The sequence below is a fragment of the Mangifera indica genome, chromosome 14 (genome assembly GCF_011075055.1).
Source record: "Mangifera indica cultivar Alphonso chromosome 14, CATAS_Mindica_2.1, whole genome shotgun sequence".
Classification (NCBI taxonomy): domain Eukaryota; kingdom Viridiplantae; phylum Streptophyta; class Magnoliopsida; order Sapindales; family Anacardiaceae; genus Mangifera; species Mangifera indica.
Window position 1 is genome coordinate 8641329 of NC_058150.1, and position 68127 is coordinate 8709455.

Sequence of the window (68127 nt, forward strand, 5' to 3'; positions counted from 1 at the left end):
TCATAAAACTTAGGAACCCCTAAAAGTTGGAGATTGTATTGCAATTGGCTTTGGATCGAGGCCTAACACCACAAGGTTCAACCCTGGTTTGTCCTCCATCCTAATTTTTTTTCTTGTTAGGTGTTCTAAGTTTCTTTAGTTGTTTGATAAAGTCTCAATTACTTGACTTGTTTTGTAAAACTTTTACCAAGGAATGAGTATTCATAAGTAAGGAACCAAAATTAATGGAGTAAAAGACCTTAGAGACTATGTCCCTAGCCCATTTTTTGAGCCTAGTTTTAGTTATGACCAGCTTATCTCTCAACTTAACATTGTTTTATCAAACCTCTTTAAGTTGGACCTCACATTTGTTTATCAGCTCTTTTTTCTTACTAGCTTCTTCATAAAATTGAGGAACTTTTCCTTTTTAAAGAGCCTATATAATAAATTGTTGAAGTCAAGGTCTTTCCTTTGTAATTGCTTATCTTTTGTGGCTAATTCGAGCTACAAAAGCCTAAACTTCATCTTCATAGCTTTGTTCAAAAGTAACCAGTTTCCACTCTATGAGTTAGAGCCATTATTTGGTGGCTGCTAATTCTTTCTTAAGCGAGTGATTCTCTCACCCGCTATTATCACTATTCAAAAGGACTAGATAAACCTTATTATAAAGGAGCAAAAACATGCTAAAAAGTTATGGATAAGAAAATAATAATCGTATCAACACTCAAAAGAAATAAAGCAAAGATTGAAAAAAGAAAATAAAATAAAATATCTTTGCATTGCACTTCATAAACTTCCTAAGCTTTATTAGTGAGACAAGGTCTTAAAACCACCTTTAGGTTTTATTCGAGACATTCTCGTTCACCAATATGGCTATTGAGAAATAGTTTGAATGTGGTTTATTAATCTCTTTCGCCCCTTAAAATTGACACTATTGAGTAAGGAGGAACACAAACTCTTTCCAAAGCTCGAGTAGTCCGCATGAGGCTAACTTTAATGATTGCAAGAAAGGGCTTGTTATGGAAAAACCCTTTCTCATATAGTTTTATTGGTTTTTTCCCCCTTGTTCTCATTATGATATGAGATTGTTTATCTCCTACCCATTGTGAATCCATCCTAAGGAAAGGATAGGATCATTACCCAAAGAAATATTCTTTTCTAGACAGGGCCTAAAGGATAAGCTTTTTGTTCCTACCTGATTTTGTTAAAAGAATGTGAGAAGCTAGTGGCCTCATATCTATTAAAAAAGAAGTGAAGTTAGGTAATATGTGAAACTCTAAAGGAGTGTTTCTAACTTAAAACTCTATCAACAAATCTCATATATTTTCAAATAACATGCCCAAAAACATGTCAAGTAACTTAAGATATACATACAAAAGACCTTGTCACCATTGTTGGGAAAACCTACCTTGTGAATAGTTTGCAGAAAAATGCTTTGTTATAGTATCCATTCAAGGAATAACAAAAACTCTATTGGTATTTATCAAACAAACCTCTAAGATCAACAAATGCTCTAGGAATTTCAAAGATGCCAAGAGTTTAGAAAATTCAAAAGCTTGGAAATTTTATGATAAAGAAAAAGTTGAACCATGGATTTATTCCATCTTTATAGCAAATTTAAAAGTGAGAAATGATCCTGACCATTCAAATTAATTTAGTGACACATGTCGTTAGTCTAAAAAACTACCATGACATGCATGCATCACTCACATGTAACACATTTAAAATCACGATGCCAATGTCACTCTCATAACATCCTACAAAAGTGAAGACCTCAAACATCCATATATCACTTATTCATACAGAAATGTAAAGAGTTTCTAAAGTCTTGCTTGCACTCCTTCTAGGTCAAACACATATAAATGACACCAAAATGCAATAACATCTAGCTATGTATGCAACACACAACAACCAACCATATCATCTACCCATAAGTCATCCTTAAGCCTGAATAAAAACTTCTTCACCTAAAAACAACACGAAGGATAAACTTGACAATTTCATGATACAATTAATCACTTTCTATTTTTATCTCAAGTAAATAAGAGATAACAATCATGATATCATTATCTCTTATTTCATCAAGATAATGTGATTAACAAAATCCCTCTAGATAATTAAATTTGATGTAATAAGATCTAAGGTCTATCTCTTGTGTAATTTCCTCAATAAACCTTACCTTTTGAACCTATAAACAAAAGATTGTTAAAAGATAATTGGGCATATGATTCAATCCAAAAATACTTTTGGAGCACTTTTGAGAACATATTTGTAATGTTTATCAATTATTTTTGTAAACTCATGCCAAAACATTTAATACCATAGTAGTGGACTAAGGGCCCTAAATAGCGAGTCGAACCACTTAAAAAGTGTCTCAATTTTTCATTGTTTTTTTATCTGCTTACAAGCAACCATACACATCAATTTTTCATTGTTTGTTTATTTGCTTACGAGCAACAAACATAAACATACTTACACAACTAATTACATAGTCAATCGCATTCTTTTTTCATTCTCTTCCATGAGATCATACCTTTAGTCTTACATAATTCCCGTTGGTACAAATTTTCATATAAAAAATAATTTCAATTTTTATTATTTGGTTCTTTGTGATATATCCATAAATTGTAATTATACTTCTTCTTTTAGTTTAAGAAAGTTGATCACTACACAAAAATACACTAAATATTATGACATTTATTTATACATGATTTTAAGATTAACATATTTTAATGCATAGATATTTATTCAATAAAACTATGTATATCCACTTTAGGTATACAAATGTATACATAATCGTACATATCACCATGCGATTGAATGATTTTAAACTAAAAATAAAATAATATCTAATTATATGATGACACATATTAGTGTATATACATTCATATATTCAAAATAGGTATACATAGTATTACTCCTAATTATCCTTTAATTATATCTAAAACATATGTATCTGGTTAATAATTGAAAACTTTTTAAAGTAAAGATTTGTAATATATATATCAATAGTTTGATTTTGGTACTTTATTAGTGGACTTTAAACACATGCTTTTTTATTAGGGCTTGGAGACTCTATTTATACTTTTGAAAAATACTATATGGCCATGTTTCAACAAAAAAACATATACTATGAACATTTCAAAATATTTTATATACAACCTAATGTTAATTACATTATAAAATTTAAAGATCAAAGTCAACATCTAGATTTTTTTTTACCACTGAACCAGGTAAGTAGTTTCAAACAAATGTTTTCTTGTATAAACACTCTTATCTTTATCATTCAAGCTATCATTTAAGATTCTATGTCAAATGTCTAAAAATTATCAAGCCAACATTTAGGTGTTCACTTATGATTCACATGTAAAAAATTGAAGTCATTCGCAATGTGAGAATTTTCATACATGTTTATTTTAGAAAGATGGAGCAGCTTATTCTATAATAAGAGATACATGTAAAATTTAAATTTCCATATTAAAATAAATTCATTCTTCCTTATCTGCAAAATCTATGCATTAGGTATAAAATATTAAAATTAAGGATTATAACATTACCTAACACTTTATGCAATTTGAATTTGTAATGTTGTTGAAATTACCTATATTGAAGTGATATCTTCTTTCCTTTAGACCTCATTGTCTCACAATCTTTAGTGAGTATAATTGTTGTGTTATGTTTTCATTGATCGACCTAACCAATATATAGTTGCTTAATGAAACTCCTATGAAAATTCAAATAAATTTTAAGACTCACACCAATATTTTCTTTTTAAATCATAAATTTATTTTAAACTTATATTTATTAATCATTTAAACTTATTTATAAATTGTATTATGTTAATTTTATTCTCAGTTTTATTAAACTAAAACTATATATAATCAATATTAGCTCACTTTAGGAATTTTTTAACAATACAATCTTCAATTTCGATAATAAATATATATATAAAAGTATAATGTATTCATTCCATAGTTCTTACCATGCACTTAACTGGCATTGTAAAAGAATATGCATAATTTTAAAACGAGAATGATGATAGAAAATGCAAAAGGCTAGGTAATGTAGAATAAAGCAAATTACTCACAGACATATCTCGAAGCCTGAATTCCACTATCCATCTTCTTCGGTTTTAAGTTATAAGAATCAATAGAACTTGCAACTAGACTCATACTTCTTGAACAGACTAAGCTAGGAAGATTAATAAATGTCTCTTAACGCTAATCAAGCATGCAATTAGCAAATAAAGTCAAAATTAACCATGAAAAGGTAGACAGGTCTTGATTTGGAAGCCATATATGTTCAGTTAGTCCTATGATTGCGGAAATAAAAGTCAAATTTCAATATCAATATCCTTTGAATTGCCTAAGCCACAAAATATATTCACATTCATCTCACAACTATTTAAATCCATATCTAGCTAGCTATAGATATTAATTTACATTACTTCTTTACAAAATGAAATTTGGTGTTGCATAATAACGAAAAGTAGAATAGAAAAATAAAAAATTGAAGTAGAACTAAAACCGATGAAGAATTATTGTAAGTATGAATAGCCACCTCTGGCCTACACTATTAGAGGTCCATATGTTTCAATATGCACGCATGATACCTAGCGGTTTGGTTGCTCTCTCACTACATCGTACGAAAGGTGACTTAGTCAACTTTCCTAAAAGACATGGCTCTCATTCATCAAATGATTCTAAAACTCCATTCTTTGGAGCTTTAAAATAGGAGCAGGTTTGCACGACCAAACTTGTAGTGCCACAAATAATTAGAATTTAGTTCACCTTGTACAACTTTCTTTATATTAAGATTGAAAACATAATTATTCAATTTAAGAACATATAGACCTTAATTAACAAAGCAATTCCATAATGGACATCATTTAAACAAATGGACCATAAACTTTGATTTGTTATAAATGAATATCTTAGTCTGCCCAAAATAGACATAGAACACTTATAAATTGTCAGTACATAAAAATAGTCTTTTGGTTCTAACATTAGCACTAAAACCTACAACTAATGTAACTACACATGCTCTATTTCTAATACTTAGGTCTACCTCTCTTTAGGCAAGAAGTTTACCCTACCTTGCACATTAGTGCAAATGTGAGATCTATATCTAATGTCAAGATAAACCATAGCATAAATTGATCTCAATCATCAACATACATAGAGTAAAGGCATTTGACTTCTTTTTCTTTTTGCTAGGAAGACCTTGTAGTGTCACCTCTTATGATTGGACTTTCCATAGTAATAAAAGACTATTTCCCATTTTTCTTCCTAACACCACCAATAGACTGTAGACCAAGTTGAGTTTGTGCCTGAGGTTTAGGCTTAGACTTGGACTTGACCTTAGCTTTGCCTTACCTTTACCCTTACTTTTACGACTCTAACATCAACTATCAACAAGGATTAAAAGGCACAAACTTCTTGATGTTTGTTTTGTAGTCTTCAACATTTTTTAAAACTTAACCAGAGATTTGTCAATCTCATTCATATTATAGTTCATTATGAATTGGTAGAAAAATTTAGGCAAGGACAACAAGACCAAGTCAATGTGTGATGCCTACATATACATCTCAAGGTAAAATTTGTCTTTTCCCATGTATTTGTGGTTTTGATTGATTGTGGCACATGTTTAAACATAGGGGTGTATGCTTGTTCATCTAATGCCATATTGGATAACTAGATAACATGCCACATATGAATACTTAAAGTGATGCACAACCATGCATCCCTAAGGGGCATGCTCATGCATTTAGATTCAAATGAAATATTTAAATAAGACATATTATCACAAAATCAGATCTCCCATAAAATATTATACACATTCTTATCCAAATATTAACAAAGAATGTTTTGCTAGTTTTGAGAACAGTGAAAGACTTTGACAATGATAAAAAAAGTGACATTTTCCACAACAAACTTTGCCACTTGGAAGAATATGTAAGTAAGGGACATGCAAAAGCAATTGAAAGATGTTAAATGTAAATAAAACTATCATCCACATAAAAAACATACTCTGAAGCTCATAAAGTGTGATAACATTAACACAAATCCCTAAAAATCTCAATATATAAATATAAGCATAAATGATAACTCTGATCCTTAAAGCAACACACACTAGTTAACTATCCAACACCTTAGTCATCACGATCACTTGTCACATGCAAGACCAAAAGAAAAGAGAAGTGAGTGATAATCACTTAGTAAGTATGAACTTAATTTAAAACTTTCATAATTCTCATTTTGCCTTTGACTTGGTTCACTCTAACACAGTCATCAAGAGTATCCCTTATACTCCATGCATCGATCACATGAACCCATTGATGTAAATTCTTAACTTATGATCTATTTTGACCCTCTAAATCTACCTAAAAAATCGTAAATATCTCAGTTCTCTCTTGTAATAATTCCTCATGATCCTAGCTCGGATGACTCTATATTCTCGGATGACTAAGGTGAAAACTTATACTAAACTGTAACTAGATTGAAATTGTAACTAATATGTCGATCAAACTAAGTCCATATAGGAATTAAGCACATTGTCCCTGTGAGTACACTTACTATGCAGTCATCTCCCCACAGCAACATACTAATTAACATTAATATGTTTAGGTAGATAAACATGATTTATCAGGTGAAAGAATGATTTCAAGTTTTAGTGTATTTTCAATTATTTTCGTACTTTGAATTAGAATATGATGAATTTCATTTTGAAAAATACTATATATACAAATGGATTTTACTTACTTATTCATACAAATTAATATATAACAATGTAATTTGGTGATTTTGAAGTGATAGAATAAGTAAACAATTATTCACCCAATCACACGTTGCTATTATCCGTTTGTATGAATAAAGTTAGTAAATTTTGTTTACACATATTGTTTTATTCTTTCATTTTAATATGGAAATTCCCAATTTTTTTTCTCAAAACCAATACAACAACATATGATATTTTAATTAATTCTATAATTGTAAATTAAATATATAAAAATTACTTAGGAATATATACTAAAAATACATTAAATTATTAAATTGTTTGTGAAGAATTTTATATTAACCCATCTTGGAAAATATGGAAAACCTACCATAAAATATCATAGAAACCCATATTATATAAACTATCATCATGCCCCCAATACCATAAAGTAAAAATACATTTTAGCTCAACAGGCATGAATTGGCCTATAGGAATCAATCACGTCTACTCATGTTTTTCTGTGAATTTGCTACTTCTACCACATTTTCGCTTTAAATTCATATCAATAATTAAATTGCTAAAAAAAAAATGTAAATATTCATCGTATATATCCCTTTAAATAAGAGTATTTTAATTAATTTTTGAAAAAAAAATACATAACAATTATATGTTATGGGATCAAATGAAACATTCTTTTAATTTATAAATGTCATCACGTAAATTCTCATTCCACCGTATCAAAATTTTACATGGAGTCTTGGTGGGGTTCTGAGTGTGATAGTTGCTAAATTCCTTGGCACAACGCACGCCTCATTTCATTCAACATAGGCCAAATGACTCTTTCCCAACCAATCTATGATGAAACATGTTTTCCCCTTTAAGTTGAAAAAATCTATTTACCCACCTTTCATCTATTTCCTTTAATGAATTTTGTTTGTTTTCAGTGTAAATTATTTTTGTCTCCTTTGTAACTCTAATGGCAATAATATATATTTAATACAAATATCAATTATTAACGTGTTCTTAATTTTATTGAAATTATGGAAAACACCATGTTTCTTTTTCATTTCCTTTCTCTTCCCCTCTCCGCCACCACCACAACCTAAACAGGTTGACACCACATGCACCAATTTTTTCACATGAAAACAAAACTAAATACCCTTGAAATTCCATTACCTAGAAACAACACTAAAATTCCATCACCAAGAAGAAAGTGACAAAAAACTTAAGTCATAGATGGTCCAGTTAGTTTTAAAGTGCTTCTTTAATCATTATCTTTGCTTTCTAACTGAAAAACAAATTTCTTCTTAAACTGAAGGATAGAATGATTCACTAAATCTTGTATATTGATTTGTGCGTAGTATATCAAACCGGTCACGAGCAAAAAATGCACCTACTCCATGAAGGATCCCGCATTCTGTTGTGAGATGTATAAAATGATGGAGGTGAACATGTTGTAGATATTGAAAGAGAAAGAAGAGATGATCAGGAAGCTGATATTGAAGGTAGATTTAAGATCATAAGTGACGAAGCTTATCGGTGGTACCTATTTGTTGGATTATTTGTTGAAACACATCATAGGAAGGTAGCTCCGAGGGGAGGAGAGGAGTTTTGAAAGGGGCATAATGTCGACAATCGACGACATAACAAGATAGTCATTCGACTTTTTTTTTCAATCATCTATTTGGGCCAACAATGCACATGTCCGTTATGGTTTGGTTTGTGAGTTGTGGAGAGAAGGAAGAGAGATGCTTTCATTAAGTGAATGTGTTCTCCAATATCAGGCCAAATCGCCCGGAATGTCGCGATTCAATTGGAATCTCACCATCCCAGTGTGATTCCGACAAAATTACACCATTTTGGATGTGATTTGTTTGAAGGAATGAGTTTTGTTAGATCTTTGATAACCGTCAATCAATTTAAAAAGAAAAATAAATAAAAAAAAGTATATAAAATAGTTAAAATAAAAATATAATTTGTTTATATTGTTACATGTATAAGTGAAATACAACTTATTATATATTGTATAAGTGATAAAAATACATTTTGACTTGTTAAAACTAAAATCGAACTTTGGCACATAAATGAAAAATAAACTTTTTGAAATTAAATGATGAAAAATTGTTCTTTTATACAAGTTTAAGTGAGACTAGAGATGTCCATACCTCGGGGCAGACTTTAGGCCAGCACAGTGATGGGTTTTTCAATCAGCCCTACTAATGTAATTTTTAAAGTTTAAAATCTGACCTTATATATATATAATTGAACCAGACCTTAGTTGAGTAAGCGCATTTAAATAATTTTTTAAAAAAAATTAAATACAAATTATTTTTCAATTATTAAAAACAAAAACAGTAATCTAAATATTTTATTTATAATCCTTCATTTGTAATAGAGAAATATCAAGATTACATGATGAAAAATATTACAAGTTTATATTATAGTACAAATAAATTAATTTACATATTATATAATTACAAACATAAATAAAATATATATACTATACCATTTATTTACTCATCCTCAACGTCCAAATTTCTAAATTCATTTGACATTAAATCAATTTGTAACATTTTGTAATGATAAAATTGAAATGAAAATGAAATTATAAACATAAAGAATTATTTTTTATGAATTCAAACAGTTGTTAAAAGAGAGTTGATGAGATAATGAGATTGAGAGTATAATAAAAGAATTGTAACTCAAAGATTAAAATATTTGTAAATAAAATTAGAAATAGAGAAGATTTGTATTGATTTATATAGAAAAAATTTAAAAAAATGGTTGATAGTCATTGAAGGTTATTTAGTTTTTTTTTTTTTGTATTTTTTTTAATTTTTAATAATGTCAAACTAAACTAGGTTGACCCATAGGTTTAATATTAAATTCTATAATCCAACCTGAAAAGCCAATGGCTGAGCTTGATATATACAGTACTAAGCCAGACCCTTTCGAACTTCAAGCCCGACCCAACTAACGTGCATAAGTGGGACACTGTCATCAGGTCTTTAGTATGTATTGAAATCCACGCGACAAGATCTGTTATGAAATCCACAACCCAATTGACGTGCCTAACCAATATTTTTAAATTGTTCAAAACTAGTTAAACAAAAATTTTGATTAGAATATATAACCGGTATTTTTGGTTCAATTTAAAACCAATTAATCTTTAAAAATTTTAATTTTAATTTAGAAGTTCCTTTAAACCAACAATTTAATTCAATTCAAAATAATGTCAATGTCAAACCGGTTAGTTAACTATTTTAACACCCCTAGTATCATGATAACATATTTCATAGTTCACTTCACAAATTAGTAACAATTCTTTTAAGTCAAAGGAGGAAAGAAATCAGAACAAACTCAATTGAAATACGGCAACATTTTAGAGTTGAATACTTGAATATTACCAAAATAAGAAGACAAAGATAAAGCTTTTAAGGAGTTAGGTACAGCAGCAAGAGCTCACATCGGCACAAAAAACTATCCGGACATCTGGACAGAACAATCCAAGGAAGGCCACGGGAAGGTGTTTGACATATAAGAACATCAGATTTAGCACATTTTTACATACCCTTTTTGCATTGATCGATACATCAATACATAGAGAAATGGATAAGCTAAAGAAAGTGTTCAAAGCACGTCATAAACAGAAACACTTTCTTAACAATCACTACACAAACCATTGGCTCAAACTCTCTGAATAATGGAAACAGAGTCAGTCGAGGAAGAACAAAATAATTGCTAATTCAACAATGAATTTGAAGTTTCCCATTCATCTATTACCTCTAATTATCCCATTAGGTAATGATATCCATCGCAACATATAATTTGAACACAAAAACATGTTAGTGGCATCAAATAAGAAAGCAAAAGAAAACTTGAGATAAGAAGGATACATGTGAATTTAAGCAACAAGCTTTATTATTTGATTCTTCGGTCTGACTTCTTATATCGTCCTTCATCAAGTTTTGTGTCCCTCGATCAACCTAAAACTTATATTAGAAAAAGAGACTCAATATACCATCCACCCTTGTCTTGATAATAGAATGAATTCAACATACAAAATTAAAAGAAAAAAATTCATCTCTTGATCTTCCAAAGAATAAGCCTCCTTTAATTTTCAACCTCAGATTCACTGGTCTCCTCACATCGACTGCAAACTTCGGATCATATGGATTAGAAAAGGCAAGCAACCACAGACATTTGAAGCATAGGATCTGCTAATGCAGCCTCTAACCACTTTCTCTTTTAGAATGGGAAATGGAGAACCCATGGCCAGCTAATTGAGCTATTGTGCGAAATGTCAACCACTCTCTTCACCATCATCTAAATAACATCCCTTGCAACAGTTTCTTGATCAAGCTGCACAGCAAAAAAAAATTACTACATTAGCTTACATGTATTCTGATAATCAATTAATCGAGAATTATTTCTAAAAACAATCACTAAAAACTATGTTCTAAGTGTTCTCTACGACCATACTATCAAGTTTTTTATATATTTCCCATCATTATTGCATTCAAATTTTGAAACAGAATTAAGCAAATAAACAAAATTAAACCTTGAACAGAGTTTGAGCGACAAGCTTCCCATCTCGAACATCACCATCATGATCAGACCGTACAGCCACACAATCTCTAGGCGTTTCAAACAAAGACAACGACAACTGCTTAAAAACAACACCAACGTCAAAATAGATAAGACCCGAACTGGGAATATCGACCCGAATTCCCTTGATGTGGAACCACAAGAACAACTCCTGGGCAGAAATACCCGACAAGGACCCGATCTGACCGTAGCTTAAACTGCCGGAAACGTTTTTATCATAGCGCAATTCGCTTTCAAATTTGGCATTGCAAGCTTGATCCAAGAAGACCTCGAATCGCCCCGTATTGTCGAAGGTGAACTGGCTGATCCCTTTGGGAAGTAGGCCCATGGGAAGGCCGTGTTCCTTGAGGATCTGGTAGATTGATTCGTCATCGGTGGCAGTGGCCATTGTGAGAAAGGAGAATAGGAGAAGTGGAAGAATCATAATTTGAAATGAGAGAGAAGAGTTGGGAGTTGAAACAAGAGAATGAAGAATAAGAAATGAAATAAAACTGTGAGAGTATTCGTTAAGGGTTTAAGGATTCAGTGCAAAAGGAGAGAGTGGCGCGAGCTTGAGTACAGAGAGGAGTAAGAGAATTATCTATTATCAATAAAATTATGTGTATTTATTTTAGGTACATAAATATATACATATTTATATATATTATCATATAATTGAATGTTTTTGAATTAAAAATAAAATAATAATCAATCATATGATGACATATATCAATATATATATATTTGTGTACCTAAAGTAGATACATATAATATTACTCATCAATTAATGGTGGAGAATGTGGGCTCCATTTTTTCCGGGTGAGGATCAGGTGTGTTCACAGCTTTGTTTCAGTGGGCTGTCTGAATACAGACGAGCACGTGGAGTTAGTACGGGTGGTATGGTAATTTGAGTGAGTTGTTGTCACGTGGGTCAAAATTTGTAATTTACTACTTCCTGCGTTTTTTTTTTTAAATTTCATTGTTGTCATGGTATTTTTTCAATTGTTTTGGTAATATTTTATATTTTTATAGTATGATTTAATAAATCATAAATAAAAATTGGTTTAATTATCTTAGGTTGTTAAAATTTTTGACTTCTGACAATAGATAGATACTAACAGACAATCATCACTTCAACTCACAATTTATAAGATAAACCTCAAACATGACATCTTTTATTTTATAACTCATACAATATAATACAGATATCAAATCTAACATGACTATCACAATCTATAAGACATTAAATAACTATTTTTTATTGTCAAGAAATCATTTGGATTTTGATTAAAATTTAAGTGTAACCATTCTCCTATCATATAAAGGTCAAGACAACACTTATCAAACTATCAACTATTACACTATCTTAAATAGTTGTTTATGTTACCTAAACTCCATTATAAATTTGAGAAAGTGGGAAAAATACAACATGCGAAAACACTTGACAACATAAAGATGACTTGAGAAGCAAACTTAAATACCAAATAAGGAATGCAGAGAAATATTTCTACGGATGGATAATGGGCATCCTCATGGTCCTCTCCTTGATAGGTATGGAGATATATTAATAAATGAGTATGGGCTAATAGAAATACGAAGGTGAAGGAAATCATTGTTGAGAAACCTAGAATTGGCCACTAGCAAACTCTAGAGATTGGATGGAGATTAAAGAATAAATGGATGACAATCCTATAAGAGGAAATGATAGTGTATTATGGTTGTCTACAGGAATCTTTTCCATAGGGTCAGCTTGGGATGAATTTTGAAATAAGAAAAATGGGTTAAGTGGGCTGATGTGGTGTGGCATAAGAAGATGATTCCAAGACATTTCATTATTCTTTGGCTGGTTATATGGTAATGACTGTTGACAAAGGACAACCTAATGAGGTATGGAATTGTGTCGAGAGCTACTTATGTGTTGTGTGATAAACATGATGAAGGCATAAACCACTTATTCTTCCAATATGAGTTCAGCTCCTTAATTTGGGAAAAGGTGCTTGAAATTAGCAATAACAGATATAGGGGTCAAAACTGGGGTAGGTATGTTGGGGAGATTTGTATTGATTGGAGATGAGACAAGTTGAAGTTTTGGATGAGGAAGATGAGTCTTAGGGCAATAGTCTATGCAATTTGGAAAGAAAGAAATAATAGGAGTTTTGCTAAAAGCAGCCTTACTATAGAAAGGATAATAGAAAATGTAAAGAGAATTATGCAAGCTAAGGGTTCGGAGCTTACTAAGGTCTGTCTAACCAAAAACAACGTGTTAATAGCCAAAAGATGAAGATTACCTTTGTGCATCTTCAGACAAAATCAGCAAGCTCATTATCCTAGATGATAGTGATGGGATGTAGTGTTTTTACCCCTAACATGTGTGCTCTTTAGCAGGTGAAGCCCCCTACTCCAAAAACTTACTGGAGCTGCCTTAGGGCTTTGATGATGGCTACTACTACTTTCCATGCCTACTCCAGCGGTAAATGTAGTAGATAGACCTTGCATTTTTCATGTTATACAAGATACTTTAGAAAATTCCAAAGTGCATATTATCCAGTTTGCAGAAGCTCTCCTGCTCTAGTGTTCTCCTAATTGCAGTTCTTTCATGTTGTTGCCTCTTCATATTACTCTACTTTTCCACTGTTCTAATGCTCCAACTCTCTCCCGGTTGCGGTAGTTTCCAAAAAATTATAAATTTTCAAGATTTTTTCTCTATTGTCTTGTCTTCCAAAGCATCCAGGATGTCAAAGATCAAAGACAGTATAGCTGCTTAGTCTTCATCAAATTCTGTTTGTAGAGAGCTTTTCCACATTTTTGTTGCTTCACTTCTCAAGTCTTCTACCCAATTTCTTATTCTAGTTTTATTTAGTGCCTGCTGCATAGGCTTTGTTTCTTGGTGTCGTAGTTTACGCATCAGCTGTTGTAACCGGCCTTCTGCCTAGTTTTACAACAGCAGCTTCTACCTAGATTTTCCAGTTGCTGCAACAATCTATTATGGTCTTTTGCTACCCAAATTTTCCTGCATGTTGGATTGGCTTTGGATTGTAATTATCTTTTAGTATTTGTACAGTAGGAACTGGCAAGTTCTCTTATTTGTAGTTGCTATCGTTAGGGTGTTGCCTTATCCTCATCTCGAGCCTTATCTTTGTCTGAACTTTGATAGGCCCTCAAGAGGAGTAGACTCTTTTGTTGTTATTGTGTAAGTTTTTTGTCAACCTAAGTTTTTGGTTTATTGTCTTTGCCCTTCGGAAATGGTGAGCTTAGGTTGTTTTTGAACTCTTCTTTTGAAGGGTCATTTCCCCTTTTTTTGGTTAATATATTTTCTTACTTATCAAAAAAAAAAAAAAAACTAAAAAAGAAAACACTTGACAACATACCTAATTGCACTAGAATAAGCACAAAATTGTGTCTTTACATTGTCTTAATATGCTCATTTTGTAATTCCACATTCTCAAACAATAGTGATACCATATAGGCTATTGAAATTGTTGATGAAACCACGTAAAAAATAGATTGTCTATAGTCTTTACTGAGTCTTTTCATATTTTTGCACTTGAGTCTAGTTATGGATTCGAGTTGAACTGCCTCGAGCTTATTTGTCAGCTTGGCCTGTTTAAGCTCAAATTGAGCAGCGGTGAAATGAGCTCGAGCTTTAAGCTTTAGCTTAGTGAATGTGATAAGCTCAAGCTTGAGTTGAAAGCAATAGGCTTGATCAACATGCAAATCACTTATTGATTTATTTTTTTGTTAAAAGGATATCATTTTTGTAATAAGAAAACGACGGTATTTTGAATTGTAATATCATAATGTTACTTAATAGGAAAATAATATCGGTATAACACAATGTCGTTTTGATATTAAGTAATGCTATGATAAAATTGTTAAAAATGACATTGTTTTTTTTTTATAGAAATTGCACGGAAAATATCCTCATTTTTCTCTTCATTTTACGTATTCCCTATTCCGAAATCAACTAATTCATTTTTAGTTTTAGAGATCAAAATCGTTTTTTGCTCTTCATCATCTTTCATTCAAACTTCAATTTTCCCTAACTCTTGTTCATTCAATTTCACTCTTTAATTGTGTACACTCCTATTTTCATTCTCTTCACTCACATAACACCTTCTTTTGCTCATGGACATCATCGTCATCATTTATGACTCCATTGTAAGATTTTCAATGATTTTAGTTGCATTTTGACTTCGACTTCTTTCTATTGATTATTTAAGTTTTTGTCACTCTTATAGTTTAATTGGAGTAGAAAGGGATTTTTTTGTAACACTCATATGTATGTCTCAAGAGCAATTAAGTCTTTTCATGTCTAATTAATGTTATGAATGCATGTGGCATAAGTTAGAATTTTGATTAAGTATTAAAGTTTTAACCTAATGAACAGTTGCATATGAAGGGTGCATGCTTATTCATTCAATGTCACTTCAGAAAAGTTGAAAATGTGCCATGTATGAAATATTTAAGTAGTGCAAGATCAAGCATGGAGAAGTACATACTCGTGCATGCTAATTGTTACATAATGAAATTTTATATAGGGCACATTATCGCCATACATTCGTATCTAGTTTTTTGAGTGAGCAACAGCACTTTGATCACAAAATGATTTTAGACGTTTGGTGACCTTTTCTGACAAAGCATCAAGAGGGAAATCGAAATCAAACCATGACACATAGAGAATAAGTAAGAGAAATTATCATTTAATGGTTCCATATAAACTATGTTATGATTTGTGAATTCAACATGAATTTTGTGTGTATTTAAATTTACTAAATTAGACCTATGTTGGGGGTGTGATGGATGTTAGAATTCTTTTGTCGAAGGATGTAATGAGTATAATGGATGTCATGCATGTTATTAAGCAGATGAACTCGAAGTTTAAATATGATCTTGTTAATATGATTTTTGTCAACATGTCGTGGATTATTACTTTGTGTATGATGAAATAGTTATTGTTGGGAATATTGTTGATGATAAATAGAATAGCATAATTTGTGTCTTTTGACATATTTATTCATTAAAGTTTTTTGGTGTATTTTATGGACTAAGAATATGTTAGAGATCCTTTGAATTAAGTTTTTTTTTTATGTTTTTGGTAAAGAATATAGGCAAAAAATTTTACGATATAGACTTCCAAACGTGCATGTCATCTCAAGGACGGGTACAACTATGGTATGTATAATGTTATACAAACTGTACACCTTGTATAGATGTGCATATATATATGCATGTCTGTGTTTGGGTAATACCTTAAAGTCAATCAATTTGTACTTATGCATACTATAATTAATCCATTTATTAATAAAGGTTTCTGTTATTTATTCATATCAGTATATATTCAATATGATTTTATAAAGGCCAAAGGACTATTTTCCACCCAAAATATGCCACTTTCTCAAGTTTCTCCTTGTTAACTTTAAAAATCTTATTTATCCACTTATGGGTGGTTAAAATTAACTAAGTCTATTAATTATATCATCTCCCCCTAAACCCTAAAAACTAATAATTTTTTCCTAACCCAAGTTTTCAAAAATAACATTCCCCCCCCCCCCCCCCCCCCCCCCCCCCCCGCCGAAATTTTCAAGTTTTCATATTCAATTTTCTGAGGATGTCTCTTTCTCTCCGATAACCTCAGGTGACGTCTCTTCCTTTCTTATGCGGCCTCCTTCTAACGGTCCTCTTTGACGTCGTCATTGACGAAGACAAATCGTCTTCATCCAGAGATCAAGATGAGGTCTTCGTTGATGATGAAAACTCTTTGTCGACAAAGAAAAATCGTCTTCGTCCAAAGATCAAGATGAGGTATTCGTCAACGACAAAGACTCTTTGTCTTCATCGACGAAGATGATTCGTCTTGGTTAAAGACGAAGACGGTTCGTCTTCATCAATGACAACATCGAGGAGGACCATCAAAAGGAAGTTACATCAGAGAGGAAGAGACGTCACTACGAGGTCGCCAGAGAGAAAAAGACATCATTAAAAAATTGAAACCCTAAAGGAAATATGTTGTTTTTGAAAACTTGGATTATAAGAAATTATTAGTTTTAAGAGTTTTGGGGGGGAAAATGAAATCAAATTTAAGTTTATTTTTAATATTACAGATAAAATGATGATTTTGCCCTTGAAACCATTAATTTAACCGTTCATAGGTGAGTAAATGAAATTTTCAAAGATAACAGAGAAAAACTTGAGAAAATAGTATACTTTGGGTGGGAAATAGTCCTTTGGCTTGTTATAAATAATATATTCTTAGAATGTCAGAACTGTGATAAGGGAATCTAATAATTGATCATAAGAATCTTACAAACATATTAGGTGGCCATTCTAGAAACGTCTTGGTCCCAACATTACTTTGACCAAAGACATAAGTAATGAAGATGAGATTATTCTAGTGTTAAACAACTTCACTAAAAAGTAGTAACAGTTTTCACGTGTCAAAGTTATTAGCCAACTTGAGGTCGTCAGACCATCTCGTACAAAAATCAGTATGGTTTGACATCACTTAACATACTATTGTAATTGGAGTGACCATAAAGATGGTGAGTGACCATACTAAGATATGTATGGAGGCTACAGTAAATCAATAAAGAATTTGTCACTCTCGAGTATGGAAGAAAATATCTCAAATGAGAATACCAAAGTTGACAAAGCTTAAAAGTTATTTACCAACGCTCTATTGGCTAAGTGACTATGACATCTTACTAAAGGCCAATTTTGGTGTGTGTGCAGATTCGATTTGAATCTAAATACTACCAACTCATTAGAGAGCATATGGGTGACAAATATAAAACTATTAATTAGGACTATAGGTGTATAGGGTTATTTGGTGATAATCTTAGAGTGTTTAGGTTGTAGTGAAATTGGGAGTGGCCTGGGCTTATCCAATAAGATTGAATCAGTTTAGTTTGACTTTTTCTTTAATCATGAATGACTGTTCATGACCTATGAATAGCATTCATGGTGACTCGAATTATGATAAAACTTTATCTAAACCTATACCTAAAGATCTAGATAAATCACAGATTGTATGAAATAAGGATCAAGAATGACCGACCGTTCATTCGACAATGAATAGTCATTCATGGTGTCTTATAAATAAAGGCACAATTTCACATCTTTACACAAAAACCTCACACGAACATTTGTTCACCTTACATTCTCTCCTCGTGTATAGAGCCCTAGTAGTTTTTCGTGTATGATTTCAGTTTCTTTTCATCTGTGCTTTGTATGGATACCAGGATGCCCCCTACTGTGGGTTGAAGAATGATCTTCTTACCACACAAAGATTGGAGTAGCCATCTAAGACAAGTATTGTTTTTGTTGAAACCCCATATGGTTGTGATTGAATGTTCATGAAACTATTCGTCTAAAACAGGATTTGTCATTGGGAATTTTAAGCTAAATGTTTGATTATTAAATTTTTTAACTGTTAAACTACCCTTGCTAGATTCTAGTGACCCAAAATTTTCCTATAGTGGTATCAGAGCCAATATTAATGGACATTTCATAAAATTTGTACTTGTTATGATTTATATAAAGTATATATATTACATATTTTTCATATCAATCAGTGTTAATCTGTAAAATCAGTTTGCCTTATGTTGTTACACAATTGTTGAGAATCATGGCAATGTACATTATGTGTTAGATTGTTGAGTTTTATCTCTCAAAATCTGCTTGTAAATTGTTAAAATTGTGCAGGTTGGTTTAATGTTATGAACAAGCACATAGTATTAAATTTATTTCTTTTGGTGGCATTTTGTATATGATTTTTTACCTAAATTTCGAACAACTGAGCTTATTTATGGAATGGGATATTGAGCTGATCTAATTTAGATTAAAGTTTCGAAGAATGGGGAATAGTTTTTAACCTTGTTATTGTGTGAATTTGAAGAAAGATTGTCTGAACTTTGTATGGTCTTAAGAAGAGCCTAGGAGACTTAAAGCAGCTTTGATGGCATTGGTGCCAAGTAAGATTGTATTGACATTCAGTAAAAGCTTAGCTTGCAAATCTTCCACTCCAAGCATTTTGTTCATCTTGTGTTTGTTAATGGAATACAAACCAGATGAAATTTTCTCAACTTTTGGATTCTGTTTCTTGTTCTTTAAAATCTCAATTCGGTTGATTGCTATCCACCGTGAAATTTTTTGAGAATCATTTTGGGTTTTTTTTTTTTTCTTTAGGTTAAAAGGAAAGTTGTAATTTTTATAAGTTCAACTTAAAATTTTTTTTTTAATTCAAGGTACAAATTAAATATTTTTAAAATATATTTATAATTTTAATATTTTTTTATATAATATTTTTATTCTTAATTTGTCACTTTTTATTTTTATTTTTTGTGAAATAATTATAATTTTTAAAATTATTAAGAAACATATTAAAATTTAAATTAACATAAATTAGAGGTATAAAAATTATTTTTAAATTCCTCAAACATACATATTAACACAATTATTTATATCTGTACTAGTAAATAATTTTAATTAAAATTAATATAAATTAAGGATGTAAAAATTATTTAATTAATTTTTTGCGATAAAATATTATTTAGTTAAGGGGTTTTATTATCCTTTTAATATTTTTATCCATAAAAGTGAGGAAAATATAAATAATTATTAAATTTTATATCAAAACAGTTTATTAAATTTGTAATTCAAATGTGATTTGCTATTGACTCTATCTTAAAGTTAAACTACTCAGCCGTTGCGTGTTGAGCATCCCAAGGAATTTCCAATTTTCGATGATCACCCTTGGGCCCACTTGTTCACGTTATCTTGAGCATAACAATGTGAGATAAAAGAAACGAAAGTAATCTTGGATTGTCTTGCTAGTTGGAATAATACTACAACATGCTACATAGGACGTCGAGGTTTAGAGAGGTGTCTCATCATTAGGGCTGCGTTGAATAGAGTTACATGATTTACTGTGCATCAAAGGGAGACAAACACGACTTACCGCAAGCCAAAGGAAGATAGGGATAAAGTGGATGTTGTATGTGAGTTTTTGAAAATTTTCAATGACATAATCAACATAGTTTCAAGATCGAGGTACCCTGATTCTAATTTGTATTTTATAGAGATATTTAACATTGGGAAAATCCTCACAAAGCAGGAATTCAATCCTAATTCCAATATATTGAGCATGTTTGGTAAAATGACAACAAAATTTGACAAGTATTAGAGAGAGGTGGATCTCTTGATAGCAATCGCTAGTACCATGGATGCAAGATAAACAAATTAAAATTGTTTGTGGATTTTATTTTATTTTATACCTATTATGTTCTCATCACTGTGAATGTCAAATCATTTAGGGTTAACTTGTTATTTTTATTTACGATTACTCTAAGATAAAATTAGTTATAATTGAGTTGACAGTTTCCATTATATGGTGAATATAAATTCATAAAAGCAATATAAAATGTCAACCAAGCTCTGTAGATCCGCATACGCAGAAATAGTTGATCAAGTACAATAATTCAGTAGTCCTTTACCTACAAATTCTATTGAACATGCAGTTATAGGAAATGTCTTTTCATTATTGAAATTCTAATTTGTAAGTAAATCATCAACTCTTGCTCTTTTCAAGGAAAACCATTTACACATGAAGGCTAGAAGTGTTTACAGATTGGAAATGTATGTTGAATAAGGTCATGTTGAGACCATTGAGGGTTCCAAATAAAGAGATTTCAATGTACTTTTATAGTGGAGGTGCATTCAATAACGAATGATGACTGAAATCTTGACAATTCCTATCTCAACTGTTTGAGGTTTGGTTTTTGGGTTGGCTTCTTGTGAAGAAATAAAGTTGAAAAGCTTTTGGTGTGCAAGTTGAAACCTATGGAATTCTTGATAAGTTTCATTGTCTACTAATTTTAATCTGTAAAAGTATCTTTAGCTCTATCAGTTATTATTATGTAGAGACTTGCCACTTTTATATCTAAAAGAGTTTTTTGGCAATTGTGAAGACTTATACCATAACAAATTATGATGATAGTGCACTGATTAGGGGTTTTAATGTTATGAACAAGAACATAGTATTAAATTTATTTCTTTTGGTGGCATTTTGTATATGATTTTTTACCTAAATTTTGAACAACTGAGCTTAAGTTCAACTTAAAAAAAAAAATTTAATTCAAGGTACAAATTGAATATTTATTCTATATATTTTTAAAATATATTTATAATTTTAATATTTTTTATATAATATTTCTATTCTTAATTTGTCACTTTTTATTTATTTTTTTGTGGTATAATTATAATTTTTAAAATTATTAAGAAACATATTAAAATTTAAATTAACGTAAATTAGAGGTATAAAAATTAGTTTTAAATTCCTCAAACGTACATATTAACACAATTATTTATATTTGTACTAGTAAATAATTTTAATTAAAATTAATATAAATTAAGGATATAAAAATTATTTAATAAATTTTTTGAGATAAAATATTATTTAGTTAAAGGGTTTTATTATCTTTTTAATATTTTTATTAAAAATTTAATAAATTATTTTTAATAAGAGATATTAACTTTTATAAATATAAAAGTAAAAGTTATCGTTTCATCAAACCTTTCAAAAAGATTATATATGATTAAAAAATTATGTTTGATGATGATGACACACCCTACCCTACAAAAGTGAGGAAAATATAAATAATTATTAAATTTTATATCAAAACAGTTTTTTTTTTTTACGATGCAGTAATATTTGATGAGAAAATATAGTAATCTCCAAAACATAGTGGATGTTAATGATTTTTTATTGTTACCGAGATGTTTATAATTTAAAATATTACATAAGAGAGATATACACATAATGTTTCGGAAGTTAAAAGAAAAGAAAGAAAAGCAAATGAGAGATAAGATTTTTAATATTGTTTATTCTAACTATCAAAATTAATTTAATTAAAAATTTTTCCTTAATATATTTTTAAAAAAGATTTATACTTATATCTCCTTGTAAGCCCTAATTTTTATTATTAAATAATAAAAAAATCTCATAAAGGTTAACGCTTGTACCTTATGGACCTAAATGTGATTTGCGATTGACTTTATCCGATAGTTCAACGACTCAGCCGTTGCGTGAAGGAATTTCCAATTTTGATGATCACCCTTGGGCCCACTTGTTCACGTTGTCTTGGATTTCCAGAGACCTGTCCTTTCCTGAATAATACTCTTGTCCTTTTCTGGATAATACTCTTGTCCTTTTCTGGATAAAATGTAATGTTTTTATATAGCAATATTATATGTATTTATTTGTGATACATAAATATATACATATTTATATGTATCATTCTATGACTGATTATTATTTTATTCTTAATTTAAAATCATCTAATCATATAATAATACATATAAATATATATATATTTATATATCTAAAATAGATATACATAATTTTATTGGTTTCTTAATTTCAATTTTTTAAGTAAGAAGATGATCTCATTTAAAATACAGTATTTTAAATAAATTTTATTCTCATAAAATTTTGACAATGTCATGTCTAATCTACGTGTTTTACCTACATATATATATGACTATAATAAATAAGTTTCAATCAATTAAAAGGTGGGATATTAAATTAAATATTATAATATATTAAAAAATAAACAAAATTTCCCTAATAATACTAAATTTCACGGAATAGTACCTCGTGAGAACAGTGAATTTAATGGAACAGTGCCTTCTGAAATTAACTGTTCACATAAAAGCACTGTTCATAAAAATTTTAATTTCCATAAATTAAATTAATGGTCCGAAAATAAAAATATAACCAAAGCAATAACAAATTCATCGAAAAAATTAATACATATAATCAATTGTATAAATTCAAAATCTAAAATGTTAAACATTTTTAATTTGAACATAAATTAAGTTTTTGGTTAAAATTTGTGTAAATATCTTGTTATTACAAACCAATTTTTTTGACTCAAACTTAGAAACATGAATTTTTACAAAAGGAAGACAACTCGTGTTTTTGAGTTGAAATTATAAAAAATCGGTTCATGATAATTAGGTATTTATATAAATTTTAATTTTAAACTTCATTTACGCTCATAGCAAAAATGTCCAACATTATTTAGGTTAGAGTTTTTAAATTTGTACAATTCATAATATAAATTAATTTTTCAGTGTTTTAAATGAATTTATGATTACTTTGGACATATTATTATTTTTGGACAATTAATTTGATTTTTGGAAATTAAACTTCGTAATAAATAGTGCCTCATGTGAATAGTGAATCTCACAAGGGACTTTTTGTTTATGTGAAAAATTCCAGACCTTTTTGCTTAGTTTTGAATATATTAGGGTATTTAATTTATAATAAAATTATGTATATCTATTTTAGTATATAAATATATATACAGTTATATGTGTTATTATATGATTAAATAATTTTAATTAAATATAAATTATATTTAATTATATAATAATATATATTTATATATCTAAAATTGATATAAATAATATTACTCTTTAATTTAATATCCCTTAAAATTTACGACATTGAGAATATACTTCTATCAAGTTGTGTCAACAAAAGTTGTGTAAAACTGTTAAAAAACCTAATAAAGTTAAGAAAACAAAAGAGAGACGCATAGTTTTATAAACCTTCTTAGGTGTTTCCCGTGCTAAATTTGTTTTAATTGATGATAATCTCATTATATTTTTTTACAGTTATAAAAAAATAAAATCAATTATATCAAATAATAAGTTCAATAATTAATTTTATAATTATTAAATTAATTAGATTAAAAATTTTACGTCGACATATTTTTAAAAGAGATTTATGTTTACATCTTGTTATATGACTACCAATAAACTTTTACAAATTTTTTATTATTAATTTAAAAAAAATTCTCATAGGATAGGAGTTAACTGTTGTACCTTATGGACCTAATATAATTTGTTCTTGACTTTATCTGAAAGTTAAACTACTCAGCCTTAATTTAAAAAAAATTCTCATAAGGGTTAACTGTTGTACCTTATGGACCTAATATAATTTGTTCTTGACTTTATACGAAAGTTAAACGACTCAGTCGCTGCGTGTTGAGCACCCAAAGGAGTTTCCAATTTTATGATGATCACCCTTGGGCCCACTTCTTCACGTTATCTTGGATTTCCAGAAACCTGTCCTTTTCTTAATAGTACCCTTATCCTTTATTAAATAAAATGTAATGTTTCTATATTTCCTTTTTTAGTAAGAAGATGATCTAATTTGAAAAACAGTATGTTTATTTTTTTTAAAAAATCAATTTTTATTTAAAACTAAAACACACCAAGGAAATGAATACTTTTCGAAAATATAATAAAAAAGTTTATCAATATTCAATTTTAATGTATTCTATTAATTTATTAAACAACTATTTAGCTATAAAAACACTTATGCAAGACCATATGGAGAGCCTGATTGGTTGTAATTTGGGAAAATTTAAACTAAATCAAGTTTGAATAATGATTTATTTAAACTCAATTTAAATTTGAATTGATTTAAATAATAAATAATAATTTTAAAAGAAGCCGTATGAAATAATAGAAAAATCAATTAAAAAATTTATTGAAAAAGAGGAATAATTTAAAAAAAAAACTCTTATAAAGAATTATTGACAAGCTCATGCATTCAAATTGAATTATTAAGTAAAAATTTTAGATCAAGTTTAACTTTTTTAAATCGATCATAAAATTTAATTTAAATTAGCTCAATTTTAATCCCATCATAAAACTTTTAGTCAAAATATTTTTTAAATTTATTTCGTTGTATTAAAAAAATATTTATAAGATTGGCTTAAGTGTGCTTCTATTAACAAGAGACAAAATCTTAGGACCAATTTAAAAAATGTATACGAAAGAATATTTATATAACACACCTGAAAAAAATAATTAAATATCAAATTAAAATATTAATAAATAAATCATAATATTGCAAAAATTTTTAAATTATCACATATATGTTACAATAACCTTCTTCTCTATTCTTCATGCTTTAAAATAACTCCATAATGGTTTCATTGTCAATCCGTACAAATATATATTTTAGAATATAAGATATAATCCCCCATTTTGTTATATGGTTAACTTTTAATAGTATGGGTGTTTCATATCGAAGGCATCTAGTTTAGGGAATATTTTATCTTCAAAATAGAAAAATTATTTTTAAAAAATTTTAAAGATAAATTACTTAAAAATTTATTAAATATAAATAATTACTATATATAATAAAATTTGATAAATATAAATAATTATTGTGTTTGATTAAAGATAATAAAAAAATACTAGTAAATTATTTTACTTAAGTGTTCTTGAATATAATTATTTTTAAATATTTTTTATATTATTTATTATATTAATTAAAAATAAATTTATTTTTATCTCAAAAAATTAATAAATAATAATATAATTATAATAAAATCAAGATTACATTAATAATATTTTAATATCTAAGATGAACATAAAATCAGATTATTATCTATATTATCTGTCATATCAGTATTATTAATTAAAAATTATCATAATATTTTATTATTGATAAACTAAATAAAATAATATAAATAATAAAAAATAAATTTTTAAAATACTCTTTAAATCTTTATAATCGAACCTCCATTATGGGAATATTAAAGATAACTTACCTAATAAATACACTAAGAGAAAAATTAAAAGTGTATATTTTTTTATAATAACGGTCTTTATAATAGAGCCTCTTATTCCTAGTATTCAATCAAAGTTACGTTTTCAAGTTGATATTCAAGTTCCTAGAGAAGTTTAGAAAAATCAAATGGATAAAATTTTGTAAAACGAATCATTCCAAATAAATTTTATTCTCATAAAATTTTGACAATGTCATGTCTGATCTACGTGTTTTACCTACATATATATATGACTATAATAAATAAGTTTCAATTAATTAAAAGGTGGGATATTAAATTAAATATTCTAATATTTAAAAAAAATAAACAAAATTTCCCTAATAATACTAAATTTCACGGAATAGTACCTCGTGAGATTCACTAGTCACACGAGTGAACAGTGAATTTAATGGAACAGTGCCTCCTGAAATTAACTGTTCACATAAAGGCACTGTTCATAAAAATTTTAATTTCCATAAATTAAATTAATGGTCCGAAAATAAAAATATAACCAAAGCAACAACAAATTCATCGAAAAAATTAATACATATAATCAATTGTATAAATTCAAAAACTAAAATGTTAAACATTTTTAATTTGAACATAAATTAAATTTTTGGTTAAAATTCGTATAAATACCTTGTTATTACAAATCAATTTTTTTTACTCAAACTTAGAAACATGAATTTTTACAAAAGGAAGACAATTCGTGTTTTTGAGTTGAAGTTATAAAAAATCGGTTCATGATAATAAGGTATTTATATGAATCTTAATTTGAAACTTCATTTATGCTCACAGCAAAAATGTCCAACATTATTTAAGTTAGGATTTTTGAATTTGTACAATTGATAATATAAGTTAATTTTTCAGTGCTTTGAATGAATTTATTGTTGCTTTGGACATATTATTATTTTTTGATAATAAATTTAATTTTTGGGAATTAAACTTCGTGATAAATAGTGCCTAGTGTGAATACTGAATCTCACGAGGGACTTTTTGTTTATGTGAAAAATTTCAGACCTTTTTGTTAGTTTCGAATATATTAGGGTATTTAATTTACAATAAAATTATGTATATCTATTTTAATATAAAAATATATATATAATTATATATATCATTACATAATTGAATAATTTTAATTAAATATAAAATAATATTTGATTATATGATAATATATATATTTATATATTTAAAATAGATACAAATAATTTAATATCCCTTAAAATTTAGGACATTGAGAATGTACTTCTACCAAGTTTTTTCTTATATATTTAAATTTTTGATTTCTCCAAATTTAAGACGACTTCTTGAATAATTTTAAATTTCTGAGGAGGCATATATTTCATTCAATAAGGATGATGTTAATAATAATTAATGCAATTTAAAAGCAGAAAGAATTAATACACAATTGACACCATTGTCTTGTCCTGTCGACTTTAAAACATCTTCGCATTCTTTCTATACTTGAAAAATCAGTTAAACAAACCTTAATTATGTATTAAAATTAAACTTATTAAAGTAAAAAATATGTACCTTATTTTTACTAGTGGATCTCACTATTACACCCACATGCCTACAATATTTTGACAGGTCCTTCGATAACGATTTATGTACTTGTACAAGGTCAAATGACTATTTTTCAACCAAGTTTTGATACAAAGCCCACTTTTCATTTGTTCATTATCAAAAATTTAAATACTTATTATTATTATATTTATTATTATAATTAAGGATAAAATTATTATTTAATTAAAATATTTAAAAAATTAAAAATTTATTATATTTTCATCCCTCAGATTTAAAAACTAATAATTCTCTACCCAAATATTAAAAAACTTACATTTTTCCCATAAGATTTTTGCAACACGCTACCAACGGCTAGAGATGACAGCAAAGGCAGTGTTCTCCCTCCCTCCCAATTTTTCTCTCAGTCCCGCTCCATTTATGACCATCACCGACTGAGAAAACCAATCGATAAAGATCATTTTTCATTTCCAGACGAAGACGTGAATCATTCATATCTTCGTCAGAGATGAACAATTCATCTTTGTTGGCCAATTTCTTTGATCAATGATGACCAAAAGTGGAGCAAACTGAGAGAAAAACTAGCAGAGAGACAGAACGATGTCATTGTCATCTACGGACACCAACAGTGGTGGTTGGAAAAATCCTAAAGAAAAATATTGATTTTTCAAATCTTGGATAGAGAAAAATTTATTAGATTTTTAAATTTAGATGAAAAAATATGATAAATTTTTAGTTTTTTAAATATTTTAATAAATAATAATTTTATCTTTGACAGTAACAATGAAATTTAATAAATAGATAAATATTTGAATTTTTAATAGTTAACAAGTGAAAAATTAGATTTGTATCAAATATTAGATGGAAAATAGTCATTTAGCCATATATGCAATTATTTGGTAAGGTTACATATAGTCTAATTCATAAGTTAGTGGTGAACTAAAATAAAAGTTGCAAATAAAACTCATCGATTAAATAAACAACAAATAAATGAAAAAAAAAAGAAAAAAAATACTATTTCTATTAAAACTTAAATTCATAAATTTTCTAAAAAAAATAAAAAATAAAAAATAAATAGAAAAGAGACACCTTGTTGCATGTGAATGATTATGATTTTAAGGAAACAAAGATAAAATGTGTGAAATTGTTTGGTAAAATAATTTAGAAGAGGCATAACAATAAGATAATATATTGTAAATAGAAAAATTTTCTAGTGTTTTAATTTAAGGAATTAATTTTAACAAAATAAGTAAAATTTGTCCACTAAAAATAGAGATATTAAAAAAAATACCATTATTTGGGCTCGTATATACATTTTTACCACTCATTTTATTAACTATATATTTTTATAGTTAATAAATTATTATATTTTTAATAATTTTTTTGTTATTACAGCGTACCTTAGGTGGGGAATAGTCGTTTGGTTTTTTAATTAATATCCCATGCTTCTTATCATTTATGAAAATTATTATATTTTAAAAATAACTACGCTTCACACGTGTTTGACGTGTATATATATTTAGAGAGACGTTTAGCTGTAATATTAAGAAATACAGTAGCATTTTGATAGATTTGATCAAATACTAAGGAGGAATGGCTTCAACTGTCGAATCGTCTTCTTCATCTTCAACAAAGGCTCGTGGCCGTTTGGCTGTGCTTTCAGCTCATTTAGCATCGATTTCAATTGGCTCTAACGACGACCCTTTCCTGGAGCCATGGTGTCTCTCGGCACAGTCGACTGTTGCTCCACCGCCTAATCTCAAGGGCGAGTTGACTGTTGTTGACGAAAGAACCGGCAAGAGTTATCGAATTAACGTATCCAAAGAAGGCACTGTCAAAGCGACTGACTTTAAAAAGGTTCTTATTTAATAACATCAACAATAATAATGATAATTTAGATGATTGTTTTAATTTTTGATTTTTTAATTTATTTATGTACAGATCACTTCAGGGAAGAATGACAAAGGATTGAAGCTGTATGATCCAGGATACTTAAACACGGCACCTGTACGGTCCTCAATTTGTTATATCGATGGAGACGAGGGTATTTTGAGATACAGAGGTTATCCTATTGAGGAATTGGCTGAATCTAGTACTTTCGTCGAAGTTGCTTATCTTTTGAGTGAGTTTCTTTTTTTCTTTTTTCAGTTATGCTATGTTGCTTAAAGAATTGGGTTTGAACACATATAGTTAACTCAATACCAAATTGTGTAGGTTTTATTTAAAAACCAGTCTAGCCATTAAATTCATTCACATCAGTTATACCCATAATAAAAACTGATTCAACAGTCTAATTAAAAACATGCTAAGATGCTAGATGGTGCTAGATTTTGCACTCTAGCTCATTCAGTCTATTTTTGTTCCTATCATTTTTCATTAAGGGTAATTAGGCTAAGTCATATGATTTTATGGCTAAATCTTTCATTTAAACAAAACCTTTAATGTTGGGAATTACAATTAGTAAGTATGGCTAGATATGAGAATATCTCTAAAGAATTTGAGTTTGTTTAATTAAGTAAATTGGATGTTTGCAGTGTATGGGAATTTGCCTTCTCAAAGTCAGTTGGCAGATTGGGAGTTTGCTGTGTCTCAGCATTCAGCTGTACCACAGGGGTTTTGGTATGATATTAGACACTGTGAGTTGTCTGCTTTTGTTTGTTTGCAAGCTTGAAGGGATTCTGATATGTGGCTTGTTCTTGTTTCTCTTTTGAAGGATATTATTCAGGCAATGCCTCACGACGCACACCCGATGGGAGTGCTTGTCAGTGCCATGAGTGCTCTTTCTGTCTTTCATCCTGATGCCAATCCTGCTCTTAGAGTAAGTTTGCACCTGGCTGAGCAGTTCTTGAATTTCAGCAAAAGGAAATACTTACATCTTTGAGACTATAAACAATTAATCTCTGGTTGGTTGAAATGATAGTCTAAATGATTTCATCCTTAAATGTTTATGGTAGACGTTATGATGTTTTCTAGTAATATCTTCCCATGACATTTAATCGACCGAATACCTTAGTTTTGGAGTTCTCCACCTTGTATATGAATTTTGGTATCTTAGTTTCGGTTGAGTGTGTCATGTAATGATGGAATACCTTACTTTATCAACCTCTTACCTGAAATTTGGTATCTTAATTCTGCTGAGTATGGAATTTAACCAATGGAATACCTCAGTGTCTAGAGTTGTCCACCTGTTACATGGATTTTGGCATTTTAATGTCTGTTGATTCACCTTTATAGGGCATGAATCTTTAATGATACAAGATTTTTGCAAAATGATTATTTATATTAAAATGTGTGTGTGTTTTGGTGAACTATTATTATGATTGTATCTTTCATATTTCTTTGAGGTCTGTCATCATACATTTTTGATCTTGTATTATTTTGTTGTTGCAGGGCCAAGATCTTTACAAGTCAAAACAAGTGAGAGACAAACAAGTAGCTCGTATTCTTGGCAAGGTTTGCACATTCAGTTTTACTTCATTTACTCTGTGCCCTTCATTAAACTAAAGCCAAATTCATTTAATGAATTTTTTTTCTCATTACTTGTTACTCATCATCTATGTCGTCAATGTGTGGCATAAGTTGCTTGTTGAAATTAAATCAATGTTTTCTATGTAGGCTCCAACTATTGCAGCTGCAGCTTATTTGAGGCTGGCAGGAAGGCCTCCTGTTCTGCCATCCAGCAGCCTTTCTTATGCAGAAAACTTCCTATACATGCTTGACTCTTTGTATGTTCTCCATTTTTTTTAATTCCTTGTTTAACTTAAATATGTTGGTTAGCTGTGCAAATTTAATTTGTAATACTTTAGAATGATGCACAAATGCTGGGTTACTTTTTGTGTGTGGGATTTGGGGTCACCTTAAATCTAAATAAGTTTCCTCCATAAAACTGACAGAGGCAATAGAGCGTATAAACCCAATCCTCGACTAGCTCGTGTGCTTGATGTTCTCTTCATACTGCATGCTGAACATGAAATGAATTGTTCTACAGCTGCTGCTCGTCATCTTGCGTCAAGGTAGGCACAACAGAACTCAAACTCAAATGAAATGAAGTGGTCTTGAATTCTTCTCATGTACTTTCTGCTCATATTTGCAGTGGTGTTGATGTATATACTGCTCTTGCTGGAGCTGTTGGTGCCCTATATGGTCCTCTTCATGGTGGAGCAAATGAGGTAAGCATACATATATGTATATATATATTTTCATCTAAACAATAAATTCACACTTGGAAGCAGCAATCCTGTGGTTACTTAGCACCCTATGCTACTTTTTAAGGAGTTAAAGTTGCTCTTTCTCTCTTATCTTATTCTTTAATGCCATTCGCCTTTTTTATTGTAATAGGCCGTGCTGAAGATGCTGAATGAAATTGGTACTGTTGACAATATTCCAGAGTTCATTGAAGGTGTGAAGAACAGGTATTTGTTACCTGTTGGTAATTATCCATCTGTCTATCTCCTGGACTGGTTACAATGGCCTGCTCTACATGCAATATGTACTGGAAATTTACTTTTTCTAGTTTTATCTGATATCTTATACCAATTATTTTCTCCAGAAAGAGGAAGATGTCTGGTTTTGGGCACCGTGTATACAAAAACTATGATCCCAGAGCAAAGGTCATCAGGAAATTAGCAGAGGAAGTATTTTCCATTGTTGGCCGGGATCCTCTTATTGAGGTGTTTTTCTGCTTTCCATATATACTTGTGCTTCTACTTCACTCCCACAAAGGTTGTCAAGGAAAAGATACAAAAAAATAATAATAAGGTTGCTTTACTCTAAAATTGGAAATTAAAGAAACTCACTAAATTATACATATCCACAAAGAAGAAAAGCTTGTTAGCTGTTGTGTCTTCTGAATTTCGTCAATCAATTCTTTATTATTATAAACATTATTGTCTAGAGATTCTTCTCTGCCACAGATCAATTGATTAGTAAATCATGAGCTTCGATGTATTTCCTTGAAGAAATAACTATATAATCTGGTAGAAAATTGTATCCAGAGCCAAGTTGTGTGGATAAATCCTTTTAAGATGTTGTGTCAAAAAATTCCAGGTCTCTGTCTTTTTCTGGTTTAAGGGAGTAGTCTGAAGTAAATGTAACCTGCCTATTCTTTGGTACCTGTTCTCTGTGGTTTTCTTGAATAGACACTTCTAATGAAACATATGCTATCACTGATCTTTTATGCATTTATCTCTAATACTATTTTGCAGGTAGCTGTTGCTTTGGAGAAAGCTGCACTAGCTGATGAGTATTTTGTTCAAAGGAAGTTATATCCAAATGTTGATTTCTATTCTGGATTGATATATAGGTACAAAATGAGTTATAACTGATGTTACTCTTTGTCGGTTTCTCTGAATATGAAATGTATTTAAAAGGTATTAAGCTTTTTATTAGGGCAATGGGATTTCCAACAGAGTTCTTCCCTGTACTGTTTGCCATCCCCCGCATGGCTGGCTACTTAGCTCACTGGAGAGAGTCCCTCGATGATCCTGATACGAAGATAATGAGACCACAACAGGTAAGTTTTTCATACTTAATTAATTTTGAAATTTTACTCTTGTTTTTTGATTCAGTAGGAGAAATGATTTTTATTCTGTTTATTTGTTTATCTTATCTATATGATTGAAGACCAATTAGATCATTTTGATGTTTGTGTCTGGCCAAACCATAGATCTTAATGCGTGCACTCATATATGATTAACTTAAAAATCTTGATTAGAAAGGCAAGGGCACTTTTAGTTCCAACACCATAATTTTTTTTTTTTTGATAAGTAATTCAAATCAAGGTTCCACAAGTGTGACAGAGGCTTGAACCCAGACATTTTTTCTTAAAAGTTCAAATGTTTCACTAGTTTTACTAACCTCTGCTATTACAATACCTATTTTTTAATCTACCTCAGTGTGATACAACCACAGACCATGCTTATGTGAGAAGTCTTGTTAGCTTTGGTATTAAACTTTTGCTCCGTGATTGTGAAGAAAGGAAACAAAAATTGATGAGTAAAAGATCACGGGTTTGCTTTTTCTGCAAATGCTGTTGAAACGTATAATCAGTCTGTCTCTAGAGTTTAAACCAATTCGAAATTTAAAATTAATTTAGGCACAATTGAGGATTTCCACTTTTGATTTAGTAGTGAAAATAAATGTCCACTCTTACAAGGTTTTTTTCTTTCTTTCTTTGGTTAAGTTGCTGTTTTTGATTGCTTTAATCTATGCCATCCAGGTTTATACCGGGGTTTGGATGAGACATTATTTGCCACCGAAGGAACGGATGATATCAAACGAGGCAGACAGGCTCAGTCAAGTGTCTGTTTCTAATGCCACAAGACGAAGGCTGGCTGGCTCCAGGAATTAAACAGTTGAAATTTATGGATAACGTCACTAAGAGGTAAAATAAGTGGTTTGAATAAATTTAATATCTTTGTCTGGTTTTCTGTTTGAGTATCCTCCACAAAGATACCGAAGTTTATAATGTTTCTGTTACTTAAACTGGACACCATACACTGTATTTGTATTTAGGAACAGCTGTTGCAGTTTGAAATTCCTATAGCTGCTTCTGCGGATCTTTTAATTGTTTGTTGATTTCCCATTTGTTATTCTTTCCCTCCATTGCTTTGATTATTTGGTGAATTCTTTAGATAGATAAAACCTTTCTTTTTTCCTTTTTCACATTTGGACCATTGCAAAGATTTTTGCTGATCACTTATTTATGAAGCAATGTTTGAATGAATGAAATATTTTTAACAAGACAAAAAAAATCAGTAAAAAAATAAAATCAAGCTTTTTATGTTTACTAAATATTTTACCAACTTCAACTTAAAAGTACACTAATCGTAATGGCTGTATCAACTCCTACTGTTGTGCCATCTAAATTGCACAAGCACAGAGAAACCAACCGGATGAAGATTAAATGGCCTACAAGAATAGTTACGTTGCCTGGCGATGGAGAGAGAATACTAATTGGCAAAAACGTGGGATGATAATTTTTTTGGGTCTTCACCTTGATTCTTGTAGTTAATGTTTCAACGTCCTACCCAAGCTTTAACTTGCTCAAAGCCTCGATCCAAGTCAACCGTCGGTCCTATTGGTTAACTATTTGAGAGTGGTTTTGTTAGTATTTTCTTCCTTTGGGGTCAATCTAATATATCTTTAAGTGTGATTTTGTTGTTTTTATTTTGTGTGTGAATCAAAGTTATAATTTATAAGAGGCCAAAGGATTATTTCTCACTCAAACTATGTGGAATTTTTAAAGTTTCTTTTGTTAACTTTAAAAATATCATTTATCTACTCATGGTCGTTTAAATTTAACGGAACTCTAATTCCTAAAAATTCAATTTCATTTTCCCCCTAAAAGTTTAAAACCTAACATTTTATACTCTAAGTCAAGTTTGAAAAGATCATATTTCCCCTTTAAGGTTTAGTTTCAAAATGCGTTCAATTTCTCCGGTGCCATCGTCTGTCGTCTCTCCCTCCTGATGGTTTCCTTTCCTCCGACAGCCCGCCTCAACTCCACCCTAACCCATCCGATGTCGAGAGACGTCGTCGATCTCATTTTGTCATCTGGAAAGATGATCGTCTTCCCCACTCGTCTTTATCGTTTGGAAAGATAATTTCTCTTCCCAGTTGAATGGTCGGCGATGGCGTCGGAGAAACTGAATGCATTTTGAAACTAAACCTTAGGGGGGCAATGTTATTTTTTCAAACTTAGTTTGGGGAGAAAAGTTAGTTTTTTAAATTTAGGGGAGGGAAATGAAAGTATATTTAAGTTTATTTTTAATATTAAATATAAAATGATGATTTTACCTTTAAAATTAATAGATTTAAACGGTCATAGGTGGGTAAATGGTATTTTCAAAATTAACAGGGGGAATTTGAGAATTCAGTATAATTTGGGTGGAAAATAGTCCTTTGGCCTTTATAAGAAGAGTATATAAAAAGTGAGAGGTCAAAAAAAAAACCCTTATATTGAAATTTTGGTGTAGGATTTGTCAAATCAAAGACAACAAATAAAAATATAGAACACAACAATATTTATTTGGTTTAGATTTCAAAAATGAAATCCTACATCTAAGACAAATGTAATACTTTAGTCAATTAGCTAATATGATGTCAATGTGCAAAGATTAATAATAGCTTCTCAAAGTATTAAGATGTATGTATTATACACCACAATGAGAAAATTGACTAAAAAAAGCCAAAAATTTTTCACAGGATGAACAAAATCGACCAAAACTAAAGCAACATGATAAACTCTAGCAATGCATCAAGAAATAGATGACAAGACTCAAGCCAAATGGTAAATTAAAAGAGTAAAATGTGAGTGAATGAATAATTAGGGCTTGGTTAAAAATATCTAAACAGAGGAATTACTAAAATACTTATGACTTTTAAAAATATTACAGAATTGCCCTTTCATCTTAAAATGACTTAAATGTTCTTAAACTATTTGAAACACATATTCAACAAACTCCACTTTTTCGAAAATAGACACGTAAACATTAATGAATGGAATACAATTTTGCAACCCTACCAAATCAGACATCACCAATATTTAACAAGTTCAAGGTTGCCTTAATCTTGTTGATTCACATGGGCTTAGTTAGTACATAAGTAAGGTTTATCTTAGATGCAATTTTCTCTGACTTGACTTGCATATTGCCCAAAATTTCTCTTACAAAAAGCAACCAAACATTTATATGTTATGTTCTTTTTTAAAAAACACTATTCTTGGACAAATGAATAACACTTTGTGAATCTCAAAACACAATAGGCAAATTGTCAATCAAGCTAAGATACCCGCATTAATAGCTTCTGTCAAAGCTATATACTCTATTTCTATAGTAGACAATACGTGTTGTAAACAACTTTTCCAACTTACTACATTCCTCCAAAAGTGAAGATATAACCTGTTAAAGATTCTCTCTTGTCTAAATTTACAACATAACCAAAATCACAATATCCTTACACAAAAAACATGTTACTCTTATCAATGTAGTATCTTAACCCAAAATGACATGACCTTTTCAAGTATTTCATCAGCAATTTAGTAGCATTCCAATGATTTTTATTAGATTTTTCCACAAAATTTATTTACTAGATTGACTACTTAGACCTTATAATTGCATACATTAGATTGCCAATAACATTTTAATAAGGTACAAATTTCATATATTCAAACTCGGTCATGTAGATTTTTATTTGAAATGTGCACCTGTAGGAGTGTTAATAGGTTTAGAATCTATCATATCATATAACTTTAAAACCTTCTTTATACATTCATATTAAGACAATGTTAAAGTACCTTTGACTCTTTTCTTTTAATGCCTATACCAAGAATCCTTCTTGCAGGACCAAAGTCTTTCATTTTAAATTTATTTTCAATAGTTGTTTCACTTAATCAAATCATTTATATCTTGTGAAATAATATGCATATCATCAACATATATTAATAGATAAACACAACTACATTTCTTGAAGAAGAAACACAATGATCAAAATTACATTTAGAAAAATGAATTGAAAGTATTGTCATTAAATCTCTTATACCACTGTTTTGGTGATTGTTTTAAGTCATATAGAGATTTTTTCAATAAATATACTATACCTTTAGTATCAAGTTTAATAAAACCCTAAAGTTGTTTCATATCAATTTGCTCTTTTAGATTTTCATGTAAAATAATAGTTGTTACATTTAATTGTTCTAATTCCATATAAAAAATGGCTACAACTGATAACAAGAAAATATTTCATGATAGCCTATACCTTCAATTTAGGCAAAAACTTTTGTTATTACCCTAGCCTTAAATCTACTAGCTTCAACCCCAGGTATAGTAAGTTTTCTTTTGAAAACTCATTTACTTCTTATCACTTTATGATTTTGTAGGCCTCTTTACCAAAGACCACGTTTTATTTTTCTATAGATAATGCATTTTTATTTCCATGGCTTTTAGCCATTTAGCTTGTTTTCCATTTAGCTTGTTTTTGGCTCATATAAGCTACTTATGCATATGTGGAAGGCAATCTAGTACTTCTTCTAGATTTGTCTTTAGCTAATTGATAGTCAGAAAGATTATTTTCCCAATCACTATCTAAACTAGATTGACTTTATGATGATTACTAGTTCGAACCATATCTTCGTGTTTTAAACCATGAATTGGATGTGGGCACAAACCAGGTTCATAACTAGACTGTGACGTATTATTATTATTCAAATTAGAATTTTTTGCCTCAATGTGGACTTGTTTAAACTGTGCATGGCTAGGATTAAACAGATCCTTATAAAAAGGCACATTTATTAAAAAACACATCTTTAATTATCACACATTTAAATTCATCAATCAACTAGACTTTGTATCCTTTAGTACCATAAGTTAGCCTAAAAACATAACTTTTAAAGCTTTTGGGTTAAGTTTACCTTGATTTTCATGTATGTAGGGCAAACAACCAAAGGGTCTCAAGTGATTCAATTTAGGTGGCCTATTAAACTATAGTTCCATAGATGTTTTGAAGTTTAGGGCCAAAAAGGGGGATCTATTTATCAAATAACAAATAGTGAAAACAACTTCTGTCCAAAATCTCTTACTTAGACTAGAGTAAGCTAATATGCATCTTTAGTTAAAATTGTTTTGTTCATTCTTTCAGCAAGGCCATTTTGCTGTAGAATGTCAATACAGGTTCTATGCCTTAAGGTTCTAAATAATTTATAATAATCAACAAATTGTTTATTGCAAAATTCAAGTCAATTACCAGTTCTCAAAACTTTAATTTATTTATTTATTTGATTTTCAAATAAAGTTTCCCATTTCTTAAAAGAATCAAAGACTTGGTCCATATATTTTAAAAAATGAACCAAACTCTTTTTGAAAAATTATCAGCAAATGTCAAAAGATAATGAATATTAAAAAAGAGACTTAGGTACTTAAGTGGAACCCCATAAGTCTGAATTAATATAATCTAAAATTTGTTTTGATCTATGTGTTGTAGGAACAAATTTTTGTCTTTGTGATTTGCTTAACACGGTTTTCACAAAAGTCTAAAGTTCCAATTCTTTTAAAATTTATTAGATTCTATTTACACCATTGTTGTAACCCCATTAGATTTATATGGTCAAATCTTTTACACCATAAGATTGTCTCATTAATTTTATTAGAATTTGTAGCCATGGTATCCTTGACAATTAAACCTTCTATGATATATAACCCATTAAGCAACTTAGCTCTTGTTATAACTATTGCCCCTTTCATTATCTTTGAAGTTACATTTTTAGACTTAAAACCAATGGAATCTAATAGACTTAGGGAAATTAAATTTTTACTAAGTTTAGGTACTAATATGACATCTTTTAAAATCTTGACAAAACCATCTAACATTTTGAATTTTATGTGTCTATACCTATTACATCACATGACTCATCATTACCTATTAAGACTTTTTCCCTATTAATATGTTTCAAATCTAGGAACCAATATTTCTTAGGTATCATGTGAAAAGTATAGTTGTGATACAAACTCATTTCTTGAAGTTTCCTCAAACAACACTAGTATTTCTACTCTATTATAACCATCTAGTAGATTCACTGTATCTTGTTTATCATAATTAGAAGAAAATTTTGATTTCTTTCTTCAAGAATAGTGTTTTTTCATATGACCTTCTTTATGACAATGCCAACAAACAAATAAAGTTTTAACAAGCTATAAGTAGGTTTAAGTATCTTAGATTTTTTAAAATCAAACATTTTAACAAGTAGAGCCTTTTCACCACTAAAGGCTTTTTTGCACTTTGATTGACTAATACTGCTATCATAATTTTTTCTCCATATATTGAAGTCCATCTTACCATCAAATTGTTCAATATCAATTCTTGTTTGTCCCATGGTGTCTCGATGTGTTCTTACTACAACATCAGAAACAAAAAAAAACAAGTAGTACTAAAAAATAGCATAAACAAATACATAAAGAGAACAAATCAATAAATCTGAGTGCCTTTAGTCTTCCTTATAAAATCTAGATAGCAAAAAGAACCAAAGTTAAGAATATTTTAGATTTGTATATTAAAATGTCTTTGATACCACTTGTTGAAATTTTGACCTAAGATTTACCAAATCAAACAGAATAACAAGACAAGAAACAAAAATAAAGACCACAACAATATCAAATTCCGTAAATGAAATCTTACATTCAAGGCAAAGGTATTCTTTTAGTCAATCTACTAATATAATGTCATTGTACAAAGATTATACAACAAATCCTCAAAGTATCAAGATTTGAATACCATAAACCACAATAGAGAAAACAAACTAAGTGATGCCAAAAATATCCCACAAAATAGAGCAAAATCAACCAGGATCAAAGTAACCAGACAAACCTAAGCAATGCATCGTGAGAGATGGCATGACTCAAACCAAAAGGAAAATTCGAGAAGAGTAAAATGTGAGTGAGTGAATAACTATGGTAGAAACAACTAGCTTCTATATCCTTGGTTAAAAATATCTAAATCGAGGAATTATCAAAATACCCATGACTTTTGACAATATTACAAACTACCCTCTCAACCTGAAATGAGTTATATGCCCTTAAACTATTTTAGACACATATTCAACACCTACCCATCGATCTCTTCTTCAACAACTTCATTTAGTGACAAAACTGTTATTTTAGCTCCTCCCAAGATTGGTCTCATCATTTTATTTATTCACAACACCAATATGTTTGTTTCCAATGTTGATCTCATTAGTGACATAAAAAGACTTATCTTAAGTTTGACAATTAATTGTCAATGACCACCTTTCTAGATAAAACTCATGTAATACACAACCAATGGTTTTTATCCTTAAAAGACAAGTTGGTTTGGTATGTTAGTTGATGATTTCTATTTATAGATTCAAACAATAGTTGAGAAGCTAGAATGTTTGAAAAACCCTAAATAGTTAATAATCCTAGAGGGGGTAAATAAGATTATTTAAAACTTTTAACCAAATAAAAATTCTTTAAGAAAATTTCCAATTAATCACAATTTCACAAACAATTTCAACAAAGATATTCAAACTAAATCAATGTCCAACAAGTTTACTCAAGCAATCAAACATAGATAATATTCAACAATTTATCAAAAACGTATAACATAAATATAATGCATAAAGTAAAGAAAACAGGGAAAGAAAATGCTTATGATTTATAGTGGTTTGAAGCTTTCTCTTCTAAGCGGCCTACATCCATTTCTTTATGCAATCCACTTGAAATTTCACTAATAAAGAATCCTGTTTTTACAATAGTTCTTTGAGATTTCATCCACGTTTACTACTTGATCAAGTTTGCATTCAACTCAATAGTTATTTGGGATTTCGCCCATCATAGTAGTTATTGAAGATTTTGTCTAAATGTTTAAATATAGAAAATAATGTTTGTGAATGTCTCTACAAGGCTGATATAAAAAAATGAGCACAAATGTATCTCTAAAATATTTGAGTTATAAGCTTGTGAGAGAAATTAAAAAATAAATGAGTATAGATTTTTACATTAGTAATCTCTAACATATTCTCCATTAAAAAGTCCTCAATTTATAGTCCTAGATAGTTGGAATAACTCAAATGACGGTTGGTTGGGATAATGCATCCGTTGAATTTTGATAATGATGTTTTGGTCTTGAAAACATAACAGAACGAACATCCTATTTTGCGAGACAAGTGTCCTCTTACACATTCTGACTTTAATGGCTTCAAAATTATCGTCCAATGGTTGAATTCTTGAAATGCGCCACTTTAGGGACAAACATCTTTTTTTTGCATCTTTAGAAATCAATTCTAGAAGTTTCAGATAGGAAGGGACTAACAGGGGATACTAAAGGAATAGATGTCCTAGGCATAGGAATGGGTGTTCCCGTCATGGGAATAGACATCCCTATTTTAGGGAGGGCGGGCATCCTTGTTCATTTAGCAAAAATTTCTAAGAGCTTCAGACTTGTAAGGGCGATCATGGGACGAGCAAAGGAATCGGTGTCCCATAAAGGATAGGTATCCTACATTTGGGGACAAGAGTCCTATGTCTGAAAGATGAAAAACATACATTTTGTCCATCTTTCGGTTATACAAATTTTATGTCATAGACTTAATTAGCTCAATAAATATAAATTAATACTTTAAACTTAGTTTTGACAATCAAAACACCTAAGGTTTCAACAACATTCATTTAGACAAAGCCATAAAAGCTTTTGGCTTTATTAAGACTAACATGAATCCATTGTACACATAATTAAATAGGAGTGTAATGTTACTTTTAGTGTAACATTATATATTAGAAATGAGATATCATACTTGTAAACAGTAAAATAATTGGTTATCCAAGAGCTTTTTCATGAAAAACTTATAACAGATAGTCTATATCTTCCTAATGTGATCTTCTATTGTAGATCCTATATGTTATTGAATTTAAGTCAAAGTATATACTTAGACAAAATGCTAAAAAATGTTAGAGGATTTCTCAGTATATCATATGGTGTGTATCTTACTTGGGGATTGTATTGTGTAACACAAGATATGAGAGATGAGATGATTTACATTCAACTAGACTTCGCTATCATATTTATCATATGCACCATGTTATACACCCATATTAATATCTCATGTGTTTCGAGCACTTATGGGAGATATCGATCGTGTCCAAACTAGTATTATTAGACAATGGTGAAAGAATATCCTTGAATTCCTAAAAAAAAATATGGATATTTTCTTGGTTTACAAAGAAAATGAATTTGTTGTTTGAAAACACAGTGAAGTTTCTAATCGGGTTGTAAAATAGAATATTATTTATAGTTAGATATGGTTTTAACTTAAAATAAAAAAATTGCAATAGATTTTACAATAGAAGTTAAGTATGAAACATGTTAAATGTGGACCTTCTAAGTAAATTGGATCAAGAAGTCCATCTTTGAACTTGTTGTGACTCCGAGCATGGTTGATCCAATATAGTGTACTGGGCCATTGCTTTGATTGTAGAATCATAGTTTGATCATGTGATTTAATCATTTGCTAAGGTAATTCCACTTGATCAAAGTAGTTGATAAAAAAGAAAGGCTCACTAATGTGAAAAGAACCAATGGATTGTGGCATTGTCGACATACATTACCTAACACTTTGCGCAATAGAATAATAATGGGCACAAACAATCATTCAAAGTTGTTTGCATCAATGATTGATTATTGTACAAGTGAGAGATTGTTTGGAGTTGGTAGTCTAGAGCGAATCTCCTCAATGATATAAATTCATATTAAGTCATATTTATTCAATTTCAAATGACACAATTTATCTATAAGTACATATGTTTACATGTATATTAAGATGAATGCTCTTAAATTAGTGGAACTATGACAAGAGAATCAACGTGTAGTTTAATCATAAAGACTCTATGAACAAGTACAATGGTTAGTCTAAAAACATTCATCACCCTAATAGAATCTTAATTAATGACACATATAATACAATAAGATTATCATAGTATTTAATGATCTTACTGAATGTCTAAAGGTGATGACAAATCTAACGACTTGAGATTGTTGGTGTCATTTTGATCCAACACATGAGTATATTGATTGTATATTTATTAGATTGACCTACTAGATGATTCCATATAATTGTAACTTAGTGTTTGTGAAATGAAACCTTTAACAAACGAAGAGAGAGACCTCTAGCACTTGGTTATCACTTGAGAATTGTAATATAACTTTCAGTTTACATAACTTAAATAATATCATAGCCGTGGATGTAAGCTCTTCATATTTTCAATCGAACAATGAAAAAAATACAACCTGTCTATTTTTCCTATGTGTCTCTTCATATTTTTACAATGCAATTACTCGTTTATTTTTCCTTCATGTCTCTTCATTTTCATATTTGTGCAAATGTCAAGACAGACAATATGGTTTTGCAAACATAAGGTTTGGGAAACATTGAATACGTGTAAGATAAGAATAATTGCAATGCTAATAGCCATCAGCTAGTAAGGCTTGTTTGCTTCAGAACTGATTATTACAGCAAGTCCTCACGCTAGGGATTGCTAAATCCTAACAAATCTTTCCTGCGATTAACTTCGTTCTCTTTTGACACATAATTGGTTTTTATTTTGACATCTTGATTCAAAACTGGAAAATCAATTCCTGGGCAAGACAGACTTAGCTTGTGTTTACATATGAAACTATTTTTGTTAAATTTTGAACCAAAAACAGTATTAATTTCCTGGTTAATCTTTTCTGCAGTTATATATTCAAACATTTTACTTCTGAACACAACCTTTGCAAAGAGTCCCAAATTCTCTATTGTTCATTACTTCACTAGAGTTTCCGATCATAGAGGAATATTTGATCCAAACGATCATCTTCTTTTAGAAACCATAACCATTCAGGATTCACATAGATATGTTATTATCGTGAAATAACACTTGATATAAAGTACAATAATTTAAATTATTCAAACATTGAAGCCTTCGCAAAGGCACTAGTGGAAGATAAATGTAGAAGGGAATTACATAAGCCCATTTAGTACCACAAATAAGCCATCCAGTTCTTTCCGTGTTGTCTACATATAATGCCAATGCTGACAATGGCATGCTACGAAAATCTTCTGTCGAATGGCTTGCTCTGTCTGGAAGTTGAGGCAGAATCCTTTCTCAAAACCCCACTAGGCTTTGACGTTGAAGCAGAATCCTTTCTCAAAAGCCCACCATGCTTTGCCAAAGAGACACTGTAAAGAAAACAGATGTTTTGCACTTTATTTTATTTTATTTTACCTTTTTATGAATAGGTCTTTAAATGAATAACAAAATATGGATAGCAGATAATATTACCTATAAGACCGTTGAACAGCATTCTTCCTCATGGCTGCAAGATTTTTAACTTCTTGACTGCTCAAAAGGAAAGGGAAGAGGGGAAAGGTAAATATCAAAGTTAATTTGCAGTAGATATAAAACCCACAATGAGAAAGTAAAATCATGAACCAACCAGAGAGAACATGTGAGTATCAGTGGAGCCCATGTGATGATCAAATCTCCAACACAAGACTATGAACATAATATTAGGACCTAAATATGCTCAGTTCCCAGAAGGAAATCTGTAGCATTCAAATGGATGATTATGAGGCACCACTCACCACTAGATTCTGTGTATCAGTGTCATGAACTTTATATGCAGTATTTTTGGTATAGATGACGTTCAATAGATGGATCCACCTCTTTAAATGGAATAATCGAAGAATAATGCCCATTAAGATAAATTAGAACTTAAACCAGGGTAATTTCACAAATTTGTATTCTGAAGTGATTATGTTAAAAAAGGGGTGCAAAATAGACTGCGGAAGAATCACTGATCAGGGTTCACAAGATGAAATCATTTATCATAATCTGCAGTAAATACCAGTTAAAATATTTTATAACCCATTCAAGAATACAACAGGTTGACATAGTTTACCTTTTAAGGAGATCTAATTTTGCCTTCTTCATCAAGTTGCTCTTTACACCAGAAAGGTTATATCCACTGCCTAGAAATAATTACCACAAGTAAATTAAGTTAAACAAGAGACACAAATTCCTGTGTCAGCCTGCACTAGGTCCTATAAAGTCCCTCAAATTCTGGTTCTTTAATTCCAGTAAATGGACACAAGAACACATACAATTACAACAGAACCAACCACAGCAGAATTATGAAGTTACCAAAGCTTCTTTTATTGCTTGAAGGTGGAACCTTTGTGCAAATCTGAATTTGCCGACTTTGTTTTCCTACAAACGTTAAGCACTAGGTAAGAACTTTTAATATATGTACAATTACTCTTCACTGGATCATACCTTCCATGTCATAGAATAACATATCATTCAAAAAACATGACAGTATAACTTATCAAAATACAGTCAACTGAACCAGGGAATGTGATTGGACAATAATAGTCTTCTATACATGCCAAGACAACGTATCTTCTTTCTTCCATAGCCCCAGTTGTAATACAGTTAGGAGTAGGCAATTTACGACATCAACACAAAGAAATTTTACTACACTAATTTAGATACACAGAATTTTGCTATAGAGAAAAGAAACTCAAACCCCACCAAATACATGCTAGTCTTAGCGGCAACATATAAGATGGCTACTTCACCAAACAACAATCCCCAGTCATATTAAGAAAATAGACTTCATTACATGACCCATCAAATGTGAACTACACTTGTGAACTCAATGTTCTTTTGGCCATACAAAACATATATTTTTTGTCAGTTTATATTAATCAGCTCAATAGCAAACAAATACTTGTTCTATGTGTTCAAACCCTACTGCAATTTTACCAGCTTGTAAATACCCTAATGTGAGTTTGATGGATATTTTTCATGATCTGAGATTTGGCTAGACAACTAGACCTATTTTTAATTGAGTCAAAGACTATGATCTTTGCTGTTTTGCTGCACAACTCTAATATTTCAGGAAAAAAGTGTTCCCACACTTGAATAAAAATTCCTACATTTCAATATGAGTAAAAATACCCGAGATTATACCAGCATAAAGTGGTGCCCCAAAATGTTTTCTCAAAACTGGAGAACAACTTCAAGCAATATGAATTGTAGTGCAGGCTTACTTTGCACATATTAATTGGAATACCAAACAATTATGCTAATGAAAGAGAATTTTTAGTTTTTACAATAAAATGAAAAGTTAAGATAGATGCTACATTGCTTTACACACATAAACCATCTTACTTTTGCATGCGCATGGCAAGCAGAGGTAAACATATACAGTTGCAACCAAAGGCCATTACAAAATCTTAGTTCCATGTAACAACAGAGTCAAGCGAGAGTGATCCTGACATAGTCCCAACCTCTCTAAGGTCTTGCATCAACACAGACCACCCAAAATGTGACAATCATGCATTGTATGGTAGTCAGAAACTTTATCATTGCAAGATATGATTTCCAAGCCAATACAAAACAGAACAGTGATAAAAATATCACTCCACCAAATCATTACAGCAAGTAGATGCAAAAGGTAAAATAGAATTGGCAAGTTTCATGCATGCAATTTTTAGATGTATTCAGATGATTAAGGACATACGAGCATCGGCAGTCTGATATAATTGCTTCAAACGATTAACTGCTTTCGTCTCAGCCTCGCTTACATCCTTTGTCTTTGCCTGTAAATAAATATAAATCACCCCCGATCAGACCAGACATCTGTAAGAGATGGGGCATATCTTAAAATATATAACATTACAATTCCCTGATCAAGAACAAAAACCAATCTATAGAAAAGGAAAAAAGAAAAAAAAAAAAAGAAAACATTCTCGGCAAAGGAAAGAATTAACTTTTCCTTTTCTGCAGGTGGGTTAGAACCATTCAAATGAAGAGATGTAAATGCAGAAAGAAAGCATGCAAAGAAATAGAATTGCAATTCTATTTACATTTTACATTTTCCATTTTTATAGAACAAGAAATTACCTCATACAATTGTTTCCATCCAAATCTCACTTTTTTCTCTTTCATCCTCTCGACTACTATATTGAAGCTCTTCTCACCAAAATCTTTCTTGTAGAACTGCTTCCAAAGCGCATCTGTCACTGGACTAAGATCTCTTCCCTGCAAAATTTCACATAGGATAAGCCTTGGGCTCCAGAAAAAACCCAACCCAATATATAACATCAAATAATTCATTAGTAATCCATCTTACTACTGTACTATCCTCCACATGAATCAATTGATCCTTTGTACAATGTGGCAAAATGCGCTCGAGCAAATGTAAATCAGTTTCACCAACATCTCCAAGATACTTTACATTATCTATAGCAACCTTTACACAAAGATCCACCAATGATGGAGCTGCCCTGAAGGGCCTCATTATACCATTTCTCTTCTGAAACATGTTTCAAGAAATCTCCAATTAACCCTAATTCGAACAACACACAATCAGTTCTCCGATATCATTAATAAAAAATCAATAAACTAAACTGCACATTAACTAACTAAATAAACAAAGCTCAATTATAATCAATCAAATAGTTCACTTTTTACTTAAATTTAAAATTAAATCATTCTTCAATAAGCTTTTGTAATTCGATTCAATTATCAAAGATCTGCACAATCAAATTACGGAGAAATAAAAGAATACAGATCATCAGCAACGGAAATATACCTCAAAAAAAAATTAAAAAAATCATAATTTAAAAAAATCGAAGGATCTGAAAGAGCTGACCGAGTGATCGGAAACAGAGACGGAGACACTGACGGAGATAGAGATGAAGAATGAAGACTATCAACGGAATCTGATATGACGAAGATAATCTAACAGGAATCTTATTCTTTCTTTGTTTCAGAAAGACAAAGTATTAGAATATTTTTTGAGTAAATTACTATTCCCCACCCCAATATTAGAACATGTCTTTTCCAGTATTTTAATCCATAAACTACAAATTCCCACCCAAATTCGAACCTTCTTGATAAGATCCAGTCCCACAGATAAATGACTGCATTAGTCCTAACCATTTAAATTTTTTAAAATGTCTATATTACCCCTGATTAGGGTCATGTATAATATGGTTGGATTTAATGACTGAAAACATACCAAAAAATTGAAATATGTGGACTAATCGAAAATTATCTATAAAATTTTAGGACAATAACAACAAATTGCAGAATGCCCCGCGATAAGATAAAGTATTTTTCAGCCCACACGCTAAATAAATACTTGGCATTGCAAACATTGAGAATTATCAAATATGAGCCAACATGGAGACATACTGACAACCAATTTGCTAAATTCAAAGTAATCCTTCAATATTCTACGAACATTTAGAAAGATTACTACAAAAGCAAATAAATATTGGATCTGGAGATAGATAATATATTGCAGGGTAATTAATTGAAATAATCATTATTTATTGTGTTATGCGAAAATAATCCTCGTCAACCCAAGGGATTTTATATTTATACCCAACAAATTAGGATTAGGCAAAATATTTTTGTATATAAGTGGAGTTTGAGACACATTTTTGCTAATTCCAAAGCTCGCATAATCCAACATGTTGGTTGTCATTGCACTCACCTCATCATAGATCTTGACTATTTTAAAGGATTTTTATGCATAATATAGAAAAGAAAATGTTGGTACATTGCTAATATTCATCTTATTATAGCTTACATTATAAAGATTTATTTGTTTGCATTGATAATAGATATGTCAAAATATGTGTTTAAAGGTTTTTTTTACAAGGGTATGTATGATTCGGTTTGGTGCAGTTTATAATATTTTCAACCTAAACTGAAAGAAACGGTTTGAAAAAATTTTATATTACAAACAAAACAAAACCAAACCGAAAATATACGGTTTGGTCTTCTATTTAAACTAAATAAAAATCATCGACTTTCAATATTTTTGCAGAGAAAATCACAACAATTAATAAGAGTAAATTTTCCAAAGAATAATCAAGGCTAAACCAAAATAAATTTGGCAGTAGGCAGCAACTAAAATGACGACTGATCCAAAATAAACTAGGCAACAAGTGCCCAAGTTGTTGATGAGACTAAATTTTGCAACAACTAAAATAAACTAGGCAGCAACTAAAATAAAGACTAAATTAGGCTCATTAGCAACAACTAAAATAAACCAACATAACAGAAGAATTGTAGTAGAATGTCCCAAGCAATAGCACCCAAATAATTCACAAAGCAGACAATAGCAACACCCAAAAAATAAATTACACAACAACATAAGCATAAGCAAGCTATAGGATAAACACTCTCCCTCAAAGACACAAGCCAACAAATGGAAAAGGAGCAGTAGTAGAGCAAATATCCATCACACAAAGACAAACCAGAGAAGAATAGGGGATAGACATAACTACAGCAACACCCAAAAATCATACAATAGGCAACAATATAAACAATGTCTCTTTTGTGTGAAAGTAATAGCTAACCATAACATAATTTATAATAATACTATTATTAACATAATATGTTTACTTTATAGTAATAACATCATAAACATAATATAATTTATATTAACAACATCATAATCAGTCGTCTTTAATATAGAATACAAAATAAATTGTGAATCTTCCTTGTACAAACACTATAATTGAAAGTATAGTCTAAAACACAAGTAGTCAAATAACCATTATACACTTGCCAAAAAAGTTTAAGTAAATGCATATCCAAAGTAATTGAGAAAACATAGCTACATAACGTTGAATGTTTTGCGAATCTCCTATGGAGTTTTGCATTTAATCATGTCTGCAAGGCAAGTCAAATCTAGCAAACTCTTGATATTGGGATAGCTTGAAGCCTAATAAACAATAAAAAAGTGCAAGCAAAATGTTGACATGAAAATGGAAGAGGAAAAGTTCTAACTAGATTAGCAAGTATCTATGCAATTCTTAGAATGATGAATGTAGAATCAATTAGAATTCATAATCAAGCATGTCTTATTAAAATAAGTACCGGGTATTACAATTATGCTATTAAAAATACTCCTCGTTGCCAACTTACAAGTATCTTCTCCCAACATGTAACTAGTAGTTAGCCAACAAACATCACCTTACCTTGTAATTTGTAGAGCCAACTCTTCTAAAAGTCTTGAAATAGTAAACCACATGAAAAATTATTCATTTTCTATTTACATTTCACATCCTTTTGCATTCTTGCATCCAAGTCTTCCTAGTTCGGTACACTTCTTATTGATACTTTTCTTCGTACCAACGCCTACAATAGTAATACCAAAGATAGAAGATGAAGTATTTCAGAATTCAAAGAAAGAAGAGAAACTCAATTACAAAACCCCTTATTATTCACAGTTGTCATTTTAGTCCCCTAGTAGCACATTGCATACAGTAAAAGCTTAGTTAGTCTCAATTAATAGAAAATTTTCCCAAGATTTTACAAATACATCATATGCTTACACTAAGTGGAAAATTTGTAAGCCCATTATCGTTCAAAATTGTTGCTTTATCCCACAAACATTGTATTATATATATAGTTAAATTTCAGTTAGCTCACGTTAACTATCATGCTTACAGGGTAACAATTATGCTAAGTGACAAATATAGATCGAAATTTCTAATATTTTTACCATTTTTCTAAAATGCAATCTGTTGATCTAATAACAAACAAGACATTTTATAAATATTCTTTTTTGAAAATATTATATGTGTCTATTTTTGATACATAATTTATATATATAATGTGTCATTATACGATTGGAGATTGTTTTATTTTTAATTCAAAATCACTCAATTATATAATAATATATTAATTATGTATAAAAAATATATACTGAAAATAGATACATATAATTTTATTATTTTTTCTTTTATTTTACACGGAAGATATTGCAAATGAGACTTTAGATTAGATATGGATAAGTTTGTGTTTTTTTTAAGGATTTTTTTAAAAGATTAAGGATGACGAAAATACTAAAATTAATGAAGTTAATTGGCTACATATATAATGATATAACCCCTGAATTATTGGCCATTTTTTATCCTATTGAAGATTGACTATTTTGATTAGAGTAAATCACATTGTCCCCTTCAAGGTTTATTCTAACAACAAATTTTACCATTTGAAGATATAAATAATACTTTTTCATCTAAAATCAAATTTCATTTAATAAAATATATTATAAAGGTAAAATAATAATTTTATTATCTATATATTTAAAAAAATTAAAAATAACCTTTTAAAAATTTAACTTAAAAATTTAAAATATAACAATTTAATCACTTTTACAAGTTTAAAAACTTAGGATATAGTCTCCTATAATCCATTGAAACCTTAGTTGTCATTGATATCATCAATTTTTTATTATTACGACTCATCGTTTAAACCTCAAACTATTACTATAACCTATTCAATTGCTATTTAAGATTGCATCAATGATTAAAATCAATCTAGTCGTCAATAAAATCATTTTATTGATAACTCATTCAATTTGAGTTATTGATACAATCTTAAATTATGTAAGAGAGAGGAGAGAAAGGGATAGCCATAGAGACATGAAGAATATGGTGGTATGAGAGAGAAGATTGCTTGAGGGGTTGAGAGGGTGGTGGGTTGCCAATGAAAGGGGCTGGTGGGAGTCCACTCACGGACCAAAGAAAAAGAGAACAAGGGTGAAGGGAAGTAAAAATAATATTGTTTTATGTAAATTTGATACATAAAACGGTATTTTTTTAATTTTGATTATTTAAAATAATATTGTAAATTTAAAAAATAAAATAGTTAAATATAATCTAATTTAATTTAGCTCTCCAAAATAATTTCATAATGCACAATAAAAAAATTATTTCATAAGCTGTTTAAAAATTCGTTTTAGGTGAAAAATGTTAAAAATGTTTTTACACCGACCTTGGGTAAAAAATGTAATTTACTCTTTTAATTATTTACAGAGTTACATCTCTAAGGTCCTTCTAACAGAACCGAACGGAACCGAACGGATGGTAAAAGTCATCTCTGTAGTCTCTCTCCCATCTTGATTTGGATCTAACTATCAATCCACCTCCAGATCTCTTTGCACTTTGAATTTTGTAAATCTTGCTAAATTATACTTCAACATACAAGATTTGTCTTTCTTTCTATCCGCAGGTAAAAAATGGCAGCTGTGTCTGTTCATCAGTACGCTCAGTGCGTCACTTGCCATGCCTGGAGTCCCGATCGCTCAAGTAACTTTTTCTTTTTTTATGGTTATTGTTATTAAGTTTTTAGATTCTATCCTTTTCATTTCTAATTTGGATTAATTATCTTGTGTCTTTCTCATATTTCTGAGATCAATTCGTGTATATTCATTCTTTGCAGTGGTTGCATTTTGCCCTAATAATAATGAAGTTCACATCTATAAACAGTTTCAAGACAAATGGGAGAAGCTTCATGTTCTGCAAAAGGTATTTGCATCAATTCTGTAATCAAATAATTACAATTTTGTAAATTCAATTTTATTATTATTATTTTTTTATATGTCACTCAAAAGCTTCTGATGAAATTTATGTTTTGAGTAACCAAAATGTCTTGATATGTTTTTTAAAATTTGAATCAGTTTATACTCAGTCTTTAACAATGATTATTATGTTTTGGTCTTTAATTTTATTTTTTCTATTTGTTTATTTGACAGCATGATCAAATCGTTTCTGGGATGGACTGGAGTGCAAGGTCCAATAGAATTGTGACTGTATCTCATGATCGGAATTCGTAAGCACTTATGTATTATAGTGATACTTGTACAGTTTCGTGTAGAAGCTATATATGATGACAGACTACATCTTATTATAAGTTTCTTGTCTTCTTTTCATTTTCCTCTGCACATTTTATATTATTTATTTTGCTTACTTAATTTATGCTTTCTCTCAAGATATGTCTGGAACCTGGAGGGATCAGAATGGGTACCGACTCTTGTTATCCTTAGGCTGAATCGTGCTGCACTTTGTGTTCAGTGGAGTCCCAAAGGCACAGTAACCCTATTCCCTTTCTAATTATTTTTTTTTTATTCCCTTTCTAATTATTTTTTTTTTTTCATTCCTTTTGTTGCCAATGTCAAGTGAAAGACATAACATAGGAGAATAAATATTCTATTAGGTTAGTTTACAGATTTGAAGGCACACCAAAATGAAGTTGATTATTACTGGAAAAGCAATATGTAACCTGTGTAGCTGATCCTATTTGTTTATTGCTAAGGCACATCTTGATGTGTATTTGCACCTGAACACTTGCATAGGTGGCATCCACTACAGGTTGAAATCACATACTGTTGGAATATTGCTTTGATATAGACAATATCAATTTCTCTTGGTAGTGGAATTCAATTTTCATGGTTTTGCTTGCATTAACAAGCTTTAACTGATGTGTTCAGTGATATGAATGCTAAACAGAACTTGTTTGGGCTTTTTAGTTAGCTTTTCCATGCCATGGGTAAAGGAATGCTGGGGAGAACCTGGTCAATTATTTCAGTTGCTAACACTTGTTTTTACATAAATGGTTCTGAAATTTTAATTTTTTCATTGGTATAACTTATTATTACTTATTAGAAATGTAGCTCTAATCTTAATTTTCTTCACCATGAAATGACAATTATAATGATTTAACATTTTTGTTTTTTTCCCTTCAGAAAACAAGTTTGCTGTCGGAAGTGGTGCTAAAACTGTTTGTATATGTTACTATGAGCAAGAAAATAATTGGTAATTGACATTCAATTTGCAATATATATATGCATGAGGTTGATTATGTCTGTGCTCGATTTATTGCTTGAGAGATCTGTGTACCTGAAGTATTACCTCATCTTAGAAATGCTTGACCTTGTATTGATTAAAACTTACTGCAGATGTATAGTGCCTTTAATGGATTATTTAGCTCCCTTACATGCCTTTTCGGTTAAACCCGTTAAACAATTGGAATCTTTTTGTCTAATATATGTGGTTCTTTGTTGTGGTAAGGTTAATGGTTAATATGTTGTATCTTTCTCTAGGTGGGTCAGTAAACTTATCAGGAAGAGACATGATTCGTCTGTGACTGGTGTTGCTTGGCATCCTAATAATGTGGGTATCTCCAACTTTGCTTTTGGCAATTCTCTTTTTTTAAGCATTTGTAAACTGTTTGAATGTATGCATAAATTTATTATTCAAATTCATGGTTCGAATGTGAACTTACGTCAAACTGGAGTGGAATGTTATAAAAGGTTAAAATCCTCTGTCTTCAACTAGGGAATGTGATGATTGAGACATGGTGTTAATCGGAAAATGTCAGAAGCTTGGAGATGGGAATGTAATGTTGTGCAAGCTATTGGACTATTTTTAACTGTAATGGTTGATAATTTGACTATATAAACTGATACTGGAAATTACTGACACGTTTTTGACAATATAAACATTGTGAAAGCTCTATGGTGATTTAAAATTAGATTGGAAGAAGGATTTTTGCATTATCGTGATTTCTCACAAATAGAATTAATTATACATTTTTGAATAGTCTAAAATTGTTTTTTTGTTTTTAAATATTTTTTCCACTTTATTAGTTTTCCCTTCTTTTTTCCCACTTTATTACTAATGGCAAGTATAGTCAGGCTACTCATTTATGGATCATCAACATTCCAAACTCACTAGGCAGATCTCAATTGTGTCTCAGCACTTATTTTTACTGTTACAGAATCTTCTTGCAACAACATCAACAGATGGAAAGTGTCGAGTATTTTCTACCTTTATTAAAGGTGTTGATACCAAGTAAGTTCAATCAAATTATGGGATTGTCAGTCTATTATTTTCCATTCCTTCCCCAACAATATTCTATGATTGCAGTATTATTAATGTTTCTCCTAACTATTAATCCAGGGATTCAAAAGCGAGCAGTTCTTCAGAGACAAAATTTGGAGAGGTTCAATATCTGGCTTTCTCATTGTTAAAATTAAAGTATTAATTGTACCTTCTAAATGTAGTTGAAGAATATTTTAGGTGATTTTTCAGGTTATAATGTTTGTCTTGCTTCAGAAAGATACAGGTAGAAAAGAATACAGGATTAGTAAAAGGCTAATAATTTTGATGCTGGCATTGGAATAAAATTGTAACATTGACAATGATATTTGGAAAAAATTCTCATTTTCATGTTTAAATTCTACTGTGTACTGAGCATTTTTAGCATCACAATATCTGGAATGGAGAGGATTTAATTTTATTGTTGGTTATCTTGGTGTTGAAGGCACTCGGTTTGTACTTAATGTGCAATCTGCTTGAGATGCTATTCTTGTACTTTTGCTTATTGTAATGTCAAACTGCTTATATTGTTAGCATTCTAACACAAACTTCTATTGGATTCAATTGGCCGGCTATTTGTTGGTATCCCATAAAATTTTAGCGTCAAGTCAGTATTCAGTTGTGAAGTAGGTTATAGCATGTGTTAAATGCTGGAAACTTGCTTTAGGATAATTATGAGTTGTTGAAGGGATTTCGAAAATGCTATTGCACATCATTCTGTCTTGGTTTGCTGTTATTTTATTCTCTGTTTGCATTTAAATTTTAAATTATATGAAAGCATTGTTTTTCTTTGATGATTTTCTTTCTATTGAAACAGCAAATTGTTCAGCTTGATCTCTCATTTTCCTGGGCATTTGGTGTGAAGTGGTCACCCAGTGGCAAGACCTTAGCTTATGTAGGTCAGAATCAGCTCTTCACTGCTTTTTACTTTTGAAACTTTAAGCCTTTGGCATAGCTTGCTTTGACTACAGGCAAATAAGCATTCTTAATTTTGCAAGATAGCAGCTTCTTTTTAGATCTATCGCTCTATTTGGTGTGTCCTTTTTAGCTTCCATAATAAATCTGATTGGGTGTTGACATGCATCATGCTTATGCTTGGCAGCTGCTTGGTTGTCACATTATGCATATCTGAACTTACTCTCAGCCAATTGTTACTTTTGATCATCGAGGAAATTGTTTTTTAATCTCTAGTATTATAGATTGAGTGTTTTCTGCAATGGTTTATCCTCATGTATCTATAAACTCTGATGTTGAGCAGGTCATAATTCTATGATTTACTTTGTTGATGAAGTTGGCCCTTGTCCTTTAGCACAGAATGTTGCATTCCGTGATTTGCCCCTCCGTGATGTGGGTCAGCATCCACTCTGCTAGCTCTTTGAGAATCTTTTATTTTCTTGATATATTATTTTCTAACTTGATGTTACAAATGGATGCTGTGGGGCATCATGTGATGTAATTTCAGGTCTTGTTTGTATCTGAGAGAATGGTCATAGGTGTGGGATTTGATTGCAACCCAATGGTTTTTGCTGCAGATAAAACAGGAATATGGTATGTAGGATTCTGAATATTTTTTATATTAATTAAGATTGTCTACTTTTGTTGAACTTCTGTGTGCCGATCTCCTCTGCAAATCTGCTTGGTCTTTTATTTATTTATTTTTAATGATGAAATAACTGTGGATCAAAGTAAAAGTTTCCTTTTTGGGGTGTGTATTGAATTGTTATTACTTCAACACTTGCTTACTTACCGGAATTTAGCATTTTCTTCAGTCACCTAGAGAACTTGCTGGCAAGATAGCTGTTACTATTTTATTGTCTTTCAATTCTAGGATTAAGTAACTTCTCTTTGGTTTCTTTTTCCTTTATTTCTTCTCCAGGAGCTTTATTAGATTCCTTGGTGAAAGGAAAACATTATCTTCAGGTCCAAAATCACAGGTATGTAAATTATTAAATCTGTTCCTGTTCGTTTGCTAATAATAAAACCAAATGCAGAGTAGCACTTTTGAGCTGCAATATGAGTTGGCCTATTACTTCTAAATTATATTAAAAATAGAAAAATAATCTTGAGAAATAAAGGAGAACAAGTAGTCCATTTCATGAACTCTTTAAGTGAAAAAATATAGACTTGTGGAGAAGAAAATTATCCCTCAGCAACACTTTTAAATCTCTAATTATTGAGCTTCTGGAAACTGAAGACTAGAATGAAGCAGAATAGATTATTTTCTGACAAAATACTTCTGCTTTTTTTAAGTATTTTTCACTGTTTTTTCAATTACAAATTATAAAATTTTACCTTCCAATATATATTGTCAAATAGTTCTGTTTTTTTTTAGCAGGACCTAGACTACCGGTAAGTTACTATCTACTCTAGAACAAAGAAACAAAAATTGCATTCAAATTGTAAATTATGCATCAACTCTCGTTTTGCTTTAGAAAATATGCATCACTTTGGAAAAACATTTATATGGACTCTTATGCTTATTGCTTATACATCACATTTTGTTTCTCTTCTTTCATTCCTATTATGGTTAAGACCTCAATAGGAGCAATGCGGTAGATATTAGATTGATTTTCCCTCTCTCTACCTTCTCTTTTCCAGTTCTCTGAAGCATTTGGAAAACTTTATGGCCAATCTAAGTATGGAGTGAACAATGATGCTCTTGAGCCTTCAAGATCACGTGGCAGTGGTGTTCACGAGAACTGCATAACGTAACTACCTCAGAACTTGTCTAATTTTTACTTCAACTACTACTTTATGATTACATGCCATACATATTTCCTTATATTTCCCATTTGTTGTCCAATTACACCAAGTATAATTGCTAATTTACCCTACTTAGCTGAAGCTAAAAAGTCTATTATCATAAAAAATGTAAACTGGAAATGAGTATAATTTATTTAAGTAAAATGTCTTTGTTTTGGGAATTTCAGCTGCATTGTGCCCATTAGAGAGAGAGGCGTTTCAAGGATAACTCGTTTTAGCACTTCAGGACTGGATGGAAAAATAGTTGTATGGGATTTGGAGAACCAAGAAGATCTTGTGGGTTATCTATGAAGGTCGAACTTCTTATATCATAGAGCCTCCAATCCAAACGATACATAAATATATGGAGTGTGATGTGATGAATTTGTATATCAATTCGGTTGGTGAACAATTACCCTTTTATTTTTCTTGCTGATTTGTTTACAATTATGTACTTAAATATTATTTGAGACAACCCGCGTATTTAGATTTTTTCTCAACTGAAAATATACTCTAAATTAATACAGTTTAACCGTTCAAGATTGTTCTTCTTGGTTTACGGTGGAATTTACGTTTTGTTTGAGCAATCATCAAAAAAAAATTTTAAAACTTAGGATATAATGGTCATTAATTAACTTTCTCTTGGACTGCATGAAGGTTTGGACTTTGGAGGGATTAATTCTTCAAGTTTTTCCTTTGGCATCTGTTTAAAAGCAAGGATGCAATATGACTTTTGATCTGTATCAACAGTGAGAAAACTGGTATCATGTGTATTCTCAAGAGTGACAATGTTGAGAGAATGATTTTGAACACGATAGGTCATTTGGTAATGGATCGTAGCCATAAGAGTTTGAGCCTGAGGAACAGCACTAGTGACTTGAACTTGGAACGTTAGAGCATGGCATAACATAGGATTGTGCAATGATATGCAAAAATTAGGGAACAAGGTAATCATAACTATGCTAGCATTAAAGGTGGTCTGAACAATACCGAGATTGACATGTTCAAAGTTAAAGGAATCTTATGTCCACGAGAGTAATCTTAGAAGTGGTAGGAAGTCTCTTTCTTCCATGGAAAGTAAGGCCAAATCAGATGGTACCTAAATAAAGGTGAGTATATCTCTTAGCTATCAAAGGAAAAACTTGAAGAATTAATCTCTAAAAAATGGTATACTGTTTACGAATAGATCCAAACTGTTCCCACTAATGTTCCTCCAATTCAGTAAACAGATCCCAAGTTTTTCAAATCTACTAGTGGTTGATTATCAATTTCTTATGAAGCAGCTTCTTCTTCAGAAGTAAAGCCACAGTTATATTTCTCGACTCAGTTTTCCTATTCTCCTTCTGATGAACACCAAGAAGAAGTTTATAAGTCTATGCCCAATGGCGAAACTATTTACTTACTTCAACCACATGATCCAGACAAAGCTTTTTGTCGGTGCGTTTCTTACACAGAGCAAGTTGATCCCTTTCGCTCTTGCAACTGATAAAGACTAGCCCGCAGACAACAATAGCAACAACGCCACACCCAACGAATGTTTTGGCAACGATATAAATCTGGCGTCCCTCACTATGATTTACTTGGTGAATTTTCTAACCGATTTGACTATGTTGTTTACTATAGCAAAGGTGATTCTCCTGCTAACACTTCTGATTATCTTCCTCCTTCTAGTTGGGATAATGATTCTTTTGATCATTCTGATGATCATAATGACGACAATTCCCTCTCAAAGCCATCTTTTACGTCCAAACCTCTTATCCAAATAAAGCGTCTCAAGCCAAAATGTTGCTATCAATAGAGACCCAAACCCTCTACTTCTAAGCAACCTTTTTAGATTTTCTGATGTTCCAACTCATTGATTTTCCACCACTTGAATAGACAATAGATCCAGTTCATCGTACTACTCAAGTCTAAAAAATTAAATATCCTTAAATCATTAAACTAGATGACGCTCCTAAAAAAATTAGTCTTGTTGAATCAGTCCTTAACTAGTAATCCCAAAATGCACAAGTGTTGACCTTGACTTGAAAATCGTTAATCCATTCACTAAGGATGCACAAGTGTTTGTACTTTAGGTGAATGGGTATTCATTGAATCTTGACTTGAAAAGTGTTGACCTTGACTTTGACCATGAACGATGATGATGAATGTGAAGCCTTCTCGTAAGTCTTCATATTTTTCCATACATGGGGATGTAACTTTCTTATGGACAGGTATGCATATTGCATGCTCGTGCATGAGTCTTTGACTTTGTCTATGTTGGCTTCACTTAAATTCAAATGGGAGGTATGCATGATCACTTCTTCCTTATGATTGGCTTAAAAATGGTCATGCATGAGCATTTAAACTTGAAGGACAGACGTGCATTACCTATATGAAAGATGCCAAAATCATAGAGGTAAGAACAAGGACATGCAAAATCCTCTTCATCCTCATGCACATGTCGATTTTGTTTTATGAATACACATGCATTGTAACACCTACAGGTGAGCTCAAGGGCATTTTAGTTTATTTTCTTATTATGTTAAGTTAGTAAATGCTTTCCAGAGGGATGCACACTCGTGTGTGGGGGCACACATGGTTGTGCATCGTCAGTAAAGTTTGAATTTGAGGATAAGATCAGTCACGAAAAAATCTAGTGTTGCCTTAATTAGACGTCACAACACACTCTTGTATATAACAGTATACACGCCTATGTGTCATGTCTAAGAGGCAAAATAAAAATAGGAGTAAACTTAGTTTTTTATCACATTTTCATTCACCCAAAACCATACTTAGAGAGAGATGAGAGAAAAGAGAGATTCTTGATCATCGAAAAGGAGCTCAGATCATCATAAAACCATTAGCCATGCTAATAGTTTGCTTGATTGTCGGAATTCAAGTAAGTTAGTCTTTCTCTTACTTGTTTAAAGATGATTATGATAAATGTTTATACTGTGATAATTGAATGGTTATTTCTTGAATACTGTTATAAGGTTGTGATTATCATTTATATAAGAATGGGTGCATGAACTAGCTCCTGTTACCTCTATGTAATTTGTAGACATATTGATTGAGATGAGACTGTATTTTGATGATAATATTTTGATTTAAATTTGTTAAGGTTACATATGAGTTTATTGTATACAAAATCATGATAATCTGGATGTGTGTGATGTCTTGTGATTCATTTAATGATTATATGATTCATGAAGGATGATAAATTAGTTTGTCTATGTATGTGAACCCGTTACTTTAGACAGATATTCATATATTTTGAATAATGATAACTACAATGAGAGATGTTGATCATGTGTTTGAGTTTTTAGTTTAAGAAAATATATTTAAGATGTTTAGAAAATCAAACCTATTTTGAGTATGTATTTGTGAAATGATCGTTGTAGGTTAGCCAAAAAATCATAAAACTCATAAGTTTATTGATCTCTAGATAGCAACACATGGGCATGTATGACATCATACATTCTCGTGTGTCACTCAACTGAAATAGGAAATCCCGAAGCTTTTGTGCACTCATTCTGAGAAAAAGCATACACGACTTTGTGGTATGGGACAAACATTTGTGTTTTACTTTCCAAAAGTGGGTGTCTTACTCAATCAGAGGAACATGAGGGTACACCTTAGGTGTCCCCATGTGTAGGTAAAAAATTATTTTACTCTTAGTTCAAACACAAGGAAGGGAAAAAACAATGAAAGAAAAGAATAAGAGGTCGTAACAATGAAGACAAAGTAGTCAAAAGCAGAAGAAGTGCTCAACTATGTGGAAGATAACATAGATTCTGACTCAAATCTGGGTTGAAAATCATAAAAGTTAAAAAAAGTGGTACACATCTAGATAACCATCAATTATGTGAAAAAATGGCAATGCACATGAAAGTAATAATGTTAGATATCCATGAGATACATCATGTACTTGACACTAAGGTACATAGCTAACCAGTTTAATTCAGCTTAGGTGTGCATGGTAAAAGATTGTAACTTTCAAATATTTTCTCACATGGTCAACAAGATATATCACATATATACTTGTGGTAAGGGCTATTCCAGGATGGTTTAGACAATAATTTTGTGATTAATGTATGTGGTAAGGGAAAGACTACAACCAAATTTTTTCGTGTGACTAAGGTATCCTAGTTAGCTAGCCCAATAGGTCATATGACATGTATGCAAGGAATAATAAATAGTAATACGCACGATGTCTTATACTTTCACTAAGACATTAGATATGTCAATTTCAGCTTAGGCTTTGGTAACTTTATGAATGGTCTATGCCAGGGCACAAGGGTGACAAGTTATGACCATATCCAAATTCATAAATGAAACACCAGGTTTATTAGCTATATGTACTATTCAGGGTGTCAAGAGGTCATCGATTTACTGAACGTTTTCACTCACGCATTTCTTTTTATTGTTTTATAAGTAGAGGTGAGTAACAGCACATGCAGGGGATCAGTGACCTAGCCGAGCAACTATGTAAGGTAAAGGGCAAAAGTGTTATTTATAGATTTTTATTTCGCTTCTGTATTTAGGTTTGGTTATGCACATTATCATATTTTAAGTTATTTTCAGACACATCAATTGCAATAATGTCATGATTTATTTTATGCATTTAAGGTATTTATTCAAATTTCACATTTTTGTACGTTTGAGCATTTATTATCATACATTAAATTTCATATTTTTGAATTAAATAGTCTAGTCGTACATGTCTCTTTGGGTCATGTTCCATGTAAGGGTATGTATCTAAAAAAGAGTGTTATATTTATAGTATCAAAGCATGATCTTGATACCCAAAAAGGTGTTAAGTTTTCATATGTTTGAAAGTGTATAATAGAGTTAAGAAAGGAAAGTAACCCCTCATGTAGCGTTGACCACCCTTGCACACCTACCATTGTAAGTATAATAATCTTGCATTCAATTAAAGTGATACATATGCCTAAATTATGATTTTATTTCAAGATGAGGAGATTTAAGAGGTTGATCAGGGATGCCCTAAAGAATTGTTAAGGGTACCAAGGTAGACTTCAGTATAATAGAAGATATTTTGAAATTCTGAGGTCATGTATGTGTTTCTAGAGATTAGAGTTTAAGGAATAGGATCCTCGTTAAGGTGTATAGTTCTTTTTACATTATCCACCCTGAGAGTGTAAAGATGTACTAGGATCTGAAAAGATCATTTTAGTGGTCAAGTATGAAGAAGGATATAATAGATTTCATAGTTAAATGCCTAGTGTGTTAGTAAGTTAAGGTTGAACATCAGAAACCATCTAGATTTTTATAGGCTCTCAGTATTCTAAAGTAGAAATAGGAATATATCTTGATAGATTTCGTGGTCAAATTGTTGAAGGAGGATATAATGTTTTGGAGGCATAGTTAACTAGTTGAGTAAGTCAACACACTTTATTGAGGTTAAGGACACCACAAGTACAAATCAGTTGGGTCAGATCTATGTTAAAGAGATAATCAGGCTTCATGAAGTACCCAAAATGATAGTATTAGATCAAGACACTAGGGTCATCTCAGCTTTTTGGTAGAGTATGTAAAGGTCCTTTGGTACGAGGTTAGCTTTCAATACAGTTTATCATCTTTAGACAAATAGTCAGATTAAGAAAGTTAACTAGGTGATCAAAGATATGTTGAGACCTTGCTGCTTAGATAGATGAGTTGTCATTAATGGAATTTGCATACAATGATAGTTATAAGGCAACTATTAAGATGGCTCTATATGCAGCTTTATATGGTAGAAAATAAAGATCACTATTGTATTAGGATGAAATATGAGAAGGATGCCCTGACTCAGTCATTGGGATCAAATATGACTTAAAGGATAATTGGGGATGTCAAATTAACAAGGGAGACGATGAGGCAAGATTAGGATTATTACAAAAGTTATTCAGACTAGAAGAAGTATGATTTTAAGTTTAAAGTGGGTGATAAGGTGTTTGTTAAAGTAACCCCCTATAAGCATGTTATGAGATTTGACAGGAAAGACAAGTTAGTGTTGAGGTTTATGGGACCAGTCGAGGTGTTGGTATGTAGGTAAGGTTGTCTATCGGTTTGCATTACTAGTAAGCATGAATCTCTTTTATAATGTGTTTTATGTGTCATTGTTGACCCATGTGCTCAAAGTTGAGGATGTCGAGCTTGAAAATAACTTGGCATATAAGGAACACTTAATTCATATTCTAGATTGATAAGTCAAGCAACTTAGACACAAACAAATTCCCCTAGTTAAAGTTCTTTAGAGGAATCATCGAGTTAAAAAGGTCATATAAGAGTCATATAAGAGTTTGAGTAGGACTTGAGGTAACAGTTTCCATAGCTTTTCGAGTGAATTTTGAAGATGAAATTCATATAAGGGGGAGGATTATAACACCCACAAGTGAGCCCAAAAACATTCTAGTATTTTCATTTGTTTATTGAGTAAGTAAATGTTTTCCAAAGGGATGCACGCCCATGTATTGATTGAGATAATACCATATTTTGATGATAATATTCTGATTTAAGTTTGCTAGGGTTATATATGAGTTTATTGTATGTAGAATCATGATGTTTTGGATGTTTATGATGCCCTGATGATTCTTTTAATGATCATATGATAAAGATGATAAATTAGTTTAAGTATGTATGTGAATCTGTTACTTTAGATAGATATTCATATATTTTCAATGATGATGACTGAAATGGGAATGTTGATCACTTGTTTGAGTTTTTAGTTCAAAAAAATATACTTATGATGCTTAGAAACTTGTTTTATGTATGCGTGAAAGGATCGTTGAAGGTTAGTCCAAAAATCATAAAACTCGTAAGTTTAGTGACCTCTAGATCACGACACACGACCGTGTATGGCATTATACACGTTTGCGTGTCCCTCAACGAAAATAGAAAATCCCAAAGCTTTTAGACGTTTTTTTTTAAGGAAAGACATACACGGTCATATGGTATGAGACACATCCTCATGTGTAACTTTCTAGAAATGGACGTCATGCTCAATTAGAAGAACACGAGGGTGCACCCTAGGCACATTTCCGTGTAAGTAGTAAAATACTATTTTACATTTAGTTCAAACATAAGGAAAGAAAAGAATAAGAGGTCTTAACAATGAAGACAAAGTAGTTTAAACGCCCGACTACACGAAATTACAACATAAACCCTATTTGAGTATGATATGGGTTGAAAATAAAAAAAGTTAAGGAAAATTGTCACATTTAGATAACCACTTGCTATGTGACAAAGTGGCAATATACATGGAAGTAATAGGGTTGGATACCTATGAGATGCATTATGCACTTGGTGTCATGACACATAGCCACCTAGTTTAGTTCAACTTAAGTATGCATGATAAGGGATTGTGGCTTTCAGATATTTCCTTATGTGATCAGTGGGATGCATCATATACATAAGTGTGGTAAAGGTCATCTTACAATGGTTTAGACAAAAGTTTCATGACTAGCATATGTAGTAAGGAAAGTATTGCGACTAGATTTCTTTGTATGACTAGGGTATCCTAGTTAACTAGCCTAATAGGTCGTATAACATAAGCACAAGGCATAATAGATTATGACACACAAAATGTCTTACACTTTCACTAGGACATCAAATATGTCGATTTTAGCGTAAGCTTTAGTAACTTTTGTGGATGACTTATGTTAGAGTACAAAGGTGTCGAATTATGTCACATCCAGATTCACAAATAGAACATCGGATTTAACAAATTTATTTATTATTTAGGATGTTGAGAGGTTACCAATTTACTAAGTGTTTTTACTCACACATTCATTTTTGTTGTTTTACAGGTAAAGGAGCGTAGCCAGGCATACGGGGGAGCCAACGGTTTAACTAAGTAGCTGTGTAAGGTAAAGGGCAAAAGCACCATTTCTAGATTTTTATATTGTTTTCTATATTTATGTTTGATTATGCATATTATCAGTTTCTAAATTATTTTTAGACACATCAATTGTAATAATATTATAATTTATTTTATACATTTAAGGTATTTATTCAGATTTCACCTTTTTACACATTGGAGTCTTTATTATCATGTATTAAATTCTGTGTTTTTGAATTAAGTGGTCTAGTCGTACATGTTTCTTTGGGTCATATTTCATGTATAAGTATGTATCTGGAGAGTTGTGTTATATGCATCAAGCATGCACGATCGTCTATCATGTCTACTCTTGCATTTTTCAAGATTTGTCCATTTAGTAATGTTTTAAGGCATTCCTTGGACAATTTTAGTTAATCATACTTGGTTCTTATCATCATCAAAACACTTAGGTGTTCAACAATTTTCCTATTTTTTATTAATGACAAAAACTAAGTTTGGATCAAATTTTAAACATATGAAAATGCAATCAATAGTCTCATTTACAAAAAGTTTTAGTACTCCTTTTTACTAAACAGTTTTGTACAAGTTGACCAAGTTGTTTAGCAATTTACAAAAATTTTGACATATTTTCCCCTCTTTTCTTTAACAATAATCTTAATCACTCCTTTTTTCGGCATTAATCATAAAACAAATTATAATCATCATCATCTCAACAATTCTAATACAACCAGTAACCAAATATGACCAAACATATAGTCATTCCAACAAATCAATTATATAATTCATGTTCTATCCAATCCAAAAACAACAAATCAATTCATCAGCATTTCATTAACAATGTTAATAAGGCATTTATACATCATCCAAAATTAACAACTAGTCAACAAAATTCTGGCATCAAGATCATCAAAATTAACACTTATGTCATCATAGTTAAGTATGAAAACAAAGATGTTCCTCAAAATGATATGAAACGCAAAATGGGAAAAATATGCATGAAACCTTGTTCATCAAGGATGACGATCCATATAGTCTTGAAGATCTTGTTGCATCTTATGTTGTCGTGCATCCAAGGTAGTTACCATTTCACCTGTAGCATCCAATCTCAAATGGATGACTTGAAATCCCTCACTCATGAATTACATCATATGGGCAAATTGGTTGTGAGGAAAATTTTCATAGTTTATGCACATCCTTACTCTTTTTCCATGATAAATGCTTGATTTTGGAATGTCATTGGCTAAAGCTTGAAGGGTTGGAGCTAAAGCCTGAAGGGCTGCTTGTTCTTGCATTGGCTTTTCTCTTAGACCTTTTCCTTTATCATATTGGACTCCAATGATCCTCTATCCACCTTCACTATCCTTCTCAACCATGTGCATTTTGAATACAACTTCAACATTGAATAAATCATAATTAGTGAAAAGTTTCATCCATCTCATCAATTATATTATAACCCAATTTTTGTACAATAAAGAGACTAACATGTTGAAATCCACTACATACTTATCTTTCCTAATATCATATGTCTTGCAATTCAATCAATAGGTGGTATCCACTAGATGCCCATTAATAACCACATCCATCAACACCATATCATGAATATTGATCGCCATGTTCGTTTTTTTTTTTTTTTTTCTAGCATTGAGGGTGTATGATATGATTCTATGCAGCATTCATAAAATTGGGTCATCTAATTTTGTTAATTTTGACCTATGGGCATTATAATTTCTTTGAACCCCCAATCCATGCTAAGCCAAATTTGAAATGAAGTTAGTTGAAGGGTATTCAAGATAACTTTACAATCACAGTCCAACCAATCAGCAATTATTTAAGAGAAATTTTTCTTTTGGTTTTATGTATTCTAAACTTCATAATATAATCAACAATATTACCTTTACCATTCGTTTTCAACCTTGAAAAGTTGTAAAACTCATACACCAAGTTTACATATACATTTAATCTCATAAAGAATAATATCTTTCACTTCATATGTATAATTATCCTAAGCAATTCCTTGCCAATACCTAACTCATTTAAAATTGAAATATCCAAACAACGACCAATAAAAATGCCTTTAAATTTGATATCATTCAAGAACTTATCTTGCTCCTTGTCTCGAACTAAAATGTTAAAGTGTGAATTCTTTGATCGGTTAGTAGCACGCTTCATCCTTGACCTATGTCCTTCTTAGATTGACTTGAAATAGTGCAAAAAAACAACAAAATCAGACAAACCAAGGATGCCTAAGATGATTTCGGTAATGGAAAATGTGTTTAGATGCAAAAAAATTGATGAAATAGTGTAAGATTTGCTGAAATGAGGATAGGCAATTGAGAGAAACATGAGGGTTAGGGTTTATGTTTTGCGCGGTTTCTTATATATTGTCCCATGCACAAACGTTTAGTTTTAAGATGAATAGTTGTGCATAATAATTCTAATGTTTTTGGGGGTATGTGGAATTATGTTGGGCTAGATTTATCCAATCAGATGAAATTAGGCTTGATCTAATTTTCCCTAGACATGTATGGTTGTACATGTCACAATGTTTATTTGTACGTAGTTGTTAGATAATGATAATTCATCATCCTTATTTGCTTCCGAAAATCCATTTAAATCATGAATCATACAAGAGTGGGAATCATAGATGTATGCCTATACATCCAACATGTACAAGCATACATAGTGCCTATATATACAGACATGTTTTTCCATAGTTTCAACTTTAGGGTATAATTATTGTTACCATAGTATATCTTACATAAAACTCTAAACTATGTACATTAATTAATGATAAGAAATCACATGTCTAATAAAAATTATTATTATATTTGTATATATATAATGTTTAATTTTAGTTCAAATATTTTATGCAATAATTTAAATTATGA

General features: G+C 30.6%; 4 protein-coding genes across 8 annotated transcripts; 2 read left to right on the plus strand and 2 right to left on the minus strand.

The window, feature by feature from the left end:
* Positions 1-10060: 10060 nt before the first annotated feature.
* Positions 10061-11869, minus strand: LOC123195992. 2 transcript variants are annotated; one of them, XR_006497554.1, is made up of 3 exons: positions 11258-11869; positions 10480-11058; positions 10061-10392 (listed from the first exon to the last, which is right to left on the minus strand). XR_006497554.1 is itself a non-coding variant. In XM_044609871.1 (2 exons), exons 1-2 carry the CDS (start codon positions 11726-11728, stop codon positions 11023-11025), a joined length of 507 nt encoding a protein of 168 aa, XP_044465806.1. In that variant the 5' UTR covers positions 11729-11869; the 3' UTR covers positions 10061-11022. The 2 variants fall into 2 exon arrangements, 1 of the variants encoding a protein (XP_044465806.1); XM_044609871.1 differs by having other exon boundaries at positions 10061-11058.
* Positions 11870-28971: 17102 nt separating this feature from the next.
* Positions 28972-34024, plus strand: LOC123195945 (citrate synthase, glyoxysomal). The gene is made up of 13 exons (XM_044609816.1): positions 28972-29291; positions 29376-29556; positions 29969-30047; positions 30141-30252; positions 30825-30887; positions 31050-31159; positions 31328-31447; positions 31528-31603; positions 31773-31846; positions 31984-32104; positions 32639-32736; positions 32823-32946; positions 33652-34024. The coding sequence occupies exons 1-13, from the start codon at positions 29028-29030 to the stop codon at positions 33781-33783; spliced, it is 1554 nt and encodes a 517-aa protein (XP_044465751.1). The 5' UTR covers positions 28972-29027; the 3' UTR covers positions 33784-34024.
* A 9750-nt stretch (positions 34025-43774) lies between these two features.
* LOC123195946 lies at positions 43775-47817 on the minus strand. 4 transcript variants are annotated; one of them, XM_044609821.1, is made up of 8 exons: positions 47580-47817; positions 47118-47300; positions 46889-47026; positions 46506-46584; positions 45122-45187; positions 44880-44949; positions 44261-44317; positions 43775-44157 (listed from the first exon to the last, which is right to left on the minus strand). In XM_044609821.1, exons 2-8 carry the CDS (start codon positions 47283-47285, stop codon positions 44025-44027), a joined length of 711 nt encoding a protein of 236 aa, XP_044465756.1. In that variant the 5' UTR covers positions 47286-47300; positions 47580-47817; the 3' UTR covers positions 43775-44024. The 4 variants fall into 4 exon arrangements, with proteins under 4 accessions (XP_044465756.1, XP_044465755.1, XP_044465753.1 ...); XM_044609820.1 differs by having other exon boundaries at positions 47640-47816; XM_044609818.1 differs by having other exon boundaries at positions 47118-47333; positions 47640-47815.
* Positions 47818-51846: 4029 nt separating this feature from the next.
* On the plus strand, positions 51847-57954 carry LOC123196173 (actin-related protein 2/3 complex subunit 1B-like). The gene is made up of 15 exons (XM_044610075.1): positions 51847-51879; positions 52025-52101; positions 52235-52320; positions 52548-52624; positions 52785-52879; positions 53538-53607; positions 53895-53964; positions 54572-54645; positions 54754-54796; positions 55490-55571; positions 55931-56019; positions 56135-56220; positions 56549-56606; positions 57271-57380; positions 57603-57954. Exons 2-15 carry the CDS (start codon positions 52032-52034, stop codon positions 57724-57726), a joined length of 1134 nt encoding a protein of 377 aa, XP_044466010.1. The 5' UTR covers positions 51847-51879; positions 52025-52031; the 3' UTR covers positions 57727-57954.
* The last annotated feature ends 10173 nt before the right edge of the window (positions 57955-68127 follow it).

What these genes read in the sequence shown, in the direction of transcription:
- LOC123195992 (XM_044609871.1), bottom strand. Translation starts at nt 11,728, where the DNA reads ATGATTCTTCCACTTCTCCTATTCTCCTTTCTCACAATGGCCACTGCC. An exon ending in TCGCTCAAACTCTGTTCAAG is followed by an intron (nt 11,059 to 11,257) that starts GTTTAATTTTGT and finishes TTTGCTGTGCAG; the next exon opens with CTTGATCAAGAAACTGTTGC.
- LOC123195945 (XM_044609816.1), top strand. Translation starts at nt 29,028, where the DNA reads ATGGCTTCAACTGTCGAATCGTCTTCTTCATCTTCAACAAAGGCTCGT. An exon ending in GCCGGGATCCTCTTATTGAG is followed by an intron (nt 32,105 to 32,638) that starts GTGTTTTTCTGC and finishes ACTATTTTGCAG; the next exon opens with GTAGCTGTTGCTTTGGAGAA. An exon ending in TATTCTGGATTGATATATAG is followed by an intron (nt 32,737 to 32,822) that starts GTACAAAATGAG and finishes GCTTTTTATTAG; the next exon opens with GGCAATGGGATTTCCAACAG.
- LOC123195946 (XM_044609818.1), bottom strand. Translation starts at nt 47,309, where the DNA reads ATGTTTCAGAAGAGAAATGGTATAATGAGGCCCTTCAGGGCAGCTCCA. An exon ending in GATGGAAACAATTGTATGAG is followed by an intron (nt 46,585 to 46,888) that starts GTAATTTCTTGT and finishes ATTTATTTACAG; the next exon opens with GCAAAGACAAAGGATGTAAG. An exon ending in AAGCAATAAAAGAAGCTTTG is followed by an intron (nt 44,950 to 45,121) that starts GTAACTTCATAA and finishes AATTATTTCTAG; the next exon opens with GCAGTGGATATAACCTTTCT.
- LOC123196173 (XM_044610075.1), top strand. Translation starts at nt 52,032, where the DNA reads ATGGCAGCTGTGTCTGTTCATCAGTACGCTCAGTGCGTCACTTGCCAT. An exon ending in ATTAAAGGTGTTGATACCAA is followed by an intron (nt 54,646 to 54,753) that starts GTAAGTTCAATC and finishes CTATTAATCCAG; the next exon opens with GGATTCAAAAGCGAGCAGTT. An exon ending in GTGATTTGCCCCTCCGTGAT is followed by an intron (nt 56,020 to 56,134) that starts GTGGGTCAGCAT and finishes ATGTAATTTCAG; the next exon opens with GTCTTGTTTGTATCTGAGAG.